Source organism: Bos javanicus, chromosome 6 (genome assembly GCF_032452875.1).
Source record: "Bos javanicus breed banteng chromosome 6, ARS-OSU_banteng_1.0, whole genome shotgun sequence".
NCBI lineage: Eukaryota > Metazoa > Chordata > Mammalia > Artiodactyla > Bovidae > Bos > Bos javanicus.
In genome coordinates, this window is record NC_083873.1 from 25,978,165 (window position 1) to 26,050,253 (window position 72,089).

General features: G+C 36.5%; 1 protein-coding gene across 4 annotated transcripts; it reads left to right on the forward strand.

The window, feature by feature from the left end:
• Positions 1-6,069: 6,069 nt before the first annotated feature.
• EIF4E (eukaryotic translation initiation factor 4E) lies at positions 6,070-47,637 on the forward strand. Of its 4 annotated transcripts, none has more exons than XM_061419592.1 (8): positions 6,070-6,710; positions 6,937-6,983; positions 30,576-30,682; positions 36,353-36,448; positions 39,246-39,309; positions 39,988-40,101; positions 42,187-42,326; positions 44,390-47,637. In XM_061419592.1, exons 2-8 carry the CDS (start codon positions 6,966-6,968, stop codon positions 44,502-44,504), a joined length of 654 nt encoding a protein of 217 aa, XP_061275576.1. In that variant the 5' UTR covers positions 6,070-6,710; positions 6,937-6,965; the 3' UTR covers positions 44,505-47,637. The 4 variants fall into 4 exon arrangements, with proteins under 4 accessions (XP_061275576.1, XP_061275575.1, XP_061275574.1 ...); XM_061419591.1 differs by having other exon boundaries at positions 6,078-6,656; XM_061419590.1 differs by lacking the exon at positions 6,070-6,710 and having other exon boundaries at positions 6,795-6,983.
• The last annotated feature ends 24,452 nt before the right edge of the window (positions 47,638-72,089 follow it).

Sequence of the window (72,089 nt, forward strand, 5' to 3'; positions counted from 1 at the left end):
AACAAAACAATGTCTTCTATCAGGTGATTTAATCTCCCAAAATAATGGTATAGTTAAGTTGTAGTGTGGTACAGTTGACATATAATGTAACATTTCAAGACAAAAAAATGTTATTGAGTTACAGTTATATGTTTTCACTCAAATATTTTCAGTCAAGTTCTACTGATTGATTTGCTCTTCAAGTATTAATTACATTTAGCTAATCTTTTATTTTGTTCCCTGGAGAAGGAAATGGCACCCTACTCCAGTAGTCTTGCCTGGAGAATCCCATGGAGGGAGGAGCCTGGTAGGCTACAGTCCATGGGGTCGCAACGAGTTGAACAGGACTGAACGACTTTCTTTCTTTCACTTTCTTTTTTTTTGTTACCTAACAAAACAGTAATTCCCCTTTAGTTTTTCAGTTTCAACAATGACTGCTGACATTTTCCTATATATTTCCAAAATATCTTTCAGAATGTAAAAATTAAGCTCTAAGAAAGGAATAAGATCATGTTTACTTGCCATCTTATTTTATGGCAAAATGAAATAGATATCCCATTTGACTATTAATATCATATGAACCTATTTTCTTACCTTTCAGGAGGGAAAAACATAGACATACATGGAAAAATTTTTAAGCAAGGTCAGATTTTTTTTAAGCTTCCATCTCCATAAATTGCCTCACAATTAAACTAACAGGTTTCATAAATCTGCCTAGCATGGTATTTTTTTTTTTTTTCCATTTCCCAGAAGTCACTTTTTATAAAGTGACTTCTAAGTGCATCCAGTGTAAAAGACCCTGATCCTGGGAAAGACTGAAGGGAAAAGGAGAAGACAGCGGCAGAGGATGATTGGATAGCATTACCAACGCAATGGACATGAACTTGGGCAAACTCCAGGAGATAGGGACAGGGAGTCCTGGTATGCCGCAGTCCATGGAGTCAAAAAGAGTCGCACACGTCTTAGTGACTGAACAGCAACAACAGCAACATCCAGTCTGCTAATATGTATATCAGGGTCAAAGCCTTTTCCCTTTCTTAAAACCTGATAATCTCAGGCATTGATGTGAGGAAGTACGGGCCTTTGTTTCCCAACTTTGCATTTCAGAGCTGTGAATGCTGTCACATTTGTACTAAATGCATCCACAGACCTGACAAATGCTCTCCCCAAATACCAAATCTTTAATAGTGATTTCTCATTTTTTTAAAAAAGATATAAATGGCTTTCTGGGAGTATAATTATGATTATTTTATTTTTACAGAACAGTAATCACGGTTTTCTATTAGCTACTTGAAACATATAGGGTAATATCTGAGAATTCTTAGTACATCCCCTGTTTTTAAGAATTTAGAGGCAGATGAATTAAAAAATTTATAATTCACAAGTCTCCAAAGATGCTGTTGGAGAAGAACACTTGACAGGCCCTAGGGAGGGTAGCCATCCAGACAGTTCCTGTAGATTGGCACTTAACAAAGAATCATCACAGTCTGAGGACACATAGAAAATCCAGTCCACAGGGGCAGTCTTGTTTTAGCCAAGCTACTAGAGCATAAGTAAAACAAGCTAAAAACTTAATGCCATTTTAAAAATGGACTCTGAGCAATGTAACTATTGTGGCCTAGACATTCATGTATCCATATCAACCCTACATATATACAAATCAATACCAGAAGATATGTTCATCATATGGTTGCTTGGTAAACCTGGAATCAAAACAAGGCAATTGTATAGTTGTGGTGTCCCCAAGAAACCATTCTCACTGGGGGCCAATGGACCCGAGTTCATATTTTTGTGCCAGGGTACTCTGTCCCCTCAACCCTGAATATTCATTGGAAGGACTGATGCTGAAGCTGAAGCTCCAATACTTTGGCCACTTGATGCAAAAAACCTGACTCATTGGAAAAGACCCCAATGCTAGGAAAAATTAAGGGCAAGAGAAGGGGGCAACAGAGGGTGAGATGGTTGGATGGCATCACTGACTCAATGGACATGAGTTTGAGGAAACTCAGGGAGATAGTGATGGACTGAGAAGCCTGGCATGCTGAGTTCACAGGGTAACAAAGAGTTGGACAGGATTTAGCGACTGAACAACAACTATTCTGTCCCCAGAACAATGCTAGATCATCAAATTTTGTTATCCTGGATTCCTCTGTTACACATGGCAAGCAGATCAACTTCCACCCATTAATACATTTCTTTCTTTAGACAAGTTCAGTGTAACACTTAACTCAGGTATGTAGCAATGAAAATGCAGTCATGGATTTTCAGAAAATCCTCTCTGAAGTTCCACCCAAATTTCTGAGTTTTGGGTGTTTACAATCATGTGGGTTATTTCTATAGACTACTGATTGCATCCCATACATTTAAATTTTTTTCTAATTTCAATTTTAAAAGGTACATTAAGTGTATTTATAGTAATTGTTGGTACTAAACATGAATTTTTCACATACTCTTTGCAGGTTATTTCTCATTGTTTCCGATGACTGACTTTCTTATTAGGCAGTCCAATTACAATCTAGTCAATATCATATATTGTTAAGAGCCCTGAAGGCAGAACTGTGTTTCTGGGAATGTTATTTAACCTCAGTTGCCTTATCTCAGAAAGTTCTTTTGAAGATAAAATGAGGTATCATCAACACATGTAAACTGCTTAACATGATGCCTGGACATAGAAATTTTTTCTATTCCATTATTAGTCCCGAGGCCAGACTTTGGTAAAGTTTTAAAAATTAGACTTGGGTTTTTCCCAAATATTGGTTAGCAATCTACCTACAAATCATCAAGGAGCTAATACTTTACTAGTGGAGACAACCAACAATTAAATAATATTTAATATAATATTGGGTTTAAAGCAAGGGTTACAAAGTGGTCTGATAAAGCAGTGCAAGGGGATAAATAGTAATGACCACAGTAATTTAGATAGGGTGGTCAAGGAGCGCTTCCTTCAGGGGATAGCACTGGAACAGGGATCTGAATGCAACGAGGGAAGAGACTAAGTGACTGTCTCTATCATTAGGTGAATGAGTGTTTATTAGTGCTTGTTAGCTGCACCCTTTCGGTTCTTAGTCACACTTCTTTATATGGGTAGTGAACTATTTATATACCCATGACTTAGGATGGCAAACAGATTTTACAGGCCAGAAAGGAAGTGCCTGAGCGTCCCATGTCCTTTCAATATCCTTCAAATATTACACATTTCTCATTACTAACATAGTACTTGAATTGTCAAGTTTTGTAATTGAACTTAGTATTAAAAGTTCTTCAAAAAGACCTAGGCATTTTGGAAGACCCTGTTGGAGGAAAGCAGCTCTGATATAGAGAAAGGAATATCTTAGAGTCGAGAGAACTGGGTTTGGATTCCGGCTCACCATTGGCTGGGTGGACTTGCCTGTGTCCCCTAACTTTACTGAGTCTGTCTATAAGATGGAGGTGATAATGTTTAATTATGCTTAAAGACAGTGAGTGGGGGTTGGTTCTCTGCATAAAAGAATTTTTTAGCATACTATACTATACAAAAAGTAGAAATAAGAAATTTATGTTCATGTGATATTTTATCATGGTAATTATAGTTAACATAGAGTGCTTACTATGTTCTAAGAACTATTCTAAGCATGTTAATGGATTAATTTATTTCTCACACTGATCATGCAAGGTAAGTACTATTATTGCCCCATCTAACTCATGACAAAAAATGAGGCAGAAAGAGACAGATATCTCCATATGGTCACACAGTAAATGGTAGAATGAGGATTATGAACCAAGAAAATTTGACATTGGAGCTCATGCTCACAAATACTAAACTAATTGTAATTTAAAAGATTATTCATCATGTTAGAAGCCATCATTTTCAGTCCTTCCTAAAGTAACATCATTGTAGAAAGTGACAATAGTAATTTAAAAAATAGACTGTAAAGTATAACCAAGTTTGAGAATGAAAAAAGTGGAAAAAAAAAAGTAAAATAGTTTTAAAAAAAGTGTTAACTAGAGGTTGCTTTAGGTTTATCTAAAATTAATACCCAACATGAAAATATTAAGAATCATTTACTTTATTATAGAATTTCGTATCTTCAGTTTCAAAACCTACTCACTTTAAGACAAATGATTGCTTTGTACTAATCAGAGTCTAAGAAAGGGATCTAATTTAAATAGACTGTCTAAAATTCCAAGGCCTGTTTAAAAAAATTTCTAGGCAGTGTAGCAGTAATATTTTTGAGGGATTGATCATGGCAGATGTGATTAGTTTGAACCATAGTTAAACAGTGCCCAGTAAAACAATGACATTGGTTATCTAGGAAATCTAAATAAAATTTGAATGACAAAATACATGATAAAAATGATGTGATGTTTTTATTATATGTATTTTATTAAATTATTTAAAGTCTTTTTACCATGAGTTAAATCTATAAAGACAAATAATGTATCAGCGTCAGGAATATACTATGCAAAGAAAAGATCATGACTAATTACAGATGTTAAATGATAGCCAATTATTCCAGGCTTTTAAATAATAGTTTCACTTCACTTCACCATGATACTGTGCTGGGTCATTAGTTATGTATTAATTATATAACTCCAGTAAGTATAAAAGTATTTTAATACCATATCCCATAATAAATATCCTGTTATTACTCTTTAAGTACAAGCACAAAAATATACTTTTATGTGGATTAAAAGATAAAGTATAAAATTTCTGCTCTGTGTATTTCAGGTTGGTAAAACAAAACCACCATGTAGATACATAGATTAAAAACCTAATCACCAAGTCTTTGACATGGCAGAATCTGATGGTGATATTAGGCAAAGACATATGAATGTGCCATAAAACACATGCAACAAAGCTCATACAAAATAGAAATTAGCTGCAAAGAATAGGAGTATATACACATATATTGTAGAAGCACTAGGATGATTGACCAAAGTGAGGTGTGTTTTATCAAGAGAAAAGCTAATAAAATGGAAGCTATCATTACAACAAGTTTTTAAAACATCACTGGTTATCAATCCCACATGGGGACTAAAATCTCTTTAAATTTTAAATCTCTTTTGTTCTGTTATCTAGACAACTGGGAAAAGAATACATCTATACTATATAGTCAGAGCAGGTAACAGGATACTAATTTTAAACAACAGAAAGTAAGACTGAGATCGACTGTAATTACTTTGGATAGGCTAAAAGTAGATAGTCTCTGTAAATAGAAATCCATATTATCCATTTATTTTTTCAGAATTCTATTTTAAACCTACTAAAGCTAAACTGACTGGTCAGAAGCTTTCATTAATTGTCTCTGACATCCAGGTAAACCAAAGCATATGAACAGGCCATGGTTTTTGAGTTCTTATTACAGCCTCAATTATGTGTTAGTCAACTCAAGCAACCATTATGTACTCAATAATAGGTATGACACAGTTAAGAACATCAGCAACACTATAAGCAGGCAGGCACAGGCAACCTGCTTATACTTATTTTTCTGGTGTTAACATTCTTAAAAAGCATGGAAAGTAGAAACTTATGTCTTCCTCATTAAACCTTAGTGTAGCACTCTACTAGATATCTTTACCTCTGTTCATAACCGTGCAGAGTAACACTGTCTTGAGAAATGACAGCACAGTATCTTACATGGAAAGGAAATGTAGGATGCCATAGTGGGAATGAATTTCTAATTGCCAGTGATTATTGTGAATATAACAATATTTTCCTGAACATTAAAGTCTCTGTGGAGGGTAGCTACAGTTAAAAAAAGGGGGGGGGCGGAGCTTGTCTTGAAACTTTAAAATTGCATTGGTGTATATGATAATGTAACAAAGTACACAAAAGAAAAAAATTTTTAATTGTTTAAAAAAAAAAACATTAAGGGAAGCCGCTGATCCTTAGGAAGACACGAGGTTGCCTATAGTGAAGCATTTATAGAGTCCGATGCATCTACAAAACTGGTTACAATCACTAGCACAGCAAACCCTTGTGAGGTAAGTGTATTATTATCTGTGGTTCATAAATGAAAAAGCTGAGGCACTGACTAAGTCACTTGCCTAACGAGAATGAGTCAACGTCAAGAGTCATAGTTGACCTGGCCTAACGACTCCTGACGGTCAGTCCAGGGCTTAGTCAGCGGGGGCCGGAGTGGCTTCCCTGGCTGGCACCTGGACTTGGGCGGTTTCCGTTCACGTTAAAGCAGAACAGTGGAAGCGGGAGGACACAACTTGCAAATCATTTTTACTTCCACGCAAGATTTAACCCTGAAGTCTTAATTTCAGGAGTTGGAACAGGAAAAGCTGTCGGGTGCACTCCCCCTCCCCCAACCTGTGGCAAGTGGGTACTGTGGGCGGTTCCGCCACCCCCTTTCGCAGTGATGGCAATGAGTGACCACCAGTGTTAGCGGAGCCAAGGGACCGAGGAGGGCTGACTGCTCAAACAACTATTCTCCAACACCAACTCTTTTTAAAACTAAGAGAAAATGGTGAGAAGTCAAAAGAAAATTAAATAAACACACAGGCAACTCGTCCTAGGACCTCAATTAAGCAAATGAAGCCTTATTGAGCGTGCTGAGCCTTCGGTTCCCAACCTTCCGGGGAAGATGGGAGGACAGGGCGACAAACGGCACAGTAGGCATGCCTGGCAGTAAGTGCGACAGCATCTATCCAGGCGGAAGAGCAGAGGACTGAAAACCACCCTGCAGAACGCAAGTGTCCCCCGCGCCGAGAAGCGCGAACCGTACCCATCGACCACGTGACCGGTTCTTTTTTTTTTTTTTTTTAACTTCTTTGCCTAAAAGAAAAAAAAAAGGGGGGGGGGGGGGACGGGAGAGACTTCACTTCCCAGAAGCCTCTCGTTAAACACGCAGCCGCAGTCTTGCGCAGGCGCCGCCAGGGCCAAACGGACACGTCCGTCACGTGAACAGTAGCCGGCCAATCCGGTTTGAATCCCCTTTTTTTCCTCTCCCCACCCCCCCCCCCCTTCAGGAGCGGTTGTGCGATCAGATCGATCTAAGATGGCGACTGTGGAACCGGTGAGTATTGCCTTTGGCCCCCACCCCCACTGGTCCCCGCGCTCTGTCTCCCTTCGGACTGGGGGACCCCGCGGGACGGCGTTCCCGGCGCGCATGCTACCCCTTGCCGCCCCCTCCCCCTCTTCTTGGGCCTGACCTCCCCGCGGACAACTGGGGGCGCCCCGGAGGTTGGCCGCTACGGCGTGTGGAGCACACGTTCTGGTGGGGGCCCGAGAGCTCGGGGAGAGGAGTGGGGGAGGGGCGGCGCCTCCGGCGGAGCCTTAAGACCACGAGGATGGAGGGTGTTCGGGGCCCTGGGCTAGGGTTGTGAGAATTGTGTTTTCGGGATAGGAGGGCGCGGGGCCGGCTCCGAGCGGGCATCGGGATCCGCAGGGAGGGTGGGCGGCGAGCCGGCCAGGAATGAGATGGAGGAGGGCGCCCCGGGGCAGCCTTTCCCTCTCTCCCTCCCGAGCCTCTCTATAGCCCAGGGACTCGGGTGCGGCGCGCGTGCCGGGGTTCCTTAGATCGGTGGGCCGGGAGGCCGGTGGGCTCGCGTTGCCAGAGGGTGGGTTGGGCGGGAGTGGTGCCGCGGCACGCGCGTAGAAGCTTCGACCTCGCCGAGGGGAGCCGAGAGGGGCGAGCGCATGTTACTCCAGCGCGTCGGAGAGTTGCCGGGGTTGGCGGCAGGGGAGGCGAGAAAGGTTTGGGGTGGGGAGGGGAACCCCGTGCCGCGCGGTAAACCTCTGAGAGGAGGATGAAAGTGGGGGGGGTGGTTAGAAGGGGGACCACATTGTCCTCGCCCCTCCGTGCTCGAGACCGGGCTGTCATGGAGGAGGGAAGGGGGAGGAGCGAGGCCTACGGAGAGCTGCTGCCGGTCTGGTTGCCGGCCGGACCAGCTGCATTTCACACGCGCCTGTCTTCATTCATTCATCCTTCCGCGCTGTGCGCACGCCTCAGAGAATGCGTCTGGGTCTAGATCCGTCTGTTCTACCGAGTCTTTATCGTCTGGAAGATTTCACAGACGCAGTTTATTGGAAATAGAAACTTAACTTTTCGAGTTCATTTTCCATTTGATTTTATCCGTTCTACTGGCTTCCCTCCCAATTTAGGTACCATCTTAGACTTCTCTGAAGCAAGTCGATCCCAGAGCACAAAGTTGATTGTTACCGCTCAAAGGAGAGAGTATCTTTGTCATAGTTTGGTTTTGCCTGCACTGGCTCACTGAAACTTCTAGGCCTATGTTGCCGTTTTAGGAATGTCGCATCTAAGTGATAATTTAGAGGCGTAATACATTCACCAGAAAACCTTTGATACTCTGGAACCAATTCCAGACCTTCGTTGCCAGATGTTTTCGTGTATCTTTAATGGTAGTTTGTGATTTTGATAATGGCTTCCCAATTTGCTTTGACTCTTTAAAGATTTCTATAACTACTTTGAAAACTAGGTATAGAAAGGTCTGTAGAATACACAAATGCTTATTTTTCATTACATTGATGTAAACTATCCTTAGCTTCCTGCCAGAGTTAAAGGCAGAAAGCTTGGTTATTTCTTCTTTTATTGGTACCAGTATGTGTTTATTTTCCTGGAAATTAGATTGATTACAGAACTCTCTTTAAGTTGCTGATACAATTAACTGATTTTTAGAACATTGATGTTAAATAGCTAAACGATAAATGTGTAAACTTTAACTTAAAACCCTTTAATGGGTTCTGGTATTACTTACAACTGATCAACTCTCTTGCCCTCTGTACTAGCATCAGTTAAAAGCATTACAGCTGGTAATAAGGGCAAGGCTAAACCCTCTAAACAAAACAATAATGTATTCTCTGAAGTTTCAGTAACATTTAGGTCCTTTGGGTTTTGCAAAGCTATGCTGTTTTGTTTCAAAAGCAGGGAGCAAAACCACAAAGTGTTGAAGGAGTGTTTTAGTTTTTAGTGTTTATTTATAGCCCCTGATATGTTTAGGAGTTTGTACCAGGTGCTCTTGAAGATACAAATTATACAAAATGGGATTTTATACCTTGTTCAGTGTAAACTTTTAGAAGCTTAATTTCTAATGATCCTGGTCAGTGATACAGTATAGTATTCCTTCTAGTTGCTGACCCTTGGGAGATTTGAATACTGCATTTAAATTTGGGGAGTAGGGAACCTAAAAATCTGGTTTGTGAAAGTCGAAAGCCAGATTGAAACTATGGTAGTTTGAGGATGCTTGTAAAATACTTTAAAGAGTTCATTTTTAGTGTAAAAAATGCGATTTTTTTTTTAATGTACCCTTGTCCACAGATTAGTCATTTAGAATTCTTTTTCGCAATTTTAAGTAGTCGGATTTTTTTTTTTTAAGCAGCTGATTAGTATTTGTTGCAATTGAAGTATCCCTGTAAAGCCTACAAAAAAGTGTGTTTATTCATTGCTATTTCAGTTAGCTTGTGAGTTTCCTTATTCCTTTTTTGCTGGGCATAATCATAAGCACCTAAAGAGTCATAAGTTTTTCCTGCTTGTCCCACCTTGGTAAGCATTCAGGGAATTTTTGTCTCTGAAATAATGTAAAATATCAGTCACTGTCAATTTGATATTATGTGATTATCAAGCATGTGCGTGTGAGATCAGTTAAATTAAGATGTGTCTTAGACGGAATCTAAAAAACATGATAAAAATGAACTTACTTTAAAAACAAGAATGGACTCGCAGACACAGAATTCTAACAAATTTATGGTTACCAAAGGGGAAAGGGAGGAGGAAGGGATAAATTAGGAATTTGGGATTAACAGAAACCCATGATATATAAAACAGAGCACAGGGACCTGCTTTATAACGCAGGGAAAACTATATTTGGTACCTTATAATAACTATAATGAAAAAGAAGGTTAATATATATGTGTGTGTGTGTATTTAAAACTTTGCCAGTATACCTCAAATTAGCACAACTTTGTAAATCAATGATACTTAAAAAAACACCCAGGACAGAACACATGGACACACAAAAGGATACTGAATGATACTAAATTTGTTAAGAAGGTTGATAGGCAAATTGGAACCATTTATCTTAACAGGTACTGTGGGAAAATTTTGAACAATACTCTCCTGTTACTCTTGGCATTTGAATTGTGGCCAGTTCAGAATTAGAGCTTGTGAGTAGATCAAAGTTAGACGTAATATCAGTTGATAAAAATGGCAGGCCATCTTGCCTCCATTGGGACATTGTTTTGGTAGCTTTTATCTTCATTCTGTTTTCTTCATTATTGGGTTGTTTTTTGACTTGTAATTCTTTTAAAGATAAGAGATTTTTATTTCTTTAGTTAAACTGAAGGTATGTAATTTTACTTGCTTTTACATTGTGTTTTTTCAATTTTTTTAACATAGGTTGAATCCACTTGGACAGTCAGCTAATCTAATGTTTCCTTTTTTATCCCTTAGAAACATGTTTTGCAGAGAGTTTATAAAAAGTAAATCTTAAATTCATGTGACAAATATGTTATATAATGCGATGTTTTTTGCTAAACAAAGACTATTGACAAGCAGATCTTGCATATTAATACGTGTGTTTTTGCTTTAAGAAAACATAGTGTTATCAGAGTTCATTCATCAGCCAAAGAAATTTGGTTCTAGTGTTTATATTTTACATTTTACTTTTTTACTCTGAATTAATATTATGCCTAATTATTTGACTTAGAGAAGTCCAGCTTAGAAACATAGTTTGTACTCCAGAGTTTCAGAGAATAAAATATTTAATGAATTATGTAACCATAATCCAGTTTGGATAGAAAATTCTACACAAAAATTTTTTTAAGTATCCTATTTAATTTATATAAGATTAAGAATATAGAAGTACCTGCAGTCCTGGATGTAACAAGGAACCTGTGAAGTAGTAGTTATAGCAGTGGTAATTTCTTCCTTTCCTTCTCTGCTTCTATTAGAAATTTTCTTGCTGTTTTGGAGTTGCTCCATCTTTGTCATAGAGAATTTTTTGAGAAGTGGAAATGAGCCTGAATTACAGTCTAATTTTAATATCTGTGTGACCTTGAAATTTCTAAGGCTAGCTGAAAAATGGGAATAAGATACAGTGATTTTGATTTTCAAATACAATATTCAGAGATGACAATTCGTCAGTTACGAAGAACTAGATAAAGTTAATATTCCATTGATGTGCTGCATGCAGGTGCATTCATGCATGGGTATGCTTACCTTTTCCTCTCTTTGCTAGGAGATTCACATAACTGACTTTATTTTTATCTTTTCTTTGCCATTATTCAGAAATACAAAACTTATTACCCGTAACTGATACTCTTCTCTTTACAGTAAAAATCAGTAGTGTTCTCTTTAAAAGTTCCTATATGTGTCTAGAGAAAAAAGATGACTTTTGTCTCTTAAGTACTATGTAGTCATTTCTAGTCTCTTACTTGTAGAACCTGAGAATGTGATCAGAAAAATAAGATTTTTTTTCCCCAGTTGGAACTTTTGATACATTTTCATAGAAACAATGGGAAGCTGTAGTTTTTGCGCACTGTGTTCACTAAGAGTCTGGAATTATAACAGATCTAACCAGCTTTGCATTTCCTGGGCTACAGATTTAAAGTTCTAAGCAACTGACTTAATAGAAATGTTCTTTTAAATAATAGTCTGTAATAGTGAATTTTAACTTAAGCAGTCTTTATAGCTTAATAGTTAACACAGCACTTACTGTATGTCAGGCATCTTACTAAGTGCTTTACATGTATTCATTGAATTTTTTAGCAGCCTTATGAGGTAGGTATTATTCTTATTTCACAGATAAGGAAACCAAGGCACAGAGAGATGAAGTAACTTTGTGTGACTAACTTCCCCAAGATTGCACAGCTAATAAGTGGTGGGGTGGAGTTCAAACTAAGGCAGCCAAGTTCCAGAGTGTGTTAAACATGACACTGTCTTTCCAACAGGCATGTAATGCGTGTTCCTTGTGTGACTTGGAAAGATTAATTTGATAAACTTAATAGATATTTTGCTACAGCTCTAAAAGAAAATATGTGGACTTTTTTAGTTTCTGTTGTACTACAGTGTTTGCTGATATCCAAAGTATAGAATCTTAAGGAAATAGCAAAGTGTCCAAAGTCTGAGGACTAAACAAGTTAGTTATACTGTTCATTCTTCAGTAAATGGTCTAGGACTTTGTGGGTTGATTTCTAAAGAAAGTGAATGATCTCTTCCCTTCTCCCCCTTCTCATTTGATTTCTGGACCTTGTCAATTCAAATGATTTGACAGGTAAAATATTTTGCTAGTTGAAACAGTATAGTAAAATTTTTTAAAAATTTGCAAATATGAAATCTGTTCTCAGCTACCTTTGTACTTTAGTAATTTTGGTGAAAGGTCTGCCATTTGAAAAAGTTTCAGTTATAATATGTCACTCATCTTAAAAGCTGAATTATTTGGCGGAGGTGGTAATATGACTAAGATTTCTCTGAGTAATCTTTGCAGCAAATTCTTTGCAGTAATCTATAAAGCTAAAATTTCTTTAGTTATGTATTTTAAACTTGTTACTGTAAAATGCTGTGCTTATTATGACAGTCAATAAGAATTTAGTATTTATGTGAACTAAATTGTTATAAAAAATTCTTATGGGGTTTTCCATGGGTCATCTTAGGATAACAGTTTATGTAACCACAAAGTCTGATAACTTAAAGTATTAACTAAGGCAAGAAATACTTCAGTAAAGAGAAAATACACATCTTTTTCTTGTAGTTTTAAAAAAATTTTAATGTTGTGGGATAAATACTTTTTATTGGTGAGACATTCACATTTCAAGTAACTAAAAAAAAAATTTCTGCCAGGGTCACTGAGTTCCTAAGTGAGAGTGCTGGAACTCAAACCCAGGTTCTGTCTACAGGCTTTATTACTACACTTAGAAAAACTAAAATTCAACCAATACTCAGAAGTCCAACTCTTTACCTTTAAGAAAAACTCTTACCTTAAGGATAGAATGACTCATAGTTTGCACACAAACATAAAATCAAATCTGAAAGGATGTATGGGTGGTGGCATGATGGGATTATGAGTGATACAATTTATTTTTTTGTTTTGAACTTGTACAACTTGTATTCTCAAACAGTATTAGTAAAATCACGCTTGGATCTTAATTTTTAATGTTATTTTAGGTTTTTTAATTACTTTTTCCTTAAAGGTGATGGATCCTTTTACCAGTCTGCTGGAGCCTGTGACCTCATTATCAGAATACTGTTTTTAAATGCATTAAATAAAATATTAATACTTAGGATTACAAAGGAAAATAATTGAAGTACAGTAAGGATTAAAACAGTTAACATGAAACATTAAGGATGCTGCCTGGCACAGGCCAAGTCCTATCTTACTGGTGTGAGATATCTCCTGTTCTTTCCAACCACCTAGTTCTCTCCAAAGCATTCAGATGTTAATTGGCTTTTTTGAGGATTCTTCTGAAAAAATGCTGTCCAGGAGAACTTTCTGTGAGGATCAAAAGTTCTGTATTTGTGCTTCTAATACAGTAGCCACTAGCTGCACTGTTGAGCCCTTGAAATAAAACTAATCCAACAAAGAAATGATTTTTAAACTTTAAATGTAATTTTTAATTACTTGTAATTTAATTCCATATGTAGTAAATGGATACTGAATTGGACAGTGGCTCTAGAATCTAGATATATCCTGGTATATACAAACACATATTGTGTTACAACTTTGTAAGGAATAACTGGATACAACAAATGCCAGTTTCGTTGGGCAAGTTATTGTTTAATTTTATTCTAGGAAGACATCTTTCTAATTTTTTTCTATATTCAACTTGCAAAGATAATTATTTGGTCTTGACAAAATTGTCATATGACCTTGTTTTGCTGTTTAAGAAAATGTGTGTGTGAATAGCCAGTTGTTGTTTACATTGTCCACAAATCAATTTTTGTACAAAAGAGTATACAATGAGGTTTGCTCAGGCTGTTCCTATCCAGATGGATCACTTCTAGGGGCAACCAGCATGGTCAGTTCTTATCTTTCTGTGGAGATTTGTATATTCAGTGTCCCTCCCACCCTCAGCACGGATTTCCATCCAAGGATTCAGTCAACTGGTCAAATTTTGGAGGGCTCTCTCTGCTGTGCCATTTTATTTAAGGGACTTGAACATCTGTAGATTTTGGTATCTTAGGGGGTCCTGGAACCAATCTGCCACAGATACTGAAGGAGATATATATATATACACACACACTATATTATATGTATACACAAGCAAATGTGATATTGGAAATGTGGGGCTCCACTTATGTATGGATTTTTTAATTTCACTAAATGCATTCTGTGATACTACATGATCTGCAGTTGTTTGAGTCCGCAAATGCCAGGTTTTGGATGAGAAGGGCTGACTGTAAAGTTGTGTGTGGATTTTTGACTGTATAGGGTCGGTACCCCTAACCTCTACATTGTTGAAGGATCAACTGTATATCCTTTACAAAAAATAAGTGGTAGCCAACTCCATACACTATTTTGGCCTCTTGTGTTTTTAACTTATTATGTCTTTTAGAGCATTTCATATCAACAATCAAGTTTTCATTTTTTTTTTCTGATGATATATATTACATGGGTTGATCTTAAAACATATTATTTATATATTGATGAACACTTCCTGGGGTCCAATTAAGGCATATCAGTATATCAAAGTGTATAATCCTGAATTGATTATAAGAGGGAATGTGATTGTTAATCTGGGGATGAATTATAGTACCATTTGTGTTTATTGGTTTGGCTGTGTTATCCATACCTAAATTTAAAGAAAGATCGGGGAAGTGAAGTGAAGTCGCTTAGTCGTGTCTGACTCTTTTCGACCCCATGGACTGTAACCTACCACACTGCTCCGTCCATGGGATTTTCCAGGAAAGAGTACTGGAGTGGGTTGCTATTTCCTTCTCCAGAGGATCTTCCCAACCCAGGGATTGAACCTGGGTCTCCTGCATTGTAGGCAGATGCTTTACCATCGTGAGCCACCAGGGTTAACTACTGTGATTATTTGAGAAAGGCAATAGAAAATTCAAAGGTGTAGAAGATTGTTAGTTATGCCCCCTAAAGAATCATACCTCCCTGTATCCATGTAGCCATACTTTTGAGTAGTCTACAGCTCCCCTCCTGTCATACACACACATCCTTTACCTCCTACCCTACTTCACATCCCCAGTTTAGCCAGGTAACTTACTTTGGAATTCCAACCATTTGCTAGTTAAGTGCTATGATGAATAACTCTTACCTGTATTCTATACATGAGGTGGTATATCTGTAGGGTGAATGTTTTGTCAACAAATTGAAAATTTAAAAACTCCTCTGATAAAGCACTTTTGTTACTGTAGTTGGCTATCAGGCTACAATTTTTTTCTTTTTAGAATTCCTTTCTAACTGAGATATTTATATGTAGAAAAAATATACATGTGTCTGTAAGTTTTAGAGTAATAAACTGAAGACCCGTCATGTAAGACATCATCAGTGCTTCAGCTTTTTACTCCATGGTCACATTTTCATTTCTTTGCCTCCTTACCTATTCACTATCCTGACTTTCATGTTAATCATTTCCTTGATTTTTTTGAACAGTCTAATTATCTTTAGAGTTTAATATCCAGTCTGTGTATCTTTCAGCTGTTTTAATTTTGAAAAACTAAAAACTTAGATGATGTATAAGGAAAGCGCAGTATTGCTACTGTAGTTGAACACACCTTCTGGGTTAATAGCTTGGTTTCAACTTCCTGAAATTTCTACTAGAGCTCCTCTTGGGAAAACCAATGGGTAAGATTATGTTCTGGGAAACACAGGACTCTATGGTTACCTGGTGGGGCTGTGAAATGGGCCAGGCAGAGAACCTTCAGTTAAGAAAGAAGTCTCTTGGAATGAGTTGTTCTGTATTTAAGAATAGGTTAACTTTGGTGTCAAATTCCTAGCTGTTCCAGGGAGTAGGGCACAAAAGAGGGGGAAAGGAGCTTTGTTAGCCTATGTTTAAGTTAAGTGTATATAAACACCCAGGCCAGACACATGTCAATCTGTTTTTTAATAGAAGGTAGCATAGTAAGCCCTTTGGTCATAACAGATGCAAAATGAATGTAGCCTGAATCGCACTGCTCCAGTCTAGACTGTTGTTCTCTATATCTGGTGCACACCTGTCTTGCTTGGATCCCTCTTGACTATGTTCCTGATTTGTTCTCGTGACTTCTGTGTTGCACCCCTCTGTTTGCTGTATCTCTTTTCTTCCTCTGATTATGGTTGGTTCTTTCACTATGGTGGATCACATCTTCCAGAAAATTTTTGAGAAAAGGTGCATGAGAAAGATTTTTGACACCATGCGTATTGAACATGTAGTTTGGCTGGGTGTAGTCTTTTGTTCAGAATTTTTAAGTCCCATGGTCATTTTCTCTCATAATTGTTAATTCAGGAATTATTCTGATGACTTTTTTTTTTTAACGTGACTAGTTCGCTTTCCATTCCCCAGAAATTTGTCGAGTTTCCTTGTCCCCATTTCACAGTGACATACTTTAGTATGAATATTATCTGTTGTGCTGGGTACTCATTGAACTTTTTAAATATAGTAACTCTTATCCATATATAGCAAACATATCCATCTCTTCTGAGAGATCTATTGGTGATTTCCCTATCCGTTTTTCTCTTTGAAACAGTTAATTATATATTGGAGTCACTAGTTCACTGAGTCGTTCATGTCTGCATGCTCTGACATGCTCTTGTGTGCTCTCTAAATTAAATATAAATTTTGCTCTCGTTTCCCATCTCTTTTTTGTTTTGTTTTCTGTGTGTGCTAAGTTGCTTCAGTTGTGTCCAACTCTTTGTGACCCCATGTACTGTAGCCTGCGAGGTTCCTCTGTCCATGGGATTCTCCAGGCAAGAATACTGGAGTGGGTTGCCATTTCCTTCTCCAGGGCATCTTCCCGACCCAAGAATCAAACCTCAGTCTCCTGCATCGCATGTGGATTCTTTACCATCTGAGCCACCAGGGAAGCCCTGAAACGGAAGTAGAGGCATAAAACATAAGAGACTCTAATCCTTACTCATAATATAAGTGAAATCTGAATTAAAACTACACTGAGATACCGCTTCCCTGATGGCTCAGAGGTTAAAGCGTCTGCCTGGAATGTGGGAGACCTGCGTTCAATCCCTGAGTTGTGAAGATCCCCTGGAGAAGGAAATGGCAACCCACTCCAGTACTCTTGCCTGGAGAATCCCATGGAAGGAGGAGCCTGGTAGGCTACAGTCTATGGGGTCGCAAAGAGTCAGACACGACTGAGCGATTTCACTTTCTGAAATACAATTTTTATTGTACCCATATATCCAGTCTGGTGATAGTGGGTTGCCATGCCTCTCCTCCAAGGGATCTTCCCAATCCAGCAATTGAAACTGCATCTGTTGTGTCTCCTGCATTGGCAGGCAGGTTCTTTACCACTTCAAACCTTTTCTGTCTCATAATTTAAATTTCCAGATGTTCTCTGTCTCTCTGATCTTCTGAATGCTCATTTTCATAGCTTCCTGGAATAATTGTATGCTTTTGAATTGAATAACTTTTGGAGGACGTATATAGGTACATATTTTTAAAGGCATGATCTATCCCTGACTATTTTCTCCGAGTTGCTTTTTTTCTTTTTATTCTTGAACTCATGGCAGCAGTCCTGGGGACCTGGAGTGGTTGGGTGGGGCTGGGGATGGAGCTGCTGCTACTGCTAAGTCGCTTCAGTTGTGTCCGACTCTGTGCGACCCCACAGACGGCAGCCCACCAGGCTCTCCGTCCCTGGGATTCTCCAGGCAAGAACACTGGAGTGGGTTGCCATTTCCTTCTATAATGCATGAAAGTGAAAAGTGAAAGTGAAGTCGCTCAGTCGTGTCCGACTCCTAGCGACCCCATGGACTGCAGCCTACCAGGCCCCTCTGTCCACGGGATTTTCCAGTCAAGAGTACTGGAGTGGGTTGCCATTGCCTTCTCCAGTGGGGATGGAGAGACCTAGTTATTTCCGAAACAGCTTTCACTGGATTCTTTTTATTTATTTATTTTTGGCTATGCTGGGTCTTTGTTGCTGCACATGGGCTTTCTCTAGTTGTGATAAGTGGGGGCTGCTCCTTGTTGTGGGGTGCAGGCTACTCATTGAGATGACTTCTCTTGTGGAGCACAGGCTCTAGGCCCATATGCTTCAGTAGTTGGGGTACAGTTGCCACGCGGCATGTGGGATCTCCCCGGACCAGGGATTGAACTGGTGTTCATTTGTTGCAAGGCAGATTCTTAACCATTGGACCACCAGAGAAGCCCTCTCCAAATTCTTTTTAATTTACTCCCTTCACTCCAAGTTATAAAGGTGCTGCCAGGAGACTTTAAGGTGTATATTGATAGTTACCACTTGTCCATCTACATTCCACTTTTCTTTCTTTTTTTTTTCTCCTGCTCTCCCCATGATTGTGGACCTTCTTTTTTTTTTTTTTAATTCACTGTAGTTTTAGTGCAATTTTGACTGGGAACAAAATTAGAATCGTTTATTTATGCAAACATTTAAGTGCCTATCATGTGCCATGCACTCTTGAGTGCTTAACCCAGCTCTCCCTTAACCTACGAGATACTGGATTACTGAATAGAAGAGAAATAAAGAACTAATACTTACTGTGACATTTAAAAAGTAACGTTGCATTCTGATTATAGAATATAATGTTAACAATTTTTCTATATAAGTAGGCCAAAAATGCCAGGAATAATAACAAACCTAGGAAGTTCTTTGCAGCAATCATATGCTCAAATACCAGAGTCTTTAAGTGCCTAGAAATTATAAATCCTAACAGTTTGCAGGATTCATAAATCAAGTGAGAAATACAGTAGAGGACTTTAATAAGTGAAGAATCATAATTTGCTTTTCAAAGAGTTACTGTTGGAAAGATGTTTTTTTCCTAAAGTTGATGTGTACATTCCGTATAAACTGAATCAAAATATTTGCTAGTGCAGTGGAAGCTACACTTGATGTTGGGGTTCACAAGCTGGCCTTAGGGCTGCTTTTTTGTGTGGCCTGCTAAGAATGGTTTTTATTTCACAAGATTGTAAAACAAAACAATGAATAAGTGATCAGATTCCCAGCCTAAAATATTTATTCTCTGGCCATTTAAAGAAAAAGTTTGTAAGTTTATTTGAAAGAATAAACAAATGAAAATGGCAGTAAGTTTTTGAAAAGGAGGAGAAAAGGGGAAAGAAGAATGTCCCCTGCAAGGAGAAAAAAAACATTCAACAAAGGTACTTTTAAGAATGTGATGTTGGTGCAAGTGGGGACTGACATTTCTGGAGCAGACTGAGCAGTCCAGAAGTAGACACTATATATATTTGGGCTTCAATATTAATTTTGTCATAATAAATTTGGAACATTTAGATATGTATGAAGAAAAAATCATCTGCAATCCTAACAATGTGTTTTCTGGTTTACTTGTTTGTGGACTCTTCCTCCCGCCCCGCCCACCATGTCTCCCTTTGTGCCTTTTCCTATTCCTTTGACTTTTTTTAGAGCAATTTTAAGTTCACTACAAAATTGAAAGGAATGTCCAAAGGGTTCTGACATACATCCTGCCCCAACATGCACAGTCTCCCGTGCAATCAACATTCCACACCAGAATGGTACGTTTGTTAACACTGGATGAACCTACATTGACACATCATTAGTACCTGAAGACTGTAGTTGACATCAGGATTCACTCTTATTGTTGCACATTCTGTAGGTTTGGACACTTGACATAACCCATTTACCATTATAGTTTCATACAAATTGTTTCACTGCCTAAAAGTCTTCTGTTTATCCCTCCCTCCTCCACAACCCTTAGCAACTACAAATCTTTTTACTATCCTTTGTCTTTCCCAGAAATATGATTGTTATCATATAGTTGTTAAACTGTACGTACCCTTTAAGGATCCTTTCACTTAGTAGTATGCATTTAAGATTCCTCCATGTCTTTTCACAGCTTGATAGCTTATTTTCTTATTGTAGAATAATATTCTATTGTCTGGAGGTATCACAATATATTTAGGACTTGTTAAATTAAAAAAGTGGCTCCCAGCCCCCTAAAAGTAAAATTCTCTGTTTATTCAGTCCTGAAATCTTTTTCCGCATTTATGTTAGCATTTTAAAATGATTTTTCGAAACTAGTTCATATATCATAAACACTGATTTATCTGTTACCTTTGGTTGTATCTTTTTTGACTCTACTTTTGCTTACTAATGTAAAATATATAAAGCTCCTATTATCCTGAGAGTTCCTTTGAATAAATACAGAATTTAAAGTATAACTGGGTTAAAGATTATAGATGTTTTTATATTTGGAAGTTTGGGTAGTTCATTAAGTGAAAGGATATAACCAAACTCTCTAAACCTGGGGACATTTGAAACAGTGACTGCAGTACCTCGTTTTTTAATTTTTAAAGAAATACAGGTTGACTTCTTTGGAAAGATGATTCAGATACTCAGAGAATAAAAGGATAAATGTAATATTCTTATTAAAACCATAGTTTTAGTAAGAAATTTTAACGTTGAAATTTAAAATTTTAACATTTAGCATTCAGTTCAGTCGCTCAGTCGAGTCCGACTCTTTGCGACCCCATGGACTGCAGCACCCCAGGCCTCCCTGTCCATCACCAACTCCTGGAGTTTACACAAAGCTATACCCCCTTGCTATTTAGCATTATAGAACTTAAAATTAACGCATGGAATTTAAAAAGAATTCAACTGCTTGTTTAACTGTGACATGTTAAAATTGATTATTTAAACTAACAGTTAATCAGTATTGTTACATTTGAGTAATGCTTTTCAAATTAAAAGAAATAAACTTTAAAAAAAATCTTTTTACTTATTTTTTGCTGTGCTGGATCTTCATTGCTGTGTGCGGGCTTTCTCTAGTTGCAGCTTGTGAGGGCTCCTTTCTAGTTGGCAGTGCTCAGGCTTTCCCTTGCAGTGGCTCCTCTTATTCTAGGGCGTGCATACTCGGGCTCAGTAGCTGTAGCTCATGGTCTCTAGAGCATGGGCTCTCAGTACTTGTGGCACATGGGCTTAGTTGCCCCATGAGATTTGAAATCTCCCCAGACTAGAGATAGAACCTGTGTCTACTGTCTTGGCAGGTGGATCCCCAGGGATGTCCATGAATAAAGTTTAAAAGAAGCAGCAGTTAAATTCTTTACACTGTTTGCCTTTCAAATTATAATTATAAAACTTTAAAGAATGAATGAAATATAAATTATTACATTACTGGAACCAATATAATTTTGTGCAGTGTAGGTGCTTGTCCTAACATTTTAATATTACTGATTTATTTGAAACACTAATTTTTACTTTTATATAATGTTCAGCTTACATAAATTTCTCCATAGCTATTTTTAAATTAGTCTTGAATTGGAAGATTGGTATTGACATATACACTACTATGTATAAACTAGGTAACTAGTGAGAAACTACTGGATAGCACAGGAAATTCACTGCTCTTTGACAACTTGATTGGGAAGGAAATCCGAAAGAGAGAGGATATATATGTATATGTGTAGCTGATTCTGCTTATATTATACATATATCCCTTCTTTTTTAGACAGATTTTATTTTCTTGGGCTCCAAAATCACTGTGGATGGTGACTGCAGCCATAAAATTAAAAAGATGCTTGCTGTTGGAAGGAAAGCTATAACAAACCTCTAGAGAGCATGTTAAAAAGCAAAGACACCACTTTGCTTTCAGATTCGTATAGTCAAAGCCATGGTTTTCCCAGTAGTCGTGTATGGATATGAGACTTGGATCATAGTGAAGGCTGAAAGTGAAAGTCGCTCAGTCACGTCCAACTCTTTGTGACAGTCATGGAATTCTCCAGGCCAGAATACTAGGGTGGATAGAGCTTCTCCAGGAGAGCTTCCCAACCCAGGGATTGAACCCAGGTCTCCCGCGTTGCAGGCAGGTTACCAGCTGAGCTTCCAGGGAAGCCCTGAAGGCTGAATGCTGAAGAATTGATGCTTTTGAATTGTGCTGGAGAAGACTCTTGAGAGTCCTTTGGACTGCAAGGAGATCAAACCAGTCAATCCTAAAAGAAATCAACCCTGAATATTTATTGGAAGGACTGATGCTGAACTTCAATACTGAGGCCACCTGATGTAAAGAGCTGACTCATTTGGAAAAGATCCTGATGCTACGAAAGATTGAAGGCAAAAGAAGAGAGAGACAAAGAATGAGATGGTTAGATGGCATCACTGACTCAATAGACATGAGTTTGAACAAACTCAAGGAGATCGTGAAGGACAAGGAAGCCTGGCATGCTGCAGTTCATGGGGTTGCAAAAAATCAGACATGACTTAGCGACTGAATAACGCAACTATAGTTGATTCACTTTGGTTTACAGCAGAACATTGTTTTATATTCCAATAAAAACTAAAAAGAATATTTGAGTCTTCTGGTTGCCTTTGGTTTAAGTAGCATTAACATTTAAATTTTATTATTAACCTTATTCTAGATCATACATGTTTGTTATTTCTTTAGTCTCTACCACACTTTCTGAATTGGTAGACTTGTCCAAGATGTGCAGAATAATTTCGTTGACAAATATTAATGCTATTTTAAAAATTAGTTTATTTTAAATGGCTACAAGTCTTTCTAGTTTTAAAAATTAGGTTCTAGAAGATCAGAAATTCAAGTAGGACCTATAGGAATTATTTTATGTTAGTAAAATGTCATTAGATGTAGCTTGCTGACTATCCAAAAATACTTATTTTTTAGTTATAGTGCAGCAAATTAAACTCAAAAATCTAGTGCTAGTCTTCAATTTTAGATAGTTATTATAACTTAAATTGAACAGTTATTAAATTTTGCAGTAATTTTGGGACACAGTACAGTTTGTGCAGATGGTCACAGTTCTTCCCTCTATACCTCAATTTTCAATTTTTTTCAGTTTAGGTGTCATATTAAATTAGTTTAAAAGAACATTAAAAAGTACTATCTGGAATCAGAGGTAATATATAGGCTCTCACAGTCCTTTACATGAAAAAATTATCTATTTGAGCAGTGTTTTAAACTCTAGAAGATTTGTATTTGCTAAATCAACATTTATTGTTTATCTTCTCTAGCTTTTTAGTTTGTGGCACGAAGGTGTCACCAATTTGATCCTTTGATACAGACAGGGAATACTTGAAAAATCTATAGTTAGACTTATGATGAGTGATGCCAGGTTAGTGGGTATTCCTTTACTATGGATAATGTAGTTGAAAACTAACATCCAAAAATAGTTGGTTTAATTATTTGTGGCAGTTTTTAGTGTTTATACCGGATTTTTCATTCCTTATAAGGCAGATGAGGCTATTTGTTTTTGTGTACTAGTTAATTGTACTAATTTACATATGGGAGGGTCTGTGGGGAATGCATCTTTGCTAAAAAGAGACCTGGGAACTGAATGTTTGGATAATAAAAGGAAGAGTCAAAGAATCATGAAGTCTATTTACATATGTTACTTATATCAAATAATAATATTCTTAGAGTTAATTATTTGTATCCATAAAAGAGCTTTTATTTATGTTTACCTGTAGCTCTTAAGATATTTTGATCATATAGGTATTTAGTATACTATCTTGCATAATATCAAATCCCTATAATTAATCATTGGTATTTACATATTTTTTCCTAGTGGAGTGTGTGTTTGTGTTGGAAGAGTGAAGTGTACTATTCCTGTCTTTTTTGTGGCATGCACTTGGAAGAGAGTGAAGGTGTGGAACCTGAGGCTGTGGTATAAAGCATGGTATTAATATATACTGTAGGGTTATACCACCTGGAACGAGTGTCTTGGTAACCGTTCTGGACACTTGTGAGAGTGAACAAGGGCTCTAGTAATAATAATTGTGCTAAAACAACAAACAGGTAAAACTTAGAGACATAGTATCCCTATTTGTGAATCCTGACAGTCCTGCTGTATACATATAGACAGTACATATTAGTGTCCACGGCTTAAGTTTGAAGAGCAGAGAATAGTAGTTTCATATATTGTAAAGATTGAGATGAAAGTGAAAGTCACCTAGTCATGTCTGACTCTTTGTGACCCCATGGACTATATATAGTCCATGGAATTCTCCAGCCCAGAATACTGGAGTGGGCAGCCATTCCCTTCTCCAGGGGATCTTCCCAACCCAGGGATCAAACCTAGGTCTCCTGCATTGCAGGCAGATTCTTTACCAGCTGAGCCACAAGGGAAGCCCTATATTGCTTCCTATAGGCCCTATAGGGCTTCCTTCCCTATATTGAGATAATGTATATAAATGTAGCCTATTGCTTGTTAGTGACTGCTTAGTAAATGTTACCTATCATGTAAAAAAACTCATAGTTTGGTACAAGTGTGAGGATTGGTGTTACCACTTGAAAAGTCATAAAGCACTGCTGTCCTTTTCTGTTCTTTGCTTACCCTTCTGTTCATTATTTCCTATCTTTAATATGTAGTGCTTTCAGTTTACTGAAGTGCTGGGTTAATAAGCTGGTAGTTGTTGTTCAGTCACTAAGTTGTGTCCGACTCTGTGACCCTGTGGACTGCAGCACAGCAGGCCTCCCTGTCCTTCATTATCTCCTGGAGTTCTCAACTCTTGTCCATTGAGTCAAATGATAAATTTGTAATACTGTATATTAAATTTTTAAAAATTGAAATATAGTTAATTTACAACATCCTGTTAGTTTCTGGTGTACAGCCTAGTGATTCAGTTTATTAATGTATGTATATACATATAATGTTATGTATTAATATATGTACTTCTCTGTATTCCACTATAGGTTATTGCAAGATATAGTTTCATGTGCTGTATAGTAGGACCTTGTTTATTTTATATATAGTAGTTTGTATCTGTTAATTGAAAGCTCTTACTCTCCCTCTCCATATTTTTTAAAAAATTACCTATTTATTTTTGGCTGTGCTGGGTCTTCGTTGCTGTGTGCAGGCTTTCTCTAGTTGTGGCGAGCAGTGCACAGGCTTCTCATTGCGGTGGCTTCCCTTGATTCAGGGCACAGGGCTCAAGAGTGTGAGGGCTTCAGAAGTTGCGGCTCGTGAGCTCTAGAGCACGGTGTCTGTAGTTAACGGTGCTTGGGCCTAGCTGCTCTGTGGCATATAGGATCTTCCTGGACCAAAGATTGAATCTGAGTCTCCTGCATTGGCAGGTGGATTCCCAACCACTGGACCACCAGAGAAGCCCTCTTCATATATTTTTAATTTGAATCTCATAAACTCAGCAAATCCAAAACCAGGTTTAATAACTTGTTCTTAAACTGGTTGTCTCTTCTATTGCCTTACTTGTTGTGTTTAATAAATTTGACCTGTCAATTATTGGCTTCCACTGCTTCCATGTGGAAAGATACAGTTTTAGCCTGAGGCGTTTTACAGTCTTGCTCCAGTCTACTGTTGTAACTCTATCTTTGGTTTCATAAATGCTCTCTTTAGACTCCCTGCTTCCTTACTATCTCTAGAGAAAACACTGTACCATCTCACGGCTTTATTCACCTTTCTACCCACCTGAAATGTGTTATACAGTGGTTTTTCACTTGCAGATTGTCTTTTAGGTTGAAATTGTATTTGATTACTTTGAGAGTGGCCATGGTCTTTAAAATTAGCCTTTCCTGGTTTTGTCTGGGTAGTTTCTGGGATATTTAAAATGTAATTTTCAGTGAAATTTCCTTCTGTGGGGTGACCACCAAGCTGGGTGGTCACCAAGCTGGAGGGATGTTGCAGGACATTGCAACAGAGAATTTTGTTTTTAAATTGGATGTAGGAAATACCTTGGCTGTCCAGTCTCTTGGACCGGGGATTGAACCTGGGCTGTGACAGTGAAAGCACTGAGTCCTAACCACTGGACTGCCAGGAAATTCCCCCTTTCAGGGTTCTTTTGAATTATGTTACTTAATTCTTTTTTGGTATATGTCTGTAATTAATTTGGCGTATGTCTAAGATTGAAGGCAAAAGGAGAAAAGGGTGGCAAAGGATGAGATGGTTAGCATCACCGACTCAGTGGACAAGAATTTGAGCAAACTCTGGGAGATAGTGGAAGACAGAGGAGCCCGGTGTGCTGTATCGTCCATGGAGTCACAAGAAGTCGGATATGACTTAGCAACTGAACAACAACTATAATTGTAAACTAATTTTTGATCAAAGAATTTAATAATACAGCATGGCCATCATTCTGGACATTACTTCTCATTATATGTACTACCACAGATTTAAAAGTTAGGGGAGGGACTTCCCTGGTGGTCCAGTGGCTAAGATTCTGCATTCCCAGTTCTGAGGGTCTAAGTTTGATCCTTCGTCAAGGAACTAGATCGCTGTAGCTAAGATGTGGTCTAGCCAAAAAAAAAAGGATATTGGAGCTTCCCCATAGAACAGACCACCGCCATGGAATTAATCATAAAGGTTAAAATAACATCGAACATGGCTATACTTTGGTGTGTTTTTTTGCTTTATCTAAGTTGAAAAAATGCACCCTGGTTATTTATATTAAAGTTAAGAGATTTTAAGCAAAAAATAAAACAGTAAGTTGAAAGAAATGAACAGAAAATGATTTTATAATGGAGCATGTCTCAGTAGTCTCAAACAAAAATATTTTCCTTTGCAATAATGTACAACATAGTTGTAGAATCAAGAAGCTTTCAGGGTGAATGGTTGATTGAAGCTTTTTAAAGCTTTGAATTGTTGTGATAAGTAGATGGCCATAGCACAACATGACCTGAGAAAATTTGTACTGAGAAAATATGTCCTTGATTAATGTTTTCATAAGTAATTTCCATCATGAAAATGATTTCTTACTAGATCTGGTCTGTGCCATATTTTTGTAGAGTATTTGAGTAATTTTTATTGTGTCATGGAAACAATTGGCTATTAATCATTTTATTAGGATTTGAGAAATTCAAATAAGCTTAAAAATTTGAACATCTATCAGACTCTAGATAGTAGCTTAAAAGGCTAAAAAAGACAGGAATTCACTGGTGGTCCAGTGGTTAGGACTCTGTACTTCCATTGCAAGGGGCACAGCTTCCATCCCTGGTCAGTGTGGCCAAGGAGGGGAAAAGGCTTATTATATTAAAAAACGTCAAATACTGAAAAGATTGTCTGTGGTTAATAAACATTTTCTTTCAAAGCATTTTAGAGTATTTGTCTTAAAATCTAGCTTGTTTGTGTAATATTGAAAGCAAAGATGAAAGATTTTAAAATAGTATACTTATTCATACCTATACACATTTATTTAAAGATTAGTCACTATTTTTATTTCAGTTATAGGAAAACTCCAGAATTGTATATTCTTAATATAAAGACTAAAATTTCAATTAAAATAGAACTTTCAATTTAAAGGAACACTTTTTAAGGAAGTGAACGTATTTGGTTTTTGTTCTTAAATATCTAGAGACTTTTGATACCATCTAAGTCTTCCATCATTCTGCTAATGGTGAAAAGAGTAGAAATAGGAGAAAAGAATGTACTTACTTAGGAAGTGACATTTTGTATCCTCTGAAACTTGTTATTACTCCTAGTGTAAATTCATTGTTTTTTTATGTGCTGCTGAGGTATTGATAAAAGATGTAAACACTGGAATTTTACAATTGTGGATTGTAATGAGGATTTTGAAGTCATGAGTACATTTTACTAATCATTGTCCTTTAGGTAAATAAGAGAATTTGCAGTATTTCTTAACTTTGAGAGGAAGAGTATCTTTTTTTTAAAAAGTTTTTTGCCATGCTGCATGCATGTGGGATCACAGTTCCTCAACCAGGGAATGGCAACCCACTCTAATATTCTTGCTTGGGGAATCTCGTGGGACAGAGGAGCCCCGTGGGCTGCAGTCCATGGGGTCACAAGAGAGTCAGACGCAACAACTAAACAAAAAAAGTTAAGACTGTCTGCTAGTCCTGTTACCTAGATCCTGTGTATGTTATCTAGCTCTCTTTCTATAGACAGTTTAATCTCTTGATCATCAGTTGCTGTAGAAGATTTTTTTTGCATGTTTGATAATGTTCGATTGTTTGCTATGTATTGTTGATAATATTCATAGAGGCTCAGACTTGTGTCATTTTCCTGTGAAGAATAGAGAGTTCAGTCCTTGTGGGGCAGTTAATTTATCAGATTACCTTGATCCTGTCAGGGATTACTTTTAGAATTTGCTAGGCATATGGATTTCTTCTGAAAGCTGGATTTTCAACCATCCACTCTGGCTGGATCTGAACTTAGTCTTCCAAATGCTGTTCAGCCTCTGAAGTCTTGGCTCAGCTGTTCTCATCTAGGCCGCCCAGAGTTGCACTCTGAACACCTCAGTTCAGGAGTCACAGCCAAGCATTTGAGAGATTTATACATAGATTTTTGAGTCTCACTCCTGCAGCTCCCTTTTCTCTGGTACCACTGTTCCTGAAACCCACCTGCCTTATCAGTCCCTGATTGTTTCCTGTTTTCTCTATTCACTCAGACTGCCCCTGTTTGCAGGCCATCATTAATTTTAAGCTAGTGAAGAATGGCATTTGGTAATGATCATCTGTTTGAAGATTTAAATGTATTGTGATGAGAAAATGCTGGTAAAAATGGTGATATTAAGGCATTGGCTACTATATGTAAATTTTAGGGCCTTAACTATTCTGTATAAACATTTAAAATTTAAGGAATCAAGCCAGTAAGTTTCTGTTGGGTGTAGCATTGTCATCATTGGCATTACAATTGTGAGCAAAATCAAAATAAAGCCCTTGCTGTGAGTGACTTCATAGGCTAGTAAAAAGTAGTTCCTGAAAGTGTCTTTTTGATTAGAAAAATGAATTTTATTTTGTAAAATATGTATCATCTGTCTGCTTTGAAGTCTTTTAGATCATACATTTCTGATTTATAAAATGTTAATGTGAATATGTATCTTTATTTTTCTGGTTCAGTTTAAATCTGATATCCAAACCCTTGTTGCAGTGCCCTCCTCTTTTTTATCAACTTGTTTCAGCTTCTGGTCCCTTTTCTTAGCTATCTTTTTGTTGGTGCCAATTTAAAGTAGGGTGAAGAATTACATAGATTAATGTGGAGAATATGCATTATTCTCAGGCTCCATTTTTCCATGACATTTTTAAATGATGATGATAACTATGTCTCAGTTCACTTCAGTTGCTCAGTTGTGTCCAACTCTTCGCAACTCCATGCACTGCAGCACGCCAGGCCTCTCTGTCCATCACCAACTCCCAGAGTTTACCTAAACTCATGTCCATTGAGTCGGTGATGCCGTCCAACCATCTCATCCTCTGTCGTCCACTTCTCCCGCCTTCAATCTTTCCCAGCATCAGGGTCTTTTCCAACGAGTCAGTTCTTCACATCAGGTAGCCAAAGTATTGGAGTTTCAGCTTTAGCATCAGTCCTTCCAATGAATATTCAGGACTGATCTCCTTTTGGATGGACTGGTTGGATCTCCTTGCAGTCCAAGGGACTCTCAAGTCTTCAGCAGTTCAAAAGCATCAATTCTTTGGCACTCAGCTTTCTTTATAGTCCAACTCTCACATCCAAACATGACTACTGGAAAAACCATAGCCTTGACTAGACGGACCTTTGTTGGCAAAGGAATGTCTCTGCTTTTGAATATGCTGTCTAGGTTGGTCATAACTTTTCTTTCAAGGAGCAAGCATCTTTTAATTTCATGGCTGCAGTCACCATCTGCAGTGATTTTGGAGCCCAAAAAATAAAGTCTCTCACTGTTTCCACATCTGTTTGCCATGAAGTGATGGGACTGGATGCCATGACCTTATTTTTCTGAATGTTGAGTTTTAAGCCAACTTTTAAGCTCTCCTCTTTCACTTTCATCAAGAGGCCCTTTAGTTCTTCTTCACTTTCTGCCGTAAGGGTGGTGTTATCTGCATATCTGAGGTTACTGATATTTCTCCCGGCAATCTTGATTCCAGCTGTGCTTCATCCAGCCTAGTGTTTCTCATCATGTACTCTGCATATAAGTTAAATAAGCAAGGTGGAAATATACTGCCTTGATGTACACCTTTCCTGATTAAGAAGATTTCACTTCAAGCTGGTATCCAGCTTTTTTCCTTAGGGTCATTTGAAAATGACAGAAGTTGCTCAACTTTAGTTACCATATATCATAACAGTGTGACATGAGGGCAAGGATCTGTGTAGTATTGCCTTACTCATTTTATAAAGATTTTTTGTGTGTCATGTAATAAAGTTAATTATGCTCTCCAAACTTTAGTTGAACCGGCCCTCCCCACTAACCACCCCTGCCACGCACAGCACTTTAATGGGATGTTAAAAGAAAGATACTTCGTTTTCCTATTTTGCATGGTGTCTAACAATCTTATGTTAAATGTGTAAGTGGAAGATAACAATATATATTTTAAATTTGAGAAACGTTTTGCTCTTAATGAAGAGATGCTAGAAGAGTCTGGTGCTTTTCTCAGAGTTTGGCTAGTGGTCTACTTTATCAAATGCTTCTCCTATAATTCATTCTTTAAAAAAATGTTATGGACAGTATTGGTTCATTTATTTAGACTATTGCTGTCATAGAGATTAAGTTTTCACAACATTGTAAATTAACTGTATTTCAATAAAAATGTACAAATAAATTTCCTAATGTTATTTTTTCATGTTAAGTTTATAATGTTTAATTATTTTCCACTAGGAAACCACCCCTACTCCGAATCCCCCGCCTACAGAAGAAGAGAAAACAGAATCTAATCAGGAGGTTGCTAACCCAGAACACTATATTAAACACCCTTTACAGAACAGGTAAGCTTTCTGACACATAGATTTTTTGACTTGGGCAACAAGGTAAATGGTGAATGGGACAGGTTTGGAGGGGAAGATTAGATAAGACTAGTTTTAGGTATGTTAGGTTGAGGATTCCATTTTCACTTGGATGACCCACGTCTGGCAAGCAGTTTTATATGTGAATCTTGAGCTCAGAAAGTAGAACTTTGAATGGTAGTTGAAACCATAGTAGTAAATGGGTTCTCTTAAGTGAATTTGACTCACAACAGAGGCTAGGAATATTAGCACATGGGGATTTTTTTGGGTAAGAATGGCTATGAAGAAAACAGACGTGGTACAAAGAGAGGGGGGGTTGGGCAGGGATGGACTGGTAGTTTGGAGTTAGCAAATTATTATATATAAAGAGTGGATAAACAACAAGGTCCTACTGTATAGCCCAGAGAACTATGTAGTTAATATCCTATAATAAACCATAATGGAGAAGAATATGAAAATATATATACATATGTATAGCTAAGTCACTTTGCTGTACAGCAGAAATTACCATAACATTGTAAATCAACTGTACTTCAATAAAATTTTTTTTAAAATGCCTATGGAAGTGTATAGAAATATATACTATATAAACTAGGACAGAGTGTTGGTCATGGAAACCAAGAAAATGATTTAAGGACAAGGTACAGCATATATGCCCCAAAAAGGTCAAATATTCATTGGATTGAACAATAAGTCCTTGCTAACACTGGAGAAAGTTTAGTAGAGTAGATGATAGAAAAGATTGGCATAGTTTGAAGAGTGAATAGAAATATACAAATGTATAGAGCAGGAATAGACAATTTGAAGGAGAAAGTTCAGATGGTCTGTGAAGGAGAAAGAGCCTAGGGTATATGGAGTCTGGATATTGGTTGGTTTGTAATTTAAGAGAAGTTTAGAAGAGGAAAAGAGAGTTTAGGATGAGTTAAGTTTTCATAGTTGCAATGTAGTAGTTCAACACTTCAGTATATGGTTTTTCCTACCTCCACCCTACCACTTCCCAGTGTGTTTGTGCTTTTACTTAAATATCTTTCTGGTTTATCTGATAAAACTTTAATTCACTGAGAGCTGATGGTGGGAACACTCAGAAACATTGTAAGAATCTGGAGGAAAGTAAATGGGATAAATTAACTTTTGAGGATCTTTAATTCCTTTCATTCCCCTTCTCCCACACCCTACAAGTCTATAATTAGGTTTCATTTATCTGAAAAATGTGTTGTCCCTTTATGTCCTTTTCTTCCCCTTCATTATCATTGTAGACTTCCTGAAGTAATAGTCCAAATATGCTTTAGTAGTTTTTTCGTAGGAGGTGGGTGATTCAGCATACCCTCCAGGGAGGAACAAATCAGTTCTCTAGATACTGTGGATTGTCAGCCAGTGTGTGAAATATCAAAGGTCAAATAGTTGATAAAAGGAAAAAATTCTTCCTCAGGAAAGATTGTGCCAAAGTAATACTAAGTTGGACAATTGATTAGTGGCAGTTTTATATAGTTCATCCTAGCAGCAGTACTAAAACCTTTAAAGTATTTTCCCCCCATCTTTTCAGTGGTATCGTATAAAAAGCTCACTGTCTTCTGTCTGTGAACACAGTTCATGTCGCTGTTATTGTGGGAGATCAAGGCATATATCCATCATAGCTTAAGATGAAATCTGAGATTCCTGAAAGGTGCTCTTATCAGTGAACAAACTGATTAAATCCTAAAATGAAGTCTGAGGATTTTCATTTCTCTATAATTTCTATTTTTTGTGTAAAATAATATGAAATTAAAAACTGTTCTGAGACATTTTTGGTTCTGATTTTGGTAATTTCTTCATTATTTACTTTTTGTAAATAATTTTGTAAGGAATTATGTTTTCTTTTTAAAAAATCGCTATAGTATTATAAGAATGATTAAATCATTGAGGCACAAAGTATACAGAGTTTTCAGTTCAGTTCAGTTCAGTCGCTCAGTCGTGTCCAACTCCTTGCAACCGCATGAATTGCAGCACGCCAGGCACAAAGAGTTAAGTTTTCTGTTTTTCTCTGATACCTTCTTCCCCATTTTGTTTTGCTCCACTCCCCAAAATAATCAGTGTTAAAAATTTGGTTTGTATTTTTCCAAAACCTTTCAATGTACATATATATATATACTTTCTTTTTTTAGTACGGTATATCTATATGGTAAAATTTCCGAGTTCTTAGGCTTAAGACTGCCCATTATCTACCTTTATAGACACTGCCAAATTATCCTCCTTTATCTGCTTAGACTTACTGATTTCTACATCCTTGACAACTGGTACCATCAATCTTTTAAATTTAATTGCCTGTCAGATTGGTTCTAGCCTAACTTGCGAAAACAATGTCTTATTGTTTTAAATGTGCATTTCTTCTATTGAAGTTTCAAACAGTTTTGTTCAAGACAATTGTTTATTTGTGTTTTTACCTGTGAGAAGTCTGTTCAATTCTTATTGTCTGTTATTTTCTTTTTGGTTATCTTTTCAAGTTTATTTCCAAGCATTGTACATTAGGGATGCTAACCCATCCAAGGGGGGATTAGGTTGAAATACACTTCCAAGTCATTTGTCTTTTAACATTGTCTAAAGAGTTGTGTTATTTTAAAGGTTTTTTATTTTCATATAATCAAATACCAACTTTCCTCCATGGTTGCTGGGTTTCATGTCAGTCTTAAGAGAATTTTACCCACACAGTTATCCTTTTTTTTTTTTTTTTAACCCACACAATTAACACATTTAATAGCGGCCTAGAAGTCTTGCATGTATATATTATGTTTATTATATTTTTAAAATTATTTATTGTTATTATTTAAATCTCAACTTCTTTGGGCTCATGACCCCTTTACATTCTTAGAAGTCTTCTTGCATGTATATATTATGTTTATTATATTTTTAAAATTATTTATTGTTATTTAAATCTCAACTTCTTTGGGCTCATGACCCCTTTACATTCTTAAAAATTATTGAGGATTCCACAGTGTTTTACAGGTTATGTAGATTTTCATCTATTTTCATTTGCTATATTAGAAAATAAAATAAATCTCAAAAAATATAAAATTACATATGTACTTAACCCATTGCATGTTAATGTAAATGATTTTTATGGAAACATTTATTCAAAATAAAAAATACGTAGTGGGAAGAACAGCATTTTTGTAAATATTTTTTAGTGCCTGGCTTAATAGAAATCAGCTAGGTTTTCATAGCTGGTTCTGCATTTTCAAGTCTTTGGAGATAACGTTGTTTCAGAGGAAGTACAAGGATAAAATATGACCTCAAATATACATAGTTGGAAAAGGAGAAATTTTAATGGCCTTTTATAATTATGAATAGCTCCTTCCTTTGATACTAGGTTTCTTGCAGGTTAGTTGCAATGTAGAATCTGAAACCACATCCAGTAACTTTTTTCTACTCTGTTACTTTAAAATCCATTCATCTGTCTTGCATTTGGAATATATCCTTCTTCACTCATGCATACCACTGGTCATTTAGAAAATACTGGTTCAGTGAGTTTGTAGATCTAAATATTGACATTTTTCATTATATGATATCAAAACAATAACATTATCATTACTAAATGCCTCAGAAATGTACCCAAGTTTTGTTAAATTTTCGTGCTCAGTGACACTTGCAGGCTTGCCAAAATTCTGATTTTTCTCCTGAAAGCTTAAATTTTGGCAACATGCTCACTCTGTTCATTTTTCAAGAAGTAACCATAATTGATCAGCCTATTCTTCCAAGTAAAAGTGGTGTTCTTTGAAAAAGCGACTAGTTCTCCTCACAACTCAATTGTCTAAGCATTGCATTTGGTATGCAGAAGTATTTTTTGTACAGAAAAAACATGTGCACAGATTGAAATTTAATAAAACAAGTATTTTATTACTGTTTCATTAGTGGCATTCTTAACTGAAACTGACAGTTATTCTTCTGAGAGTTGGTGATAATACAGAACAGTGACAAATGGTAGACATGGGTGCCACTGTATGATTCTTGTTATGTGCATCACTGCTAGGTTTACTGTTGTTTTTGCATCATCAGTGAAAATGTCAACACAGTGAAAAATAAAATATCTTAGGATTTTTATGAAGTAGTTTTTACTCATCAGTGTTCCTGAAAGGGTCTTAAGATGCCTACGGGGACTTGTAAACCACATTCTAAGAACTGTTGATAGGCACTTAAGATGTTTCCAGTTTTCCAAATTTAAGAACATTATTGGACAAATATTTTTGCTTAGTCATCCAGTCATTTTCTTAGAATAAACCTTTAATCAGATCAGATCAGATCAGTCGCTCAGTCATGTCCGACTCTTTGCGACCCCATGAATCGCAGCACGCCAGGCCTCCCTATCCATCACCAACTCCCGGAGTTCACTCAGACTCAACGTCCATCGAGTCAGTGATGCCATCCAGCCATCTCATCCTCTGTCGTCCCCATCTCCTCCTGCCCCCAATCCCTCCCAGCATCAGAGTCTTTTCCAATGAGTCAACTCTTCACATGAGGTGGCCAAAGTACTGGAGTTTCAGCTTTAGCATCATTCCTTCCAAAGAAATCCAGGGTTGATCTCCTTCAGAATGGACTGGTTGGATCTCCTTGCAGTCCAAGGGACTCTCAAGAGTTTGGTGGCTGACTGCAAGTTTTTTTTTTAAAGATGGAATGGAATTTTATTATTTTCAGTTGAGGTATAACAATTTCAAATGTACAACACAGTGATTCAGTATTTGTATGTATTGTGGAATGATCATAATCAACATCTATCACAATACATATTTATAATTTCTTTTATAATGAGAACTTTTAAGATTTAGTCTCTTCACAACTTTCAAATTTGCAATGCAGTATTACGAACTATATTTACTATGTTACTATGTTGTACGTTGCATCCCCGTGATTTATTTTATAACTGGAAGTTTGTACCACTTGAAGGTCATGCATTTCCCCACCCCTTTGCCTCTGGGAACCACAAATCTGTTCACTGTATCAGTGAGCTTGGGCTGGGTTTTTCTCCTTTTTTTAAAGTTTTTTTTAGATCCCATGTATAAGCAAAATCATATAGTATTTGTTTTTCCTGTCTAGTGTGTGATTTATTTAACTTGTTACAAAGTCCTATGGTCCATCCTTCTCTTTTATGACTGAATAATCCATTGAATATACACATTCATACATACATACATATTTTCTTTTTTCACTCCTTGATGAACATTTAAGTTGCTTCTGTATCTTAAGCTCTTGTAAAGCTGTACTAATCATGGGGATTCATATATCTTTTTCAAGTTAGTATTTTCATTTTTTCAGATAATATCCAGAAGTGGAATTGCTGGATCAAATGGTAGTTCTGTTTTTAATTTTTTCAGGAAAGACTGAATTAGTTTTAGAAATCCAGGGTACAGTACTTGATACTGTGTGTTTAATAGTTTTTCTGCCTTTGCTTTTTCAAAATATTTTTTTCCTTGATCAGGGGTTGGCAAATACAAATTACCAAGTAGGTGTTGAAATGCATCTCATTTTTTATGTCTGAGATTATCAAGCATTGATCATAAAGTTATAAAATGTATGTCTACTTGGAAAACTGTCTTCAGACAACATTTTTATTAGTAAGTGAAACTCACTGCTGCTTTGAACATGGATGTAAAACTTCTGTTGACACTGACTTTCTGTTTTTAGATGGGCACTCTGGTTTTTTAAAAATGATAAAAGCAAAACTTGGCAAGCAAACCTTCGATTGATCTCTAAGTTTGATACTGTTGAAGACTTTTGGGCGTAAGTAACCATTTTAGGATGTTTGTTTTATTGTGTGCTTTTTTATTTTAAGTTGTATTCGCAAAAAGAAGGGTAAGGTGTACAGTTAATATTTACTTTTTTGCTTGTTCATCTTCTCACAACTGTTAGAATTGGTGATTATTTCTCACCAGTTTTAGAAAGCTTCCATCTTGTCATCATTTAGCTCTGCCTATTCTCTATTCCTTGTCCTAAGATGTCATTCATTGAGAATCCTTTATTGTCACTGGAACTTCTGACAACTTTTAGGACCTTGTCCCCTTTCTTGGTTACCTACGCATATTTGCTCTATTTTTATTCCAGAGCTTTCTTAGGAAAAGAATGCTTTTCTTAGCATTTCTGCAGATTCTTTTTAGTATAAACTGTGGATTTCCTGTGATAAAGATTCTGAGATTTCAAAGGCCAAACTGCTTATAAATCAGGGTTTGTCAAAGAATGACAGTGTCTGTGATGATAGATAATTTTATTACACTTAGTGGTCAACTTAAGAATACTTGAAATATTTTTGAGATTTTGTTTCAGATTTAGCAATATAATTTAATTTAGAGCTATAAAGTTCTTTGCAAGAAGTTTTGGAATATTGATTCTTTAAAAACAGTTTATTTAGTTATGTCTTATTTGCTTGAAAAATACATAGGGAGAAACTGTTGGAGAACATGAAAGATACAGCTTATTAAAAACGTGTTTAAGAGCTATAAATTATCGAGCAGTTATCTAAGTATTCTAATTTGTTCAGTTGGTGTATTTTGGATCATAGCAGTGATGTGATTCCTGTGTTTTAATGTTAATACTTGGGTGTATCACACAGATAGATTGTGGCTAGAAAATTATAAATTAATAGATTATGATTTAAAATTTTATACATATGATGTATACTTCAAATGCATACTAAACTAGGCATTTAGTATGCATTTGAATCACTGAAAACAAACAAAGCATAGGATAATGAAAGAAAACTATGTTGAGATCACTTGGGTCACTTTTAATTGAACTTATGGGCTTTTTTTTAAAAAACAAAATTTAATTTAGTGAAAAAAAATTTTTTAAATGAACTACATTTGAAACTCCCAGTAATTCATAGGCCTAGTTAAATTATGGTTCTGTTTTGCCCTTCATCAAAACATTGAGTGTTTTTCTTCTCTAATTGTATTTATTCAAGAGTTTTCTGAAACATAATAGTCTCCAGTATCCTGTGGAGGAGGGGAGAGCAAGAGTCCTGAGCCATTCTCCCACTGAATAAGATTTGCATTTATCTAAGTTTGTTTGGCTGTCACCAGTTTTACATAATTATATATCTAAGTGACCTCTAATTAGAACATGACGCCACAGTTTTTAGGTATGTTGTAAGAAGTGTTATTGCTTAGTGGATTATTATGCCATAATTGAGAGATAAACCCTTAAGCTTTCTATCTTTGTCACTTAGTTTCTCACGTTTGGGGGGCAAATTTAACGAAACAGCTATTGAGATTTTCTTTTTTTAATCTAGTCTTGTCTGTAGCATTAGGATTCTATTTAAGTGTGCCATTACAGATTCTAATTGTGAACTTAGTAAGAGACCTTAGAGCATGATTAAGGAGAAAGAAGGCGGCAGAAAGAAGCGTTGGTCTTTTCTACTTTGAATGCCATTGAAGAATGTCCCTTCCATACTAGACATTAATTGTATAGAAATGGTGGTTCTAATTCTGTAGTTACTGTTAGTTTGCATGTCTCTCTTCTTGCCTAGTGGAATCTTGTCAGTGATAATCTAGTTTGGAAAGAGTTACTATTAGATAGAAAAACCCAACAAGCTGTATGCTGTCTTAATGTTCTCTCATTCAAACTGGATTTGTTGTTAAACTGTGGGATGTCATCCAAAGAATCCTTGACTCTTTCTTAAAACTCTACATGAAATACTCACAGACTGGGTTAAAATAGCAGTAAGAAAATCTTACTAAGGGAAATAATACCATCCATGTGGTATTATTGCTAGTCGTATAAGATCATCACTTCTGTATAAAATACTGGAGACAGGCAAGGCATTCTTACTCTGTTGCCAGTTTTATAACAATTTTGCTATGGTAGACTTCAAGATCAAATGATCCAATCTAGCATTCTACCTTCAGGCTAGTGGAATACCTAATTCATCCTAAATGTTAATCTGTTACATTGCTATTTGGGAAATAGTTTAGAAATACACATTCTGTGGTTCCAGCCTATATTTAAGGAATTAAAATTCTAAGAAGTAGGATGTGGAACTGTTCTGTCTTTAAAAGCTCCCCCAAAGATTATTATGCTTGCTCACTTAAACTAGTAATGGTGTGTGTCGTTTGGGAACTATTGATCTTTTCCACTCTTGGGTACTTTCACAAATAATAATAATGTTGACCTAGTTTAGTCATGCAATCCTGATGATCAGGGAGTTTTGTCTTTCTTTCTCTAGATTGGTCTTTTTGTATGTTTAAAATGGCTTATTAGCCTCATGGATTTTTTACTTACAGCCATCTGGTACATCTCTTCTCAGTTTCTTATAATAATGTGTATATATTAAGTTAACTAATACACCAAAATTGTCAGGATAAAATCACTGAAGATATTTTCTAAAAATCATCAGATGTTGATTCTTAAAGCTGACTTATTAAGATCTGTTTGGTCTGTTTCAGAAATTGACTCCATAGGGGGGAAAAAAGTAAATGAGTTTTTTATCTTGTTTATTTTTATCATATTCTCTGAATGTACACATAAACACCTAAACTCCGCACTACATTTTCTATGTTTATAATTGTTCTTTTCTTTTACCTAGTCTGTACAACCATATCCAGTTGTCTAGTAATTTAATGCCTGGCTGTGACTACTCACTTTTTAAGGTATGCTTAATTGGTGACTTCATATATTTATTATAAGACTGGACCATTCAGGTATTCATTAAAATCTTACCACGAACTTAGAAATAGTTAATGTTGTGATGCTTGGAGAATAATTACATTAGCTTTACCATATTTTAGCATAAGTATATTTTGGCTTCTTTTAGTATAAATAATTGAAATTAAGTGAGAATTTGGCTGTATGGGCACATACTGTGATTGATTTTGAGGAGAGCTTTGATTATCCACTCCTATTTCTTTATATACTTGAGCAGACCGAAGTGCAGAGTTTGTCAGGAGTATGTGTGTCCTTGAGATACTTATGAGTTTTGTCAGCTGTTAGTGGGTGGGACAGTCATTAGCTCTCTCATATGTATTTTTTAGATATAGAAATGTGTATAGCTTCTCAAAGGTGTATGTTACTCAGAACCTCCAAAGTATGCTACTTTAGAACCTCCAAATTAAGTCAAACCCAAGATTTGATAGCTAGTAAGTACCCTAGTCAAGGCTCTGTTTTTGCAATCCCATGCCTCTAGCTTTGTTTTGTGTGCTTTCCCACTACCTCAGTAACAGTTTTACGAGTATAAAGTAAACAACACGGTTGTTGCTTACTGTTTTTAGTCATTATCTTAAGTTAAACTAACAATATTGTCTCATATTGTTGTATCCCTAACCTTGTAGGATGGTATTGAGCCTATGTGGGAAGATGAGAAAAACAAACGAGGAGGACGATGGCTAATTACACTGAACAAACAGCAGAGACGAAGTGACCTCGATCGTTTTTGGCTAGAGACAGTAAGGTTTTACAATTATAAAGCTGTTTTTGATACTAAAACTTTGTTGTCGTTGTTATTCAGTTGCTAAGTTGTTTCTGACTGCGACCCCATGAACTGCAGCACTCCAGGCTTCCCTGTCCTTCACTATCTCCCATAGTTTGTTCAAACTCACATCCATTGAGTCAGTGACACCATCCAACCATTTCATCCTCTGTTGCCCTCTTCTCCTCTTGCCCTTAATTTTTCCCATCATCAGGGTCTTCTGTAATGAGTCAGCTTTTTGCATCATGTATCCAAAGTATTGGAGCCTCAGCAGCAGTCCTTTCAGTGAATATTCAGGGTTGATTTCCTTTAGGATTGATTGGTGTGATCTCCTTGCTGTCCACGGGACTCTCAAGAATCTTCTACAGTACCACAAGAGTCTTCACCAGCACTGCAGTTGGGAAGCATCTTCTTCGGTGCTCACCTTTCTTTATAGCCCACCTCTAACATCCATACATGACCGCTGGAAAAACTATAGTTTTGACTATACGGACCTTTGCCAGCAAAGTGATATCTGCTTTTTAATATGCTGTCTAGGTTTGTCATAGCTGTTCTTCCAAGGAGCAAGTGTCTTTTAATTTTGTGGCTGCAGTCACCGTCCACAGTGCTTATGGAGCCCTAGAAAATGAAATCTGACTCTTGTTTCCCACATTTTCCCCATCTGTTTGCCATGAAATGATAGGACCAGATGTCATTATATTCATTTTTTTGAATGTTGAGCTTTAAGCCAGCTTTTTCACTGTCCTCTTTCACCTTCATCAAGAGGCTCTTCCTCTTCACTTTCTGCCATTAAAGTGGTAGAAAACTTTGTTCCTTTTTCATTGGTTACTCAAAGAGAAGATAAGGATGCCCACTCTAGAAATCTAGGCCAGGACTTAATTTTGTTCTATCATGTGAACGAATCTTGTATACTTTTACTAGTAGAGTACAATGCCCTGCTACATATTACAAATCCAGAAAGTGATTGGCAGTTGACTGACTTTCCACAATAAGGTCATCCTAGTCATTTCATTAAGTTCAAAATTGTGGTAACTTTCACATTTTGTATGATACAAAGTTTTACAGTCCTTAGAGTATTGCTCTGTGCACTCAACTTTTTAGATCCGTGAAGGAAATAGTGAAATTGTAGCTTGATATCATTCAGCTTATATGTTGTGATATAATTTTGAACTTTAGGCTTCATACGACATTTATTAAATTGAGATAATACACATTTTCTCTAGTGAAAGGTTTTAAACCCCAGGCTTTTAAGATCAGGGATTATAATCTTTTTTGTATCCTGAACACTGGTCTGGTCTGTAGTTAGCATATTAAGCGTGCCACATGGCATGCACAGTCTTAGTTCCCTGACCAGGGATCGAACCTGAGCCCTCTGCCATGGAAGCATGGAGTCTTAACCACTGGACCACCAGGGAAGTTCCTGGTTAGCACTTACTAAATTGAGCAATAAAAAATATTTCAATAAATGGCTTTTATTGAGGAAAAACTTAATTTTCTTTTGGGAGAGATTATCAGTAAATACCATTTTAGAACTCTTTATTAAGTCATTTCAGTTTTGCAAGATGACAAAAGTTGTGGAGATGGATGGTGGTACAGTATGAATATACTTAATGTTACTAAACCATCCACTTAAAAATGGTTAAAATGGTAAATTTTATTTTATGTATTTACCATATTTTTTTTTAAAAATTAGGGAAAGTTCATGAAAAGCAACAGGAACAAGAGGCATTTCATCCATGAGCAGCTTTTTCATTTATTCCATTAAAACTTGTTTACTGGCAAGTGTAGCAGCAGCAGAGCAAATGAATATTAGTAAAATAATTCACCTTTTTTGTGCCCTGACATCAGTTTCCCAGTTTACTGAAAAAGTTAGCAAAACTGTTTGTTGGTATTAAAGAATCTAACAGTTTTTTAAAGGCCAGGACAAAAAACTACATATATAAAACTCTTGATTTTAAAAACTTTTTTAGCTTTGTATATAAATATATGAGACATTTTGCAACTTAAAGAAGCTGTTTATAACCTGTTGAATGTAATTTGAAATTCAGTTTTTTCTTTTAAGCTGCTGTGCCTTATTGGAGAATCTTTTGATGACTACAGTGATGATGTATGTGGAGCTGTTGTTAATGTTAGAGCTAAAGGTGATAAAATAGCAATATGGACTACTGAATGTGAAAACAGAGAAGCTGTTACACATATAGGGTAAGTTTTGCTGTTTGTGTACTTTTAAAATAGATAACTAAAAGCAGAACTGCTTTTTTAAAAATATGTTTATGTAGATCATTATTTTTCTTGTTTTCATGAACACTTTTATAACCTTGAACTGCTGTATTGGTATTCTATGTCTGGTTCATCCTTTTTCATTTCTGTAAAATTTCTTTTTCCTATCAATGGAGTATAGAATCACTGGAACACTGTTTTAGCATGTCACATTTTATTTATCAAATGAGAATGTGTCTTTTCCTTAATGTACTTTAAAAACCACAGTGCTTATGTATAATACTCAATACGTTTGGTGAATATTGGCAAATGGTATATGTGTATTTTGCCACATATGTGTACACTTACATGAAATTTACATTGAGATATAAGTGACAGTAGCTTGGTTTTCTCCATGCTTAAAACCTACATGTATATATTTTAAAACTTTTTGGCAAATATTACTATTTGCAAAAATTGCCTGTCCTTTTTTTCCCCCTCAAATGTCAGTCAGTGTTAATTTTTACTAAATTTAAATTAGTAAAACTGAACTTTAAATTTTATATTGAAATTAAGTACAGGTCATAGGTCTCAATATGTTTGATTTGCCCCTTTGTATGTTGATTTTTCCAGCAGTATGAATTCTATGAACATGATTCCTTTCTGGATTAAAAGGTGTGGGGATTTTCCAGGTTTCATTTTCCAGAGGGTTTCTATAAGAGAAAATTGATAATTGATTGTCATCATATTCCTGATGTTTTTGTCAGCATTGAATCTTATTGATTGTGAGGATCTCATATTTCTTTGAAAATGCATTAAAGAAATTAGATATGAATTTCTTTCCTTGGGAAGATTTTTAATTGTGTCAGTGTTAACAATTTTTGAAATCTCTATTTAAACATTTGACTTCAGTTTTTCAAGGAAGGATATTTTTCCACCCGTTTAAGCTGCATGGCTCAGTGCTCTTGCTTTCTGGGATTTTTAGTGATTAAGTATAATTGAAGGTACATTGTATCCTAATGTCAACTTGATATTAATTATAATTTTAGTTATATAAAATTATTTTTAAATACCTTATTCTAGGGAAGGTACTGAAATCTTCTGGAGGGTACAGTATGAATAAATTTTCCTGGTATACTGGAGGATTCCACTCCATGAAAATATATATATCTTTATTTTTGTTTCATTTGGTGCTTATTTTTAAATTTTGCTCTTCTCAGATACCAGATTTCTAGCCTGACCTATGATGTTCTCAGATTATATGGTGATCTGTGCCCAGTTTTACCTTGTCAGCCTTAACTCTCATATTCACTTTTCTTGCTAGCTGTAGCCACTGAGCTTTATTTTTATTCCTCAGCCTTCAGATGTGCTTCATTCTCTTAGCATTATACTTTTGACCTCATAAATTTAAAAGGAGAGATTTCTTTGATTTCCAGGAGATTAGATCCTTCTTGTTAATGATATTGCAGCCCCTGTACTTACCCTCCTTGATACTCATCATATTTGTCCTTAAAATAGAATCACATATGATTTGAAAATATTACAAATTGCCTTCAAAGTGTTTAATTTTTGAGTGTGCTTTCTTGTCAGTAATAGATAAGGTAAATATGTAATTGCAGTAACATAAAATACTAAAGTTTGTATGTAAAATATAATTGAAGCATTTTAGATCAAAAAATTAAAATATGTGCATGTAATTGATTTTATACAAATTAATTTTGTATGTGATACAGCTCCACCATATGTATTTGTGATTATTTGTTTGTAAATAATCAAATAGTCTAAACTATAAATACCATAACCCCAGGGACTGTCCTTGCTTTGTTTATTATTAATTTATTGATAATTACCACAGTACTTGGTACATAGTAGATTCTCAAATATTGGTTAAGTGATTAACCAAATTGTAGTGAAAAGGAAGAGTATATTTTGCCAAAAAGAAAATGTGCAGTTTCTTATTTCACTCTCTATAGTTTTTTTTTTTTTTTAATAAAGAATAGTAATGCTGGATTTGGGGTGTATGTTTGAATAAAAATTAATGGCTACTTTTCTTTTTCTTCCTATAGGAGGGTATACAAGGAAAGGTTAGGACTTCCTCCAAAGATAGTGATTGGTTATCAGTCCCATGCAGACACAGCTACTAAGAGCGGCTCCACCACTAAAAATAGGTTTGTTGTTTAAGAAGACACCTTCTGAGTATTCTCATAGGAGACTGCGTCAAGCAATCGAGATTTGGGAGCTGAACCAAAGCCTCTTCAAAAGCAGAGTGGACTGCATTTAAATTTGATTTCCATCTAAATGTTGCTAAGATATAAGAGAAGTCTCATTCGCCTTTGTCTTGTACTTCTGTGTTCGTATTTTCTTTTTTTTGGCTAGAGTGTCCATTATCTCAATCAAAGAATTACAGTACACATCATCCCCAGAATCCATGTGTTCCTGGCCCACTCTGTAATAGCTTAATAGAAATAACCATTACAAACACATTTGACCCATCTGCAATATTAAAAAAAAGAACTTGCATTTCTATACCTTACAAGAGAATGATTTTGTTTACGTTCCATTGTATGCAGGAGCATATTTTGCTGGTTTGAAAGAGTATGATGCATACAGTTTTCTGGCAATTTTCTTTGTTTCTTTTTACAGCATTATCTGTGCTGTACTCTTGCTGATGGCTGCTAGATTTTAATTTATTTGTTTCCCTACTTGATAACATTAGTGATTCTGATTTCAGTTTTTCATTTGTTTTGCTTAGTTTTTCTTTCTCATGTAACATTGGTGAAGGATCCAGGAATATGACACAAAGGTGGAATAAACATTAATTTTGTGCATTCTTTGGTAATTTTTTTTTTATAACTTAAAACTACAATGCTTTGCTACAAATTTATGCATTTCATTCAAATCAGTGATCTATGTGTGATTTCCTAAACTTAATTGTGGATTATAAAAAATGTAACATCATAATTACATTCCTAATTAGAATTAGTATGTTTGTTTTTGTATCTTTATGCTGTATTTTAACACTTTGTATTACTTAGGTTATTTTGCTTTGGTTAAAAAATTGGCTCAAGTAGAAAAGCGGTCCCATTCGTATTAAGACAGTGTACAAAACTGTAAATAAAATGTGTACAGTGAATTGTCTTTTAGACAACTAGAATTGTCCTTTTATTTCTCCATCTCTGTAGAAGGAATTTGTATTTCTTATTGCAAGGCAGTCTCTCTTGTGTCATATCTTGTAGTGTCTTCCACATGAACAGCATAAGTTTGGAGCATTAGTTTGGTTATTTTGTTTATTTTAATTTTTAATAAATTGAATAGGTAGCATCATATATATGAAATTAAATTGATGTGGCTTTTTTTTTTTTTAATAAGGCGCTACCTTTAGGCTTAGGTAAATAATGTACTCTTAATATGTTAAAACTCATGAAAATTGCCACCTTGATGCATCACCATTTGATTGGTAGGGATAGTAGTTATAAAACTTGGTTGTTAATTGAGATGTTCTTCTTTAAGTGTCAAAATAATAACATAGGGAAAGACTTGTAGGTGATGGGGGTGTATGCATTAAGAATTTTGTTAGTGTTGCTGTCTAAAGAGAATTGGAATAAACAGGTTATGAAGACTCATATTTTTAATGATAAACTGGTGTATGGCTTTATGTAAAATTGAAAACATGATCTACTCTTTAAGCAAATTTGAAAACAGCTTGTCTGTAATGCATAATTGTATATTTCAGATTTGATAAAATGAAATATAACTATTGTAGACAGAGTGAGCTGAACTGTAGGTAGAATAATCATTAGTTGAGAGGAAATTTTGTCTCTAGATGGTGATTATGAATTAATCATTTAAAACGGATAAGTTTGACAAGAATCCTATGTAAAATAAATGTGAAATTAATAATACTGATTTTATTGAAGAATTTAAAACAGCTTAGAGGGTACCACAAGCTACCATCTGAGTACTCTCAATACCACCAACACCCCTTGTTCAGTATTCTATAAATACTGTATCTTTTATATTTATAATCTCAATATATGTACCTAATAATATCTTGTTTAAATTTGGGTGATTGGCTAAGGTGACTTATTGTCTTTTGGTATATGTAGTTTGTGAGCACTTCAAGAGCTTGCTTAAAAGTAACAGTGGTAGTGTTAGTATGTTGGCAGTGGGTGGCATTGGAGGAATGTATCAGAAATCAGTGCTTTATTAATTCTAGCATGCGGTCCATTTTAAGAAGCATCAGCCTTTGAGAGTCGAGAAGAAATAATGCATTAAATGTACACAGTTCTAAATTGTGAAGAATCCTAATTTACGGCATTTTATTATTCTCCTCATTATCAGCTGAGAATCACAATTGGTTTTAAGTCTTTTTTTTCCAGTGTGGGTAGAATGATTCTGAGTGTCTTTTGGCAAATATCACTTAAATATCACAATAACTTGCAAATTTTATAACTATTAGCATCTTTTCTAAATATAAGATTAGATTGTACATGATTTTCTAATTTACTTTTTCCTTTCTGTTCAACAGGATATTATAGCTTAAATATATTTTCATAATAGATTATTAAAATAATCTTTAATGGATAATTAGTATTTCATCATAAGGATATGCCATATTTCATTTAACCAATTTAATTGTTAAAATTCTAGTTCTTCAGAGGATTTGAGTTATACTATGAAAGAATCAAAAAGTTAAAATCCTTACTTAGTACTTACTATATGCCAGGCAGTGTTCTAAGCACTTCACATGCACTTTAACCTGCACAATAACCCTTTGATGTAGGTGCTCTTATCCCCTTTTTACAGATGAAGAAACAAAAACAGTGAGAATTTAAGTCACTTAGTATGGATTTGAGTCCTGGAAATTTTGTTCCAGAAATTCTGTAAAGCACATGATACAGTCTCAGAGGTATGGAGCCTACCTCATGGGCTACAGTACATTGTACCAGATTGTAGTCAGTGTATATAGGTCAGAACATTTTAAATTTTACTTCCTTTGATAATGAAACATATAAGAGATAGGGAATCCCCTGAGGGTACTCTGTTCACACTCAATCATTCGGCTTTTTTTCCTGAGAACATGGAAACAAAGGTACAGGAGTTTAGAGGTACATAGATCAAGTGAATATTTTCATATCTGGTTTTAAGTATCTATGTCCTGTTATCTTCTAAGATAAATGGCAAAATAAAGTGAAGTTTTCAAGTTGAGATTCTTACATGCTGAAGTTTGCATTCAAAAGGATAATTTTAATTTACTAAGGCAGTGTGATAATGTGATGTTTTACATTTTAAAATTAAAACAAGTTAATGACAAGTCTCTGTGCTACTTTTTATCTAATTGTTGGATTGGATGGTCTTCATCTACTGAGTAGAAGGAAAAAAGAGCTGAATTTTCTCACTCAAGAGTTAGACCCGGATAAATACAAGGTTTCAGATCAAATTGACGTTAAGAAACAAAACCCTAGGTAGTGCTAGTAGGTGTCTCTCTAGACCAGTATAGAAATTGAGTATCTAGAAACTTCTACAGAAATCAGATATTGCTGTGACATTGTGTGTGTGGAAGTTGCTTCAGTTGTATCTGACTGTAGCCTACCAGGCTCCTCTGTCTGTGGAATTCTCCAAGCAAGAATACTGGAAGTGGGTTGCCATGCCCTCCTCCAGGGGTTCTTCCGACCCACGGATCACGCCCATGTCTCTCGTGTCTCGTGCATTGGCAAGTGGGTTCTTTCCCTCTAGCACCACTCGGGAAGAAGTATGTGATATATATATACAATATATATTTGTGACAGGAGTGTGCATTTTGGGGTTTAAACCTGCTCCTTTGTCACATACAGTTGGAGAGACACCACTCTTAGGTTGTCTTCAGTAGTCAGGATCAGCTCATTTGCCCATCAATTGCTAAAACCAGCCAGTTTTATTATCTCTACTTCTCATCTCACAACTAACTGACTTATTGTGGAAGTTTCGGCCCCAGTCTGTGGCATCTTTCAATAATACTTTGTTATATCTTGCTTACTGTGAATTTCAAAGTAGACATGAGGTAGTCATCCTAACACCTTGGATAGTTTCATGTTTTAATACTCATGTGATTGTTTTACTGCCAGAAGCAAAAAAATTGAAACTGGGTGTGAGATGAAATGTGCTATGCCTTTCCCAATTCACAGGAACCAGATTCCGTGTTTTTAATCTTGCCCCTTTTTCTTTTACTTCTGAGCTTATAAATTCGTAATAGTTTTGCACAGAAGTTATGCCCCTACTTTTTCTCCAAAAAACACATTTTGAGTACCTCAGTTTATTGTGCTGTAGATGCTGGATGTACAGAAGAAAACAAAATAGACTGGTCCCTGCTCTAAACTTTTAAAAGCGGATATCTATTCAAAATAATTCTATCTTTCCACAGTTTCTGCAAATAGCTTATATTATTGTAATAGAACTAGAGTTTCTGTTACTAGGGATTAGTAGTCTAGAGGTAAATATAAAACACCCTTTCAACACTAACTTAGAGTGAGTCGAAATGGATCACACTACATAGGAGGACTGGACCAAACCCTCGTGTGTAAATTACAGCTTTTGCAAGACAACTTCTACTTTACATTGCTGAAATCTGTATGACTGTCCAAGTGGTTTTGTGGGTGTGGCTCTTCAGTTATGAGATTGTGCTTTTAAAAAGCTTCGTCGTTTTAGCGTACTTTTGAATTTGTTGAAGCATTTTAAATGTGATTATGTTTGCTTTGATGTGGTTTTGTAGATAGCAATTCTCCATTTAGTCACTTGTTTTTTTTTCAGTGTTTGACCAGACAGAACACATAACCTATTTTGACTACAGAAAGGTAGTCTTTCTACACAAGGTGACAATTGCCTATCTTCTTCAATCGTACTTTTCTTTTTCAAGGTACCACTCACATTTCTTATATATGTCCAAGAATTTTCTGTGCATACACCAGGTACGTGTGACTTTTTTCTTTGGACCCAAATCATTCAGCATTGTTTTCTCATTTAATAATCTTGGAAAGTTCAGTTTTACATGTCATAACACATATAAAGCTTTTATATTCTAGTGATTGATTATATGAATGTATGTCTTATTGAAGGACTGGGTTCCTTCCTTGCTTGCTTGAAATTTTTGTCTTTACGTTTTCCCAGTGTAAGTTGTAGTCTTACCTTTGCATAGTATAATTTTTTTTATATAAAAGCAGTTTCCTTTTTTTTTTTGTTGTTTAGCTGCTAAGTCGTGTCCGAGTCTTTGCAAGTCTGTGGGCTGAAGCCAGCCAGGCTCCTCTGTCCACGGGATTTCCCAGGCAAGAATAGTGGAGTGGGTTGCCATTTCCTACTCCAGGGGTCTTCTGAAACCAGGGATCAAACCTGTGTGTCCTCCTGGCCAGGTAGATTCTCTACCACTGAGCGACTTAGGCATCCCTTTTCTTTAGCACTAAATGGCCCTTAGTCTCTATGCATTCCAAACCCAGACTGTTCTAATGTACATAAAAGGATCATCTTCAGTGTTCTAGTTGTGTTCTACAGAATGCTGCTTAGCAAGTTTTTCAGTTTTGGTCCTCATGATATTTTTATGATCGATTCTGTTTTATTTTTTTCTAATGAGCCAGTATTGTTTTAAAATACAAGTAAAATAGTTCTCTAGATTAAACTTTTTCCAAAGGATAAGCATTAAGTTGTTAATTCTGTTTTAGGCTTGTAAACATTTAAAAAGCTTGAATCAGCACTGATAACAGGACCTAGTTTTGTTTTCAAGCCTCAGACTGAATTTAACTTTGCAGTTTTTTTTAATTGAGTATATTTCCCAGATGCATCTTTATATTGTCATAAAAAGTTTCTTTTGGCACTTGATTTTAAGGATGTTTGTTTTTCATAAGTTCCCATTTCACACATTTTTTCTCCTTTCAGAAAATCATTTACCTTCTCTTCATGCTTTTTTCAAGTGTTGCTGTTTTATAAGAATTCTGTCTTTAAATGTTCATATCTTCCGTCTTTACTATTCTTAGGTTATCCTTACTGTCACTTTGTGACAGTGGCTTCCAAACCTCTGTCCTTAGCCACGACCTCCCTCTTGTGTTTCAGATCCATGTTTCTTCGTGCCTGCTGAACCTCTTGTCAGGGCAGCAAATGACACCTCATAGGTCATATTTGGTATACATTATGTTTTGTAATTACTGTAAAGTTTTATTAAAACATGGACTTGCCCATTTGTTCACGTGTGGTTTTTTTTTTTTTTTTCCCCTTTGATGTGTGTTCTATAATGACAGAGTTGACTAGTTGTGACTAAGACAGGCATGCAAAGTGTAAGATACAACTCGCGGGACCTTTGTAGAAGTTTGCTGATCCTTACTCTAAATGTTTTTTGGTGTCAGTAAATCTAAATGTCTTAACCTGTTTTCATTTCCTTTGCACTTCCAGCAGGCCCCTAACCCCATTCCCACCTGATGACCTTAGTTAACAAAGTGTGATTTGCCTCGATATCTAGTTTTTTCCTCTCTGCTTGTCCTTGAGTCCACTGCAGTTTCTCTTGATTGTCCATGGTATTGTCTGGGTTCTTAGCTTAAAGACATGCCACTGAGCCCTGTTTTACTTTTTTCACATCCTCAAATGCTCATTGTTTATCTGTATGTTAAGGTTTCTTTTACTTTCTGAAAAGCAGCCAAGGTAACCAGAGGTCTGTAACTGGGAAATACTGGAGCTTATGTACTTATTCTCAGAATGATAATTGGGATTTTAACTATAAAAGTGATTGCACGGTAGTTTCTACATCATTTAGCAAAGCTTGTACTCACTCTATTAGGACTGTCTTAATAATACATTTTTTTGTATTACCTAAAGCAGCATGTGCTATGCTTCTTTGTTTCTTGCTTTATTATAGGAAGTGAAAAATTGAAGATAGAATGTGAGAAAAAATTAAGCCAGAAGTGAGGTTAGCATCCAAAGTGCATTCCATAAAGCCCATTCTAATAAATAAAATGGAGAAGCAAGTCCTTCAATGATGCTGTCATGCTTGGGCATTGCCTTTTGTGGGACACAATTTTTGTGTTAAGTATCCAGCTGGCTAGATAGTCAAAGACAGGATTCAGTAGATGCTCTACAGTAGAGGTGAAGACTACATGGCAACCTGCTCTGGAAAACACACACATGCTTTGGTGTCCAATAGCCTCAGTTCGGAAAAGGCAATGGCACCCCACTCCAGTACTCCTGCCTGGAAAATCCCATGGACAGAGGAGCCTGGAAGGCTGCAGTCCATAGGGTCGCTGAGGGTTGGACACGACTGAGCGACTTCACTTTTACTTTTCACTTTCATGCATTGGAGAAGGAAATGGCAACCCACTCCAGTGTTCTTGCCTGGAGAATCCCAGGGACAGGGGAGCCTGGTGGGCTGCCGTCTGTGGGGTCGCACAGAGTCGGACACGACTGAAGCGACTTAGCAGCAATAGCCTCAGTTCACATTCTAGTTCTGCAGTCTATTTGATGTATGGACCTAGTCAAGTTGGTTGAGATTTCTAAGCTGGTTTTTGTCATCTCTGAAATGAGTGATAACCTGTATCAGAGGGCAGTCGTGAGACAAGATTGGTTGTATATAGTTCAGTGCTTGGTGCAGAGCAAATCTGTAATGAATTTTAGTTTTCTGTAGGTCTTCCTTAAAAAAACTCCTGTAGTGTACATCATGCAGTGACTGACACTCTATAGTAATTCTAGCTTTTATGGGATTGTTTTTTAATAGCCAGTGTAGGCTGGTAAAATGATGCAAATTGCAATTCCATAAATGAAATTGGGTGTGAGGCTTGACCACATTTTGAGATCCAAGTTTATAATCCAGCCCATTGTATATAGTTTCAGGGTGTGATGTAGTAGTTGTTAATCTTAACGGTTTTGGGTGGAACAGAGTTATGTGTTAACCCCTCAGGATGGCTAGATGTATGTTATCAAGTTGTATTATTTAGAATTTCTATTGTTGTGAAGCCACTATGGTTTCCTTGGGCTGAATGTCCTTGTATTCTCATATCAAGGACCCCTGAACTAGGGGAATGGTAGGGGCTGCATAATTTCTTAAACCAGTTATATATTGCATACTCATTATCCTCAAGTGAAATTCATAGTTAATATAACTTAAGTCACTCAGTCGTATCCGACTCTTTGCGACCCTATGGACTGTAGCCCACCAGGCTCCACTCCATGGGATTCTCCAGGCAAGAATACTGGAGTGGGTTCTCCTTCTCCAGGGGATCTTCCCGACCCAGGGATCGAACCCAGGTCTCCTGCACTGCAGGCAGACGCTTTAACTTCTGAGCCACCAGGGAAGCTTTACTACTTATTTAAGAAAAAATTCCCTATCTAGAATAACAGAGCTAGTAATAGAATAAGACGGGAAATTAAAGGGAAGCTTTTAGGAAAATAATTTTAGCTCAAATGTAATTATTTAAGGAAGGTAATCAGATATTTGAACACATACCCAGTATCAGTGTGAACATAACTCTAAATGCAAGTTAGCAAATTACTCTGAAATGGTAAACAATGCTTAGTTAAGTTGCCTTTTTTCATCTTATACAATGCTTAGTTAAGTATGCCTTTTTTCATCTTATACAAAATATTTCTGGAAAATTCAGTGTATTAAAATTGTGCAAAGATTACTTGGTGTTACATGTTAGGTAATACAGTTAGATTCAAATTTCAATATTAGAAGTAGACTTTAAAATCTTTTACATGAATGGCTGGCAGGGTGTTTGAATGTCATTTGGGATACCAGCTCTTAGGTGTGTACATCTGTGTATTGCTCATCCCTAGTAATTCCAGATGTGCCTCACCCATAATTGTTACAATGCAAGTGTCCCATAAATTTCTATTGGTTATGGTAGTCAGTGGTCCTGTGTCCCTTGAGAACCGATCCTTTTCAAATTGCATTGTGCGCATGAATCAGATGGTCAGTCTGAAAGATTATTGCTGGAGTCAGGCCTTAATTCTACATTTCTAAGAAATTTTGTAAGTGGATCTTGTGATTAATGTGACCCAGGGACCATACTGTATGACATAATCTATATCTAGTGTTCAAAACAATAGCTCAGATATTGGGCATTTTGTCATTGCTTTTAACAAGTTTCAAATAGCAGTAAGTTTTACTTTCGGGCAGGTATCTGAAGAACTAAAGTGCTGTACTCAATATGTCAGCTAATTTGAAAAACTCAGCAGTGTGGCCACAGGACTGAAAAAGTTCAATTTCCATTCCAGTCCCAAAGAAGGGCATTGCCAAAGAATGTTCAAGCTACCATACAGTTGTGCTTATTTCACATGATAGGAAGGTTATGCTCAAGATCCTTCAAGTTAGGCTTCAATAGTAACATGAACCGAGAACTTACAGATACCCAAGTTGAGTTTAGAAAAGAGAGGAACCAGAGATCAAATTCCTCACCTTCATTGAATCATAGAGAAAGCAAGGGAATTCCAGAAAAACATCTGCTGCTTCATTGACTGGGCTAAACTCTTTGTGTACATCACAACAAACTGGAAAATTGTTAGAGATGGGAATACCAGACCTGTCTTACCTGTCTCCTAAGAAACCTGTGTGTGGCTCAAGAAGCAACTGTTAGAATTGGACATGAAACTACTGACTGGTTCAAAATTGGGGAAGGAGTATAACAAGACTGAATACTGTCACCCTGCTTGTTTAATATACATGCAGAGTATGTCATTCGAAATGCCAGGCTAGATGAATCACAGGCTGGAGTAAAGATAGCCGGGAGAAATACCAACAGCCTCAGGTAATGCAGATGGTACCACTCTAATGACAGCGAAGAGGAGCTAAAAAGTCTGTTAATTAGGATGAAAGAAGGAAAGCTATGACAAACCTAGGCAGCATATTAAAAAGCAGAGACATTACTTTGCCAACAAAGAGCTTGCTCATTGGAAAACACTCCAATACTGGGAAAGATTGAAGGTAAAAGAAGAGGGCAGCAGAGGATGAGATGGTTAGTTAGATAGCGTCACTGATTCAGTGGACATGAATTTGAGCAAACTCCAGAAAACCGTGGAGGACAGGGGAGCCTGGTATGCTGCAGTCCATGAGCTCTCAAAAACTTGGACACAGCTTAGCGACTGATCAACAGCAACAGTAAATATATTTTAGAAGCAGAGTTTCATATTTTTCTTGTGAAGGTTGAGCTTGATAAAGACATGCCTGAATGGAATGTCATCAAATCTGCAGATGGGTCTAGCTGTACTGAGAGATTGTTCTAAAGCATCGAACAGCATTTTTCAGTATACTTCTTACTGTTGCCTACAATAACATTTTATGTTGTGGCTTTGTTTATATATGTATATACCAAAAGTTTCACTCAGCTGTATTCTACCATAGGGAATGAAGGCATCTTGAGATTTTTCTACGCTAGTCTATTTTAAAATTTTGGTCTCGGTCCTTTTCAGATATTCACAATCTGCAGTTTGAAAAAATACCATGAAAAGTATCCCTAGTAATGTGAACCTTTAAATTTATGAAGCAGTTTATATCAGTTGGCATTAAAAAAAAGTCTAAATCCTCCATTGATGGTTTATACTTGGTTAATTTAATTTTTAATTAGAGTCAAGTACAAAATACATTCCTAGATGGCTGAATGAGTTATCTTGCCACTTGGCGTTGTTAACTCTTAATCAGTTAAATAGTTTAGACATTCTCCAAAGTAATGATGGTTTTGTGCTGATAGGTACTCCGTGGGATGTGGATTTTCTTCAGAGTACATGGTGAGACAATAATTACATTGTAAGACAGCTATTTAAGATCACATGGTTCATGACTGGTAAACCAATCATTTGCAACAACATGGATACTTACTTTGTATAGCAAAAGAGCCTGTATTAGTCTTACCCAAGTGTAGTACCAGCTTCTTAAATTAAAAATTAGAAGGTGGAGAGAATATGTGCATTAGATTATCATACTGTAATTCTAATCTATTAAAGATACTACTCCATGTCCCACAAGTATGAAAGTGCAGATTCAGTATTTAGTTGTTCAACAAATATTGATTGAGCATCTATTATGTGCCAGCCATTGCTGTTGAATAGACATGAGAACAAAATAGACATGATTCTACCCTAATGATGATCATAATCCATGAGTTTATGTAAATGTGTGAAAGTACACTTACTAAATGGTTGCTATATGCCAGACTAGTTTATACTAACAGAACAAAAATCTCTTCCCCTAATGATGCTTTTGCTCTAATAATAGATTTGTAGATATGTTCATTTTCTACATGCATTTCTAACGGTTTTTGCTTTGTACAGTTCAATGCAATGTTACTTGATGCTCAAAGATGACAGTTTTCGTTGTGCTTTATTGTAAGGGAAATGGCTATTTTTCCATTGCAGTAGACATCGCTGATGTTACCTGCCCAGAACCTTTTGCTTCTAGGAACTGTTGCTTCTTTCTACTCCCTGAGGTCCACTTGGCTTTAGATCTGACTCTTAAATGAATAGATTTCATTTCAGACCAATAAAAGTTATCTATCTATGAACTACAGATAAGCATTTTAAAACTTTTAATTTTGACACAATTTCAAAGTTATAGAAAATTTGCAAGAATAATATAAAGAATTTCCGTATACCCTTCACCCAGATTCATCAGATGTTAACATTTTATCCATTTTATCTTATTTTGATTTTTTTCGCCATACCACGGTGCATGTGGGATCTTAGTTCCCCAGTCAGGGATGGAACCCATACCCCATGCAGTGGGAGCACAGAGTCACTGCTAGGGAATTCCTGCCACTTATTTAAAATATGTTTCTAAACCACTTGAGGATAAGCTGATGTCCCACTCTGTCCTAAACACATCAGTGTGTTTCCTAAAAGTTTTGGTGTATATTTTCTAAAAACAAGAACATTTTCTTACATAACCATAATGCAATGTCAAATCAGGAAATAAGGGTTATCACAGTAATAGAATCTATAAATTTTATTCAAATTTTACCATCATTTTACTGGACAGTTTCCTTGATACCAAATGAAAGCCTCCATTTATACCCTGCATTCAGCTATCAATATTCCTTTAGTCTCTATTTGAAACAAGTCCTCAGTCCTCTATGTTTAAGGAGATAACATTTTTGAAAAGTATGTGCCAGTATCTTGTAGAATATCTCTTTCTGGGTTTGAATGTTTGCTCATGATTAGAATCAGGCTATGAACTTAGGGCAAGTATAGAGTAAATACGTTTCTCAGGGCATCTTAACCAAGGAACACATATCAGTTTGTTCGATTACTGGTGGTAGTAACTTTGCTTGATTAAGGTGATATCTGTGGGTATCTCTATTATAAACTTGTGAATTTTCCTTTGTAGTAGTTAAATCTCTTGTAGCAGATTTAACTGTTTCTCCATAAATATCCTCAAAGTTTTGATGCTCATTGATGGTCTCACTTTCAGTTACGATTGGCAAGTGGTGATTTTTCTACTTCCGTCATCTCTGTATTCATTAGTTGGCTTCTTATTGTAAGAGCTTTATAGTGCACACTCAAGATTTTTTTGTTACAGCCAAAAAATAAAAATTCTCCCCAATATTTGATTGCTACTTCTTTTTTCAGTGTTTATTTTAAACTATTTTCTTTGCTTTTGTCTTTATAAAATGTATATTTTATTTTTGCTTCTTGCAGTGGATATTCTGTTTTCAAAGCATTCTTGTGTTCTTTGCAAATGTTAAATATTCCATGACATGTAATATTTTTAGCCCTTCTTATTTAAGATAATGCTTAAAGTTTTACAATTTTCAGTTTTTTAAGAGGCTAGTGAGATTATTTTTACACTGCATTTTCTCAATGAGTAATAATTTTAATAATTTATACTGTTACATAATCACACTTATAATTTTTAATGTTTATCTCTGACCCTGAAGTTATCACTTTTAAAAATAGTGAAATCAGCTTTATTATTTTGATCTGACTATATAAATATTTGCTTATTAAAGATTCAAACAATTTAAACAATTTATATAATTATGAGAACTATGTTAATGTTTTGATGGTCAAATTTTCATGTATTCATAAATACCCACATAAGCACAGAGCTAGTTAAGATACAGGGCTACAGTTGACTCAAATATTTTACTAAAAGTAATACTAACTATAGAGGTTTATTAATTAAATATAACATAGTACGAAAGCTAGAGGTTGGTGGTTATAGGATTTAGAGCAGTTTACCAAAGTCAAGACTTTGTATGGACTTGATTTTCTTGGCTTTCCTTTCATAGTCACAAGATGGCTCTCACAGCTCCAGCCATAACTTCCTCAGATAACTATGTTCAACAGCAGGAAATAAGCTGTTTCTCCTCATATCCCTCTTTTCAAGGAGAAAAGAAATCTTTCCTAGGAGACCCTAGCAGAATTTTACTTTACATTGATCAGAGTGCATGGCCATGCCTCACCCTCAAGAGAAGCTGGGAAAGAGTGCTTCTGGCGTTTTCTGCTTCTCTATTGACAGGTAGAAAGATAGCAAGAAAGAATGAAAGGGGAGGGCTGTTGGATGGACAGCCAATGATATCTGTCATATCTGTAACTTTATAAGGTGGCCATATCTTGTGTTTATTTTGGTGTGGACATTTTTTCAAAAGAATTCTTGTTTTCCTTACCAAACTCAAACCCCACATAACCATTATTTAAAATCTATCCCCTCAGCCTTCATCATGCCTATTTATGCACACAGATATAGAGAGGAGGTTTCATTGGTTTGTAAAATGAGCTCACATTGTATACATTTATCTGAATATTGCTTTTCTTGATTACTATTTAATACAAATCCTCCTGTCAATAGGCACAGATCTAATTTCAGCTATTTTAAAGCTTACATGGTCTCTGCTGTCTATGTACCATGTTGTATCCAGCCATATCCTTATTGGTGAGCATTTTTTTCTTGTCTCCAGTTTTTCTCCTCTACAAATAGTATCATTACACACATCCTTTTTATGTGTATGTCCTTAAATTTTGAAACTTTACTTAGATTATATGGATGCTGACCCATTAAAGGTTAAAAAGAGATATTGTCATACATGTGCATAATTTTATATAAATTTTAAAATGTGTGAATCCATATGTCCTTCTTTAGAAGAGTTCCATTTTCTTAGCACCTTTACTCGTGGTTGTTCATTGTATGTTTGTTCATTCCACCAACAAATTTTTGAATATTTCTGCCGTGTGTCTGGCATTATTCTAGACACTAGATTGAAAAACAGTTTCTGCTTTCCTGGAGTCTAAAGTCTACTGAGAAAGAGAAGCAATAAGCAAGTACATTACAACGACTAATACAATTCTATAAATATTGCACAAATGCAATAAGACAATCAGTTACACTAGGTAACTGATAAATGTAAGGAAGAATAGAGTAAGATAAGCAGAGGAAGCTTTGTGGGAGGGGGATTCTGCATTAAGTGATAAGGGCACATTTCTGAGCAGTTGACTTTGGAGCAAAGACCTGATGTAAATGAAGGAGAAAGCCATGATAATATCTAAGGAGTGAGTGTTTAGGCAGAAGGAGCAATGTTTTTTTACATTTGAAGATGTATTTGAAGCTGGACAGTGGCTGAGTGATAGAGAAGAAAGCAGAGAGGTCAGAAGGGGCAGTCTAGACTAAGTTAGGCCTGGTCAGTCATAGGGGCTTCTTTGATAGCTCAGTGGTACATAATCCACCTGCAGGAGGAAATGGCAACCCACTCCAATATTCTTGCCTGGAAAATCTCATGGACAGAGGAGCCTGGTGAATTACAGGCCCATAGAGTCGCAAAGAGTCAAACACAACTGAGCACGAGCCAGTCAGCCATAGGAAGACCTTGCGTAAGGTGTTAACTGAGGCTCATAATTCTTGACAGTTTGATAGATGTAATACATCTTTATTTCTCTGTATACTAGTGTTTTGAAAATATTTTCTTAGGTGTCTGGATTGACTCATCTGCCTATTAACATTTACTCTTCTGCATATTTATATTTATAGTCCACTTTCTTGTCAAGTTGCTTTTTACTGTTGTTTTCTATGAACTTACTTGTTTTGCATTATAAATACTTTTATAAGTACTATATTTTCTCATCTGCAAGTTGTAAACTTTTTTCTTTTTTTTTTAAATTTTATTTTATTTTTAAACTTTACATAATTGTATTAGTTTTGCCAAATATCAAAATGAATCCGCCACAGGTATACATGTGTTCCCCATCCTGAACCCTCCTCCCTCCTCCCTCCCCATACCATCCCTCTGGGTCGTCCCAGTGCACTAGCCCCAAGCATCCAGTATCGTGTATCGAACCTGGACTGGCAACTCGTTTCTTACATGATATTTTACATGTTTCAATGTCATTCTCCCAAATCTTCCCTCCCTCTCCCTCTCCCACAGAGTCCATAAGACTGTTCTATACATCAGTGTCTCTTGCTGTCTCGTACACCAGGTTATTGTTACCATCTTTCTAAATTCCATATATATGCGTTAGTATACTGTATTTATGTTTTTCCTTCTGGCTTACTTCACTCTGTATAATAGGCTCCAGTTTCATCCACCTCATTAGAACTGATTCAAATGTATTCTTTTTAATGGCTGAGTAATACTCCATTGTGTATATGTACCACTGCTTTCTTATCCATTCATCTGCTGATGGACATCTAGGTTGCTTCCATGTCCTGGCTATTATAAACAGTGCTGCGATGAACATTGGGGTACACGTGTCTCTTTCCCTTCTGGTTTCCTCAGTGTGTATGCCCAGCAGTGGGATTGCTGGATCATAAGGCAGTTCTATTTCCAGTTTTTTAAGCAATCTCCACACTGTTCTCCATAGTGGCTGTACTAGTTTGCATTCCCACCAACAGTGTAAGAGGGTTCCCTTTTCTCCATACCCTCTCCAGCATTTATTATTTGTAGACTTTTGGATCGCAGCCATTCTGACTGGTGTGAAATGGCACCTCATAGTGGTTTTGATTTGCATTTCTCTGATAATGAGTGATGTTGAGCATCTTTTCATGTGTTTGTTAGCCATCTGTATGTCTTCTTTGGAGAAATGTCTATTTAGTTCTTTGGCTCATTTTTTGATTGGGTCGTTTATTTTTCTGGAGTTGAGGTAAACTTTTTTCAAGACACAGCTATTTGTGTTGTTGGAGCTTACAGATTTATGATCATTGTACTAGTTGCTTTTTCTATAATGTGTCTTTTTATTTTGCTTATGACTTAAAAAATTTTTTTTTAATTTATTTTAAAATTTTTCAGCCACATCTTGCAGCATGCAGGATCTTAGTTCCCCGACCAGGGACTGAATCTGTGCCCCCTTCAGTGGAAGCACAGAGTCTTAACCACTAGACCACTGAGCAAGTCCCTGCTTAGAACTTTTAATATTATATTGTACATTGGCTGATGTGAGTAGAGAGAAAAGGTTTCACCACTTACCAGCTTGTGACTTTGGACAAACCTCTCTGCTTTCTTTCCTCATCTATAAAATAAGGATTATAATAGCATCCACCTCATGGAGTTGTAAGCATTGAAAGAATTAATGCTTTTATGTAGAACAGTGTCTGGCACACTATGTATTATACAAGTGTCTGTCATCCTTCATTTTTTTAGTGGAAAACAAAATCCCAGATAGGGAAATATTCAGAAACTCTACCAGCCATCTACACCATCTTAGCAAAATACTCAAGAAAAGACTAAAACTTAACTAAGGAAGAAGCTAAACTAATTTTATTTTGTATTGTTAGGAAAGGAAAATCTAACACTGATCTTTTTCAAGGGGTGGGATGCGAAGATGATTCTTTTTCTTTCTGTCAATCTTTTTTCCTTTTATCCTAGAAGCTTGTATGATTTTATCCTTGAAATAATCAAGTTTTATGAAGCTAATCTAGGTGTGTGGATTTTCTCAAACAGCCTTAACTGGGGCTCCTAACCCCTTTAATCTACAGGTTTACATTTTCTTTTACTATTTTTTGGGGTTTTTTTTTTTTTTTTTTGCCTTACCTTGTGGCTTGTGGGATCTTAGATCCCCTATAAGGGACTGAACCTGGCTGGGCCCTTGGCAGTGAGAGTGTGGAGCGCTAACCACTGAACTGCCAGGGAATTCCCCATGAAGCCGCTCATGTTAATTATTGCCTTTCCTTCATCTATATTTCCTTAATTTCTCCTGGTACTCCGTGATTTTTTTTTATGAGAGATGCCTTTGGATCTGTCCAGCTCAGTTGTCATCTTTTCTCTGGAGTCCCATTTTTTGCATGCTTGCTAATGTTTTGAGATAGGCTTCTGACCTGACCTTTAATTAATTGAGGTCTAAACAGTGACTTTTCTCTATTAAAAATTTTTTTTAAATTTAAATCCATGGGTTGTGGTCTGTAATCAGATTTTCTTAAGCACTTTCATTTTGTATGTTTCAGGTCACTTCTTTGCCCTCCAGTGGCTCTGTTCTTCCTCACTCTGGCTGCTTAATTAGGGGCCTTGTTAGTTCCTTTTGCCTCTGTAGGCTTCCACCCTTGCTTGGGGTTCAAGTCCTGCTGCTGATGTACCTGCAACTCTACTAGTTCTGAGAGGCAGTGGGTTTTCTATCTTGCAGTCTGCTGGCACTCAAGCCAGAGGGTTGTTTATCCCCTACTCAGAACTCTCTGCTTGCCTGAATCCTCAGATTCTGGGGGCAGGAAGGATTCAGTCAGTGAGTCATTTCCCCATTTATCCCTAAGAGCCAAACATGTGAAAGGACTGAGACCTGGTCATGTATCAGGTCATGTACATGATCATGTATCAGTGACTTTTCAGTCCTTACTCCAAGGCTCTTTCTCTTTCTACAAGACTCCCAGGTTTTGTCAGGCCTGAAAGGGTAAGTCCAGACTTCACTGTCTTCAGAAGAGATCTAAGGAAATTTGAGATCTAACTTATGCACACAACCTGCCCACTTGGTAGAAGTAGTTGGTATTTGGGCTGCAGTTCAAAGAGTTGAGCAGTAGGAAATACATTAACACTGCCGTCTTCCCAGAAATTTCCCAGTCTTGAACTCTTAATTTTGGGTTACTTGTTAGACATCTCTTTATGTACCTTTTCGAAGAAGGAGTCATGATACATTTTCTCAGTCTTTGCATATCTGAAATGATCTTTTGGTTTCTTTTTACATGTTAAAGGAAACTTGAATATATATAAATGGCTAGAATTGCAATTCTAGAATTGCAGTTTTCTCTGAACACTTTATAGATACTGCTTAATTATTCTTGGTATTTGAAATTACGGTCAGGCCCACCGCTGATGTTTATAGGACCCAAGGGAAGAGTTTGGATGGAGATCCATATGTCTAATATTTTAAATATTTGAATCATAACAAACTTAAAATATCCTCTTACCTTGGCAGATAAAGTCTTATTATAATAAAATAGAAAAAGATGTGCAATGCTATGGTTTTTATATGACAAAGTGTAAAATATCAAAGATGACTGAATTTCATTATTGCACATATCTGAGTGTTTAACAGCAGTGTTTGGGTGAGTAATAAAGACATATGCCTTTAAATAATGATTCTGTTTTGGTATTCTCCTTTAGGAACACTGCTTATTTTGATTCTATTCTCTACATATTTAGATATTCATTCATTGTTTTTCTCATCTTTCCAAATTAAAAAAATTTTCCCTTTTTTCTTACTTTAATTCTAATGAAATATTGATTATATTCTTATAAGAATTTACTCACAATGTCTATTGGCAGTAAAGTATAAAAAATGTATTCTAGGTATATAATATTTAAATATTTCATCAAAAGGAAATTAAATATTAAAATTATATTTTAAAAAGTCTTAAAATATTCAAAATATTAAAATTAGGCAAATATGAATACAATTATCTCAATTTTAAATAAAAATTTAAATAACAACTTTTAGAAACTGTAATGAAATGTAATTAAATAGTTTTATAAATAAAACTCCTTGCAATTCTAATGTTCAATGTCCATCTTGTTGCTCATGTAAAAAATCAGTAACACACTTTACATGTTATTTATTATTTCTACAACTACTTATACAGAAATGTAAGAGTAATAATAAGTTGTTTAATATTGCAAAGTGTTGAACTTTATGTACCTGGTGTGAATGCCTTACTATTTGTGAATCATTGTTATTTTAAAATCTATTCTTATTTAGTCCCTTAACCTAGAACACCTTTGTCAGTTTTCCTCCTTGAGATTGCCATTAGACGAAACCAGATCATTTGTCTTCTAGGATGTCGCATATTCTGGATTGCTCTGATTGTTTAACTTAATCCTTTAACTCCCACATTCCTATTAACTGGAGGGTTAGCCCAAAGGTTTGGCTAGAAACACATTAAACTTTTTGTATTTTGGCAAGAATGCTTCATGGTTAATGTTGTGTACTTAATATTGCATCCCATCAGTGAGCACATAATGTCAAGTTTGTCACTTGGCTGAAATGATAATGCCAGCTCAATCAGTTGTAAGATACATTTTTCCTTTTCAATAAGCAAGTAGTCTGTGGGGTGATACTTGATTCTGTGCCAATATCATCTTCAACAACCTTTTACCCAGTGGTTTTAACATCTTGTCTGAATTAATTATTTCACCAAGAATTGCAGAAAGATTTTCCAGTTAAACAATTCCTTCTACATTTATTAACTGACATTCTCCTGTAAAGAAGAATTTTCCCTCGTCAACAAAATATAAGTTATAGTTCTTCCCCAAAGGCAGGATAAATGTTTAATTCTTTACAGAGTGAAAAAATTGTTACCTATAATGGATGAAGGGGGCATAGGAACAGGAGAAGGACAGAAGTAAGACTTCTCTGAGTATAACTTTTTTTTCCCCTTTTTAAAAAGCCATTAAAAAGTTAAAGTATAGTTAATTTGCAATATATTAGTTTCAGGTGTACAGCAAAGTGATTCAGTTATACATATGTATATATGAGTACCTTTTTATATAGTTTTTATTTTCTCTTACAAATGTGTCATATAGTAAACATTACATTTAGAAGAAATATAAAATGCAAACATCCAAATGTAACTTGAGCAATCAAAAGGCCTATTTTTATTTTGGTAGAATCTACACAGAGAAAGATAAGTATTCCAGGTGAATGTTGAATCTAATACTCTATTTGTACATGCTTAATGGAACATATCCCTGAAGAAGGAAATGGCAATCCAGACCAGTGTTTGGGAATCCCTGGGAAATCCATGGACAAAGGAATGTGTTGAGCTACAGTCCATGGGGTCGCAAAAGAGTCTGACACAACTAAGTGACTAAACAACAACAACAAAAGGGATATATTCTAAGGACAAAAAGAACCACAGATAAATTTTGAAATTTCACTAGGTAATTTTACTGCTGATAATAATAGACCCCAGATTTTCACTGCCAGAGAAAAGATACACAAAGATAAACCCAAAAGTCCAGAAAGTCCCTATAATATCAAATATGATGATAAATACTATTATGAAGTCGTTTTAAAATATTTAAGAATTATTTCCTAGTTTTGCCCATGGAAAGAAAATAAAACTAGTGATACTCCAACTGGTAAAATAAGATTCCCAGGTATATATGATCTCATTCATAAAACTGACATTCTGTGGGAAAACTAAAGCTGGTTAATTTAGTGCTCTACTCTAGGTGCCTGCATAAGTGGAGAACACACCACACTAACTGAATGCATCACCCCAACCTTAAATGGGCCTCAGTCATACCTCACGGTTGAAGTACCTACAGCTCCTTGGTCCATTCACTGCACTACCCTTCTGATTATTTCACACTTCTCTTTTCACCTACTTCCAAATCACTTCCTCTATCCTCACTCTGCCAGTTTCACTTCCTAATTCTCTGAGAAGATGGAAACAATCAGAAAAGAACTTCCTAGGCTCTCATCACATCTTATCCCACCTCGCATAGGACATTACTCCAGCATTTTCTCTGTATCATTGTCCCTCGCTACTGAGTTATTCCTTTCAGCACTGAAAGGAATAACTCAGTAGCGAGGGACAATTATATATATATATATATATATGTTATTTCCCCTGTCCTTTAAGAAATTTCTAATCCCACTTTCTCTGCTACATACTGCCTTGATTCTCTGCTTGGCAGCAAAACTCAAAAGAATTATCTGTATGTTCCATAGGACCCATATAAATTTATGGAATACTTCATCTCTCCAGAAGGTTTACTCATGCCTGTTCCTACTCAACACATCCTCAAAAGGTAATCAATATTTTGACTTCTATTGTTATTTGCTTTGCCTAATCTTAAACTTCATATAAATGCATCATCAGTATGTACTGTTGTGACTACTTTCACTTAATACAATATAGTCTTCGTTTGTTTTGTTGCAAATATCAACAGATTTTGGGTTTTTAAATTAAATTATTATGTAGTATTCCATGTGAGACTCTACCATATTTGATTCATTCTTCTATTGATGGACATATGGGTGGCTTCTATTTTGACTATTTTGAATAATGCTGCTGTGAACATTCTTAAAAATATATTCTGATAGAAAGGTGCACTCATTTTTTGTGGGTAGCTACTTTGAGGGTAGGTGTATGTTTCATTTTACTACAAAGTATCATTAATTTTTCTATTGCCTATTTTCCAAAGTGTTTGAAATAATTTACCTGCCCATCAGTAATATATGAGAGTTCCAACTATTGCTTTTTATCCTTATAATATTTGACAGTAATAGTCCTTTAAATTTTAGTCACTCTCATTATACTCTATTATTTCTGTGACAAGTAATTAAACACCATTTCATATGCTTGTTGGCCTTTTGAATGGCCTTTTTTGTGACAGACCTCTTCAGGACTTTTACCTATTTAAAAAAAATTGAGTTATGGTCATTTTCTTACTGATTTAGATATGTTGAATTTATGTCATGAAGATCTCTGTGTCTGTGATTTGCCTTTTTTTCCCTGCTTAATTTTGTCTTTTAGTGAGTATAGTTCTTAATTTTAATGAAGTCAGTCTTTTATAGTTAGTGTTTTTTGTATTCTACTTAAGACTGTCATGAGAAAACTTTCTTGTTTTAGTCTAAAGGCTTTATTGTTTTACCAATTTACAATTGTGATGTATCTCAAATTAAATTTTATATGTCACGTTTCATAGGGATCAAGTTCTGTTTTGGTCTGTAAAATACCAAATGTTCCAATACCCCTTACTGAGAAACCATTCATTTCCTCATCAGCTTAGCTCAGCTCAGCTCAGCCTCTCGGTTGTGTCCGACTCTGCAACCCCATGAATCGCAGCACGCCAGGCCTCCCTGTCCATCACCAACTCCTGGAGTTCACTCAAACTCATGCCCATCGAGTCGGTGATGCCATCCAGCCATCTCACCCTCTGTCGTCCCCTTCTCCTCCCGCCCCCAATCCCTCCCAGCATCAGGGTCTTTTCCAATGAGTCAACTCTTTGCATCAGGTGGCCAAAGTATTGGAGTTTCAGCCTCAGCATCAGTCCTTCCAATGAACACCCAGGACTGATCTCCTTTAGAATGGACTGGTTGGATCTCCTTGCAGTCCATGGGACTCTCAAGAGTCTTCTCCAACACCACAGTTCAAAAGCATCAATTCTTCGGCACTCAGCTTTCTTCACAGTCCAACTCTCACATCCATACGTGACCAGTGGAAAAATCATTTCCTCATAGACCTGCCCTAATTAACGTAGGTCTTCTTCTGACTATTCTGTTCCATTGGTCTGTTTGTATATCTTGTGCCAGTCCCACACTATCTTAACTACTATAACTTTGCTCTAGTTCTTGAATTTAAATATGTTCTTTTCAAGCTTAACTGGGCTCTTCTGGTTCTGATTTTTTTGATACCTTAAAGTAATACATATTTATGCACCCAATGTGGATAAGACCCCATTTAGGTTATTAGCAATCAGTTGATAGAAAAAAATCCCTATATGGTGCTTGAGCAAATATTTTGAAAAACTTTAGATGGCAAAATCTCACCACTAGTATTTTAGGTTTCCATAGTACATATGTTCTCATTCCTTCCTTCTCCCCATTCCTATGATGTATAGAAATGTACCAGGTTTTACAGTGAGGGTAAAGTTATCACTTTATACTGGATCCTTGATGTTCATTTTGAGACTAGTGGTAAGAAAAGAAGGGTTAAGAATGATTAACTATGATAAAAGCACAGAATAAAGATATAGGTAACAAGTTCCCAGCTTTATCCCATGTATTATAATTGACACCACAAAAGGATTTATTAAATAATGTATTGAGAAACTTTACATTTATACCAGAGGTTCTCAACTAAGGAGTGATTTTTACCTCCTGGGGGATGTCTGACAATGTCTAGAAACATTCTTTTGGTCATGATTGGAGCAGGAAGTGGGAGGGAGAGGAAGGTGCTTCTGACTTCTAGTGGGTCCTGGCCAAGAATGTAAGAACAACTGCACCAGACAACAAAGGATTATCCAGCCAAAAACTGTCAGCCTGCAGAGATTCGGAACCCCTGATCTGGATGGTCACATCTTTCTCCAAAAGAAAGATCTTTGAGTCAGTACCTCACCCATTTAACTCTGCTATGGTATATGCAAATAAAGACAGCAATCAGGCAGTGTGTGCCTTGATTAGCGAATATGCTGCAGAAGGGTGGAGAGGTAGGATTTAAATGTTAAGATAAATCACATCCAGTTAACTGGAGAATTAAAATCAAGAACTGAAGGAGGAAATGGCAGTAATGTGAACTAGGGGGGTCATAGCATCCCCCAACCCCAACACAACCATGGAGATTAAAGTTGACAAACTGTCTTGCGCCTTGGTGGATAACTGTTCTCTTCTGACATAATTGTTTCTTGGAAGGGGATGGAGATATGCTGCCTTACTCTCACGTATTCAGAGAGAAATGGGTTTTTTTGATAGCTACAATTTGAAGCCAGAGACTACATGTCTACATACTGCTTTTTAACAGTCACAAATTTTTCCTGCTGTTCTGCTTCTTCTCTTTCACTGCTTACTTCTCTGTCCTAGAGTTTAGAATCCCAGGTTTTGGAACCACCAATGCACTTTTTCTCTTCTATTGGGTCATTTATATTAGCATATAAATACAACCTTTGTCAGCAAAGTATGACAAAGGTCTGTCTAGTCAAAGCTATGGTTTTTCCAGTAGTCATGTATAGATGTGAGAGCTAGGCCATAAAGAAGACCTAGCACTGAAGAATTGATGCCTTTCAACTGTGGTGTTGGAGAAGACTCCTGAGAGTCCTTTGGACTGCAAGATCAAGCCACTCAATCCCTAAAGGAAGTCAGTCCTGAATATTCATTGGAAGTACTGATGCTGAAGCTCCAATACTTTGTCCACCTGATGTAAAAAGCCAACTCATTAGAAAAGCCCCTGATGCTGGTAAAGATTGAAGGCAGGAAGAGAAGGGGACAACAGAGAACAATATTGCTGGATAGCATCACTGACTCACTGGACATGAGTTTGAGCAAGTTCCGGGAGATGGTGAAGGACAGGGAAGCCTGGTGTGCTGCAGTCTATGGGGTCTCAAAGAGTCGGACACAACTGAGGGACTGAATAACAGCAACATAATTACGACACTATAATGTCTACCAACTTAAAACATAAAACTTCTGCTTGAATCATTCTCTGTTCCCCTTTTCAGCAAAGCTCAGAAAGGTTGTGTTTCCTCACTGTATCCAATTTATTTCTTCAAATTTTTCCTGAAGTCACTTCAGTAAGACTCAGCCTGGACTTCCCTGGAATTCTAATGATTAGGACTCCACAGTTACATTGCAGAGGGCATGGGTTTGATCCCTGATCAGGGAGCTGGGATCCCACATGCCACTTGGTGTGACCAAAATAAATAATAAGGCTCAGCTTACGTTCTGACTTATCTCTCTACTGCCATCCTCGATCCTGTACGTTCAGTACTCTGTGTTGCATTTCCAGTTCTATTTCTTTCCATAGTGCTCAGCAACTAAAATTGTTGCTTACTTATTCAACATTTATTGATCACCTACTGTGTGCCAGGCATAGTAGCAATTGCTGGGGATATATCAGTGAACAAAAGGAACAAAGATATCTTACTTCATATAGCTTATATTTCAGAGGGAGGAGACAAGATAAACATAAGGAAATCATATGGTTTAAAAAAAAACGAACAGTGGATGATCATCAGAATAACTGTTGTTGTTCAGTTGCTCCGTTGTGTCTGATTCTCTGTGATCCCATGGACTACAGCACACCAGGCTTCCCTGTCCTTCACCATCTCCCGGAGCTTGCTCAAACTCACGTCCATCGAGTCAGTGATGCCATCCAACTGTCTCATTCTCTGACATCCCCTTCTCCTCCTGCCTTCAACCTTTCCCAGCATCAGAGTCTTTTCCAATGAGTCGACACTTCGCATCAGGTGGCCAGAGTATTGGAGCTCTAGAATAGCAATTGAAAAAACCCCACTGATCTTGGTCTCACTTCAGATGTACTGAATCAGAACCATTAGGGTATGGCGTAGGACCTATATTTTATAAAACTCTAGGTTATTCAGAACAATTGGGATAAATGTTTTAAAGTATAATTATGTGCCAGAACCAAGGATAATGGCACATTTGTTCTTTAACAATTTATTCACATTATACTTATATCTTGATAGAGAGGAAAAAAGAGACCACCCCTCATGGCTCAGATGGTAAAGAATCCACCTGCAATATGGGAGACCTGGGTTCAATCCCTAGGTTGGGAAGATCCCCTGGAGGAGGGCATGGCAACCCACTCCAATATTCTTGCCTGGAGAATCCCCATGGACAGAGGAGCCTGGCAGACTACACTCCATGGGGTTGCAAAGAGTCTGAGTGACTCAGCACAGCAACACATGGGGAGTATGATAAGTACTCTAAAATTTAGGTTTCTGGATGATTTTTCCTGAGCCAGGGCTTTTCCCACTGGATGGGTATTATTTGGGAAAATAGTCATTAGGCAAGTGGTGAGGGCAGACCATCGTTCAGGAAGAGAAATGAAAACTTTCAGAGTCTGGGTAAGAGGCAATGATCTTATGGTTAAACTAATGAAAAGATGGGGCTTCCCTGGTGGCTCAGTAGTAAAGAATCCACCTGCAATGCAGGAGACCTGGGTCCAATCCCTGGGTTGGAAAGATCCCCTGGAGAAGGGAAGGGCTACCCACTCCAGTATTCTGGCCTGGAGAGTTCCATGGACAGAAGAGCCTGGCAGGCTATAGTCCATAGAGTCACAAAAAGTCAGACACTACTGAAGAAACTGAGCATGCAGTAAAAAAGATCCATGATGGGGAGAGAAATGTTTTGGAGAGGTGCCTCTCAGCAATTGTGTTGGGAGCAAAGTATATGAAACTTGGTATTAGTTATCTGTTGAGTAAAAAAAGGACTCTAAAACTTACTGACATAAAAAACAAACATTTATTATTGCATTGTTTCTATGGGTTAGGAGTAAAGGAGTGGCTTAATTGGTGGTTTAGCTTGAGATGTCTTATGAGGTTGCAGGCAAAATATTGGCTGTAGTTGTGGTCATCTGAAATTTCACTGAGGTTGGAGGATCCATTGCCAAGATGATTCATTCCCATGCCTGTTGGCAGGAGATTTCCAACACAGTAATTCTTCACCATGTAAGCCTCTCCATTGAGCTGCTTGTGTGACCTCAAAACATGGCTGCCTGCAACTACAACATCTCTCATGACTTAGGCTTAGAAATCTGCCCTCTTACTTTTTGCAATATCTTATGGTTATCCTCCCATCAGAAGAAGACCAGTTTCCCCTCAGTCAGTCTCTACCATCAGGAAGCTTCCATAAGCCTCTTATCCTTCTCCATCAGAGGGCAGACAGACTGAAAACCACAATTACAGGGAACTAACCAATCTGATCACATGGACCACAGCCTTGTCTAACTCAGTGAAACTATGAACCATGCCATGTAGGGCCACCCAAGACGGACGGGTCATGGCAGAGAGTTCTAACAAAACGTGGTCCACTGGAGAAGGGAAAGGCAAACCACTTCACTATTCTTGCCCTGAAAAGTCCATGGACAGTATGAAAAGGCAAAAAGATAGGACACTGATAGGACACTGACCTACACCCCAGGTCAGTAGGTGCCCAATATGCGACTGGAGATCAGTGGAGAAATAACTCCAGAAAGACTGAAGAAATGGAGCCAAAGCAAAAACAACACCCAGTTGCGGATGTGACTGGTGATGGAATTGAAGCAACTGACAAATAACTAATCTCAAAAATATACAAGCAACTTCTACAGCTCAACTCCAGAAAAATAAATGACCCAATCAAAAAATGGGCCAAAGAACTAAATAGACATTTCTCCAAAGAAGACATACAGATGGCTAACAAACACATGAAAAGATGCTCAACATCACTCATTATTAGAAAAATGCAAATCAAAACCACTATGAGGTACCATTTCACACCAGTCAGAATGGCTGCGATCCAAAAGTCTACAAGTAATAAATGCTGGAGAGGGTGTGAAGAAAAGGGAACCCTCTTACACTGTTGGTGGGAATGCAAACTAGTACAGCCACTATGGAGAACAGTGTGGAGATTGCTTAAAAAACTGGAAATAGAACTGCCTTATGATCCAGCAATCCCACTGCTGGGCATACACACTGAGGAAACCAGAAGGGAAAGAGACATGTGTACCCCAATGTTCATCGCAGCATCGCAGCACTGTTTATAATAGCCAGGACATGGAAGCAACCTAGATGTCCGTCAGCAGATGAATGGATAAAGAAAGCAGTGGTACATATACACAATGGAGTATTACTCAGCCATTAAAAAGAATACATTTGAATCAGTTCCAATGAGGTCGATGAAACTGGAGCC

What these genes read in the sequence shown, in the direction of transcription:
- EIF4E (XM_061419593.1), top strand. Translation starts at nt 7,607, where the DNA reads ATGTTACTCCAGCGCGTCGGAGAGTTGCCGGGGTTGGCGGCAGGGGAG. An exon ending in CGGCAGGGGAGGCGAGAAAG is followed by an intron (nt 7,664 to 30,575) that starts GTTTGGGGTGGG and finishes ATTTTCCACTAG; the next exon opens with GAAACCACCCCTACTCCGAA. An exon ending in GAAGCTGTTACACATATAGG is followed by an intron (nt 42,327 to 44,389) that starts GTAAGTTTTGCT and finishes TTCTTCCTATAG; the next exon opens with GAGGGTATACAAGGAAAGGT.